Source organism: Megascapheus bottae, chromosome 21 (assembly GCF_031878675.1).
Source record: "Megascapheus bottae isolate mThoBot1 chromosome 21, mThoBot2.hap1, whole genome shotgun sequence".
NCBI lineage: Eukaryota > Metazoa > Chordata > Mammalia > Rodentia > Geomyidae > Megascapheus > Megascapheus bottae.
The window spans coordinates 16289789-16353333 of record NC_143529.1 but is presented as its reverse complement, the minus strand read 5'-3'; the positions used below and the strand labels follow the sequence as shown (position 1 = coordinate 16353333).

Sequence of the window (63545 nt, the reverse complement as noted above, 5' to 3'; positions counted from 1 at the left end):
CTAGGTAAAGGTTGCAAGGAGAGGCAGAGATGGTCTGCTGTAGGAGCCCTGCAGGGGGTAGGACAGGAAGTAGTTGGCATATTGAACTCAATTTCTTTTTTTTTTTTGCCAGTCCTGGGCCTTGAACTCAGGGCCTGAGCACTGTCCTTGGGCTTCCTCAAGGTTAGTGCTCTACCACTTGAGCCACAGCACCACTTCGGGCTTTTTCTATGTATGTAGTACTGAGGAATCGAACCCAGGGCTTCCTGCATGCTAGGCAAGCACTCTACCACTAGGTCAAACTCCCAGCCCCTGATGGGACTTTTTTAAGTAGACTTCAAGGTTGCCTTTTTAGTAGTTCTGATTTTGAACTCAGGCCTCACACCTGCTAGACACTACTTCAACTACTTGAACAGCTGTTTTTTGTGGTGTTCAAGATAGTCTTCCTTTATGCCTGGGCATAAAAATTACCCCTTACAAGAGTTGTAAGGTTAGGCAATGTGAATTTATAAAACTCATCTACTCTGTTCATGAGTTAACTTTTTTTTTTTGGATTTAGGGTTTTAGTGTCTATACAGTATCACTTATCTGGTTGTTCTTTCTCTACCCCAGAGATTCTAAATCACATGATGGAATTCCTAACATAAATATGTCAAATCCATTTAAAGTAGCTCAGTGCCTTAGAAACTGCCTTAGAAAGTAAACACATTGCTCCTTTGTACTGGGGGAACAGGTCTTGTTGAAGGGCTTCTAGATCTTTTCTGTTTGCTGGAACCATGTCAAGTCATCCAGCTTGGAAAGATGCTAGCAGTTAAACTTCAAATAACCTTATGCTCGACGATGGATGCTAGGTGCAACCAAGATTCTTCATAGAAATAAGCACTTAGCTGGAACTACATCTCTGCCAGCTGTCAGGTGTTTTTCCAAGTAGTACTAAAAAAAAAAAAAATGCAGCTTCTGGATGGGGGCACCATTAGACTAGTCAGTCATTTTTAGACATTAAGAGGAGTTGGGTGCTAGTCTGAATGCTGTACCTGATTTCTAAAATCACTCCCTCCCATGAATACAGAATGAAGACTCTTGTCTAGGTGACGTTGGTTCTGACTTGAAACAAGAAATACTGTACTTAAGAGCAGCAGGAAACTAGAGCAAGTTGATCTGTTGAACTGCTGCAAAACCAGGAGGCAGTTAAGATTTCAATATGGACATATGCAGCTTTAGACGAGCCAGGATGGAATCTAATAGTGGGGGAAAAATGTCTCCTCAACCATAAACATTCAGCCTCAAGTTTTTGTGTCAGGATAAATAACATGAAATTACTGACAACTACTTTTTGATCTGCAAATGTAGTTTCAGTGGCTTTCAACATTTCAGATTGCCCTCTTTTTCCTTGTAATGAAAACAATGTTCAATTCACAATATGCCAGCTGAATTTTGAGCAATTTAATAAGTAAAATTCAGCCAACATAAATCCCTCCAAAACCCAAAACTTAAAATTAGTGTGTCAGGTAAATATTCCACTTTAAATCTATTTTTCCCCCAGTACAGACCCTGGGAAAAGGCCAGGTTACCATCTACTGGCAACTTGGGTTTCTATGCCCTCAAGAACATTTGTCAGAGAACTTACCCACTTGTAGGGCATTTCTATTCTCACCATGGTGACCCAGGTGGCCAGTTAGTAAGGTAATTGTATTGCCTCCAGAGTTAAGGCCAAGAGAACAATTCTTGGTGCTAATTCTGCCAACTTGTTCTTGGTCACAGATTTCTGTCCAGTGCCCCTTTCCCATGTTTTATTTTCTAAACCTTTGGCTATTCAGAGTCACAGGGAAACAGATCATGTTACAAATTTTAGGTTCACTTTCAAGAACAGAAGAGTTGATCATTGGAAAAATCTGACGTTTAGGTATTAAAAAAGTTCAAACACATGAATGCATTTAATAAGAGCAGCTACAGCTGAGTGACTTAGCCCTTTGTAAAGAAAACTTATAGCAGGGGATGGTGGCTCACACCTGTAATCCTAGCTACTCAGGAGGCTGAGATCTGAGGATCACAGTTCAAAGCCAGCCTGGGCACTAAAGTCAGTAAGACTCTTATCTCCAATTAACCACCAGAAAACTGAAGTGGTGCTGTGGCTCAAGGGGCAGTAGCCTTAGTAGCCTTGAGCTGAAAAGCTTAAGTTCTACGATCAACAAAACAAAACTTACACATAAATGTAAGTCAAATCTTGTAGCTTGTGATCCCAATTTCCCTGCTTTTTTCCAATTTAATAGAAAATGCCACGCCTCAGGTTCTAAATATATACTGTTTCTGTTATTCTTTTCTTTTGGTATATCTTAGCTAATTTTATCTTCTATTACACTTTTCCTCCTCTTGGGAATAATGAACGTGATATGCACTGTTGCCAGACAGTGATTTTTAGTGTAATAATTATCTTTGGAAGAAAAAGCTAAAGCAAAAGAAATCAATTATTACACCTTAAAAAGAGGCATGATCAAAGTTGCTTTCACAGTCAGTTTGAAGATATTTAAAACCTATCAGGGCATTTAAGTTTTGGAGAAGTGGTATGTGAACAATGTTAAAAACACTAGTCATATTTTAATTAAAATATAGTTTATTAGCTTCTTTTAATATAAACGAGAAAGAAAAACCACATTAAGTTGTAGCATTCTTTTCAAAATAAAACTGCAATCAATACTTGAATCTCCAAGCTCTGAACTCCATAAACAATGTGTTTTTTTTTTTGAGGTGGTAGATTGTAATATTTCACACATCATTCGTGATCATTTGTGTCTCTTGTCAGAGGCTGTGGCACTCAATGCCTTGTCAAGCACTGCTGTATTCTTGGCTAGAAAGGCAAGATTCCTAAGAATATATTTGAGAAGATAGAGTTCACATAGTTGAGAAAATTGTTTTGCTTCCCACATAGTTGAGAAAACTGTTTTGCTTCCCTGTTTTAAATTCAAGCGGCACTGTTGTCAATCCAAAATTATTTATTCCTTGCTCTTTAAAGGGTGCCTAAGGTACCTTTAAGTTCCCTCTTAAAAAAGAACTTCAATGGGACGTTATAGTCGGGTTAAAACACTTCCATTTACTTGCCGCTTTTGGGGTCCAACGCCTTTTCATTTATTACATGTGAATTAACACCTTTACCAAATTTAGAGGAAAGAAGTTTAGGTGACCAAAACAGATGGAGTCCAGTCCTGTAAAGAACTATTTTTAAAAAATAGGAGGGTACTTCTACAGAGATACAAGGTAGCCCAAGAACCTGAATGGAATTTTGAGTTCTGATAGCTGTTAAAACATCATTTAGAAGTTAAATCACATGTCTTTCAATTTTGCATATTTGGAATATTAGGCTTTAATTTTATTTCAGATAAATGTTTGCCATCTTCAAGTAGGACTAGAGCAAAGTATTAAAATTAAAAGCTCAATATTCCAAATTTGCAAAATTGAAACTTTGCAATGATGTTTTTTTCAGGTTGTAGCCTTTATCCTGCTGCTGTGCCTTCAGAACCCACATAGGGTGACAAAGCTTCAAATTGCACTACAGGTGTCAGCACAACTAACCACTATGTTGGCTGGCATTATGAAAATATCTTTTAATACATTTAACAAAGAGGAAAATTATCAGAAAATAAGAAGCACCATTAATAATTCACAAGAAATGCAGTGTAGACCCAAAAGAAGTATTCAATAACTGATATTTTTATGACCCCAATCATGCCAAAATGGTAGTAATGCTCGCAAAGAATATGAATGGCAAGTGTTATCCAGCAGCTTTTTTGGTTTAAATTGATTGCCAATAATGACTAGCAGCTTCAATGGTACAGTAGGAAGAATCTTCAATACCAAACAATGCTACAATCTTCTCCTAAGTGTTTCATGAGTATTAAGTGTCCTATGTTTTGGGCTGGGGCCAGCTCAGGGGTTGAGAATTTGTGTAGTATGTGCTATTACCCATCTATGATTCCCCAGCCTAAATGGATACTGGCAGGTATGTATGTGTCTCCTATGTTGAAATGGTAATACTGCATCAAATCTGAAGGCATCTGCAGCAATATGGGGGAAGGGAGCAGAAACAATTTAAAAAATGAACATTATGTGGTTAGTGTTTTTAGAGTCTAAAAATTTAAACTAATTAAGAAAAAAAAAAACCTCACAAACTCACAGCTATTGGCCTACACAGTAAGCAAGTAACTGTGTGTGGGTTCAGAGCTTTTGCTTTGGAGTGGTTTCTGTAACTCTGTTTACATTAAAGAGGACAATAAGTGTGTTGTTCCTTTGACAAGGTCCCATTCTTCCCTAGCAAGTGCAAGTGTATTGTCCATGTCTTGAATTCCAGGTCTCTCCGTCAGGGAGAACACTAACTTTGCTGGTTTCGAGCAGGAGAGGTGACATTTCTCCAGTCTTTCAAGGTGAGGAGTTCATGATGTTACCACTCGTCATTCTCCATCTTAAGAGAGTATGGCATTAGAGCGCTGAATACCAATGAAATTGTCAGCGCTCAAAGACCTCCTCATAGCAGCTTTACATAAGTCTTTGTATTTGTCTTCACATAATCTTGAAATGGCCTAGAAAGAACAACACAGGTAGAATTTTTTTTAATTCCAATGTTCAAAACAAAAGAGCAGCACTGATCTTAGCTTGTAACTTTGACTTAGCCCTACGTGTTAGGTTCTGGGTTGTTGTTTCTTGCCAATTCACTAATGTAACATCATTTAAGGGTTATGATTATTGGGAAATAAAAGTTCTATGAAGTTACTTAGAAATTAACTTCCTAAAGATGCCAAAGGTAACAAGCTCCTAACAGCGTTATCATGTTGCCTGGGTGACAGTTCCTTTAACAACGCACATACACCTGTGCATATGATAATATCAATGCTTATTAATCTACTCAAATTCTATACACTCTTCATTCGATATTGTAAACTGTAAACGAATTTGGTGAGTTAGGCACATGCTGTGGTGGGGAAGATGGGGACTGATGACTAAGCACCCTAAGGTGCTACTTCACATAATTACAGTAGAAAACATTCTAAACGTACCACCAGGGTGTCACAGAAAGGACCTTTTAAAGTATGTCAGAAGCCCTAACTATTACTTTGCTCCATGTAACTTATCACTTTCATTAAAAACCTATGTTTTTTCTACATTCAGTATTTGAAACATTAACACACATTATATAAGTCTTCCCCCCCCCCCCCCCAGTTCTGGGGCTTAAACTCAGGGCCTGAGTACTGTCCTTGGGCTTTCTCGAGGCTAGAGCTCTATAACACTTGAGCCACAGCACCACTTCTGGCATTTTTTTTTTTTTAATGTATGTGGACTGAGGAATCAAACCTGGATTTCATGCATGCTAGGCAAGTACTCTACCACGAGGCCAAACTCCCAGCCCATATAAAACTTAAAAAACTTAAAAGTTGAACTGTGATCTCTACACACTGACATAAATTTACCAACTGAGAATAGTGAAATATGCAAATATAACTCAAGAAATTATTCATGTATGATTATGCGGAAAGGTACATATTCAAAAGGAAAACCATGAAGAACAGATTAAATATGATTACAGGAAATAATGTCCATCTATAATTTTTAAAAATGTGGATTCCTATATAAATCATAAAAGACTAAAAAAATATGCCAAAGGGTCAATACGCTCTTTGTGTGTTAACTGTAAAGCTTTCCATTTTCCTAATCACTACTCAATAAGATTTGGGCATAAATGATGGCTTTGGTGGCTCACAGAAAACCCACTTAATGAATGAATAGCTTTACCTCTAAGTTCTGTGCTCTTTCTTTGCTGAGAGGAGAGAAGAGAAAGTTCAGATTGTTGTCATCGGCTAAGGAGCGAAGGTCAAAGTAGTATTTGGCATAAACACTGGCAGGAACATTAATATTGAACTGGAGTAGCTCCAAGAAATGTCTTTCCATCTCATTCCTAGGGGAGGAGGAACACAACAAAACCAATATAGGACAATTTTAGTCAACTAGGCTATCTTCAAAAATATCCTTCTAAATTGCTAGGATCCTTCTAAATTTTGTTTTGAAACAAATAAAGCCTACCCAGCTGGATTAATACACTAATGTTCAAACAAGGTACAGCTATTTGTGGTTCTCTCTGCATCCCAGCACTGTGAGTTGGGCTGAGGGGAAAAGGTGACGGCCCTCTCATGCACTCATGCTGCTGACTCGGGGCTCATTCTTCAGAGTTCCATTAGTGCAGCTGTACGATTCATACTCCACGCTCACTCACAAGGCCCCACTATAGTGAGCAGATGAAAGGAATGATGTATGCTGTTTATTAGCTCTGAAGAACTTGCAGACATTTTCACCGGGCTGATAACAGGAAGGGGCTTATTGAAGTAGAGACACGCCAACAAAAGGAGTGGGCACATCACCACGGCAACAAATGGATCCACTGAGAGCCACGCTATTATCTCTGAGGGGGGAAACTCTTGAGGCAACAAGGATTCATCTCAAACAAATAAATAAATAAATAAGCTACACTGGATGGGAAAGGAAATCCCTTCCCCCGTCCCAGCTCGTGAGGGTATGTCAAAGGGCATATTGTAAGTTTCTGTTCACCTTAATATTACTAAGGTGAGAAATTGCCACTCTGACAGGCAAGATACTCATTTTAAATCTGTGGAAGGCAGAAAGATCAAAGACAGATGTCTTCGCTACAAGAAACCCACTTTAGGATATGACCTCCAGTAGAGCACTGGACTTACAAACTGCTTCTGTACTAGGAAGGAAACACGGAAATGCCATCCCTGGCCAGAAGAGAATGTGCACACGCGCAGGGCCAAGTGGAACTCAGTGGGAAAGGGAAAGCCCTGGGCAGTCTGCTGCCACACGACTACACAAACAATGAGGTGTAAGCCAAGAAAGAGAAAGCCAGTATAAATCTGACCACTGTCACAGTCATCTCTGCAGAAACTGTATGAAATGATAAATACTTGAAACACAAGTAAGAGGCCAATTTTACAATTTTTAATATTTTCTTCACTGATTACATCAAACAATGCTCGATGTTCTGTGTGGAGAGTGGGTAGAATGGGAGCAGAGCTGTGGTTTTTTCATTTGCTGAAATTAAAACCAAACTGCCTACTTCCAAAATTAATTTCCTGTTCATATGGCAGTACATCTATAGAAATGTAAATCAGATAATGTTTTGATAATCAGCTAATCAGGACTTAATTTACTACAGGAATAAATGCACTTCACTATCCCTTTTGTATTTTCTCCCTTAATACATTTTAACTATATAGACCACAGTACTTCATGGGATTAACATGTCTATTGATAGAGGTTTAATCACTGAAGCATTATGCCTTTAGAATATGCATCCTTTAAGGTTTGTTGTTGTTGTTGTTGTTTTAATAGTTGAATAGCTTACCATTTACAGAGCAAATTTCCTGAAGAGCAGCTGCTCAATTTACCTATTCCTTTGAAGGGAAATATATTCTAGCAAGACTTGGATTCTAGCAAGTTTGGGGAAATATCTGCCTCAAAATGAGACCATTACAAATAAGTAACAGCAGGGGGACAAGACAATGTATATTAAACACTTTGTTGTAATGCTTTCCAATTTCCAAAAATCATAAACAAAAGCTTCCTGTTAGGAACATGGCTTGTGGTGCCTCTCTGTTCATCTACAAACAGCATGGTAAGAAATGGTGTCATAGCTGGCCCCTGCCACCACTGCCTCATAGAGCTCACGTATGTGGAAAATGACACATTTCCCTGTATCTTCTCTGATCTTACAACTACAACTAGCACCCCCAGTGGCTTAGTTGCATGTTTTCAGAGAATTTCAGCTAATATCCTGGCAGAGCTAGCGTTTTGCTTTTCTTCAGGGACCACTCTGTAGCCTGATGACAACAGCGACTGAGTCACTTTAGCTCCAGCAGCTTCCAAAAGTACTTCCATTTGTTTCAGATTCCACTGTCACTTCCTTTGTTAAAATGGCTGGTGGCAATATCACTGCAACCACTTGGTTTACACTATTACCAAATTTAAGCAATTATTTTCACCAAAAACTACTTCAGCTGCTACCAACAATGGCCATGTCCTGACTTCAGAGTAAATACAGTTGATAATTCTAAGTGATTATCTTTTTTTTTTGGTCAGTTGTGGTGCTTGAACTCAGGGACTAGGTGCTGTCCCTGAACTTTTTCGCTCAAGGTTAGTGCTCCATTACTTTGAGCAACAACACCACTTCTGGTTTTCTGCTAGTTAATAGAGATTAGAGCCTCATACACTTTCCTGCCCAGGCTGGCTTCAAACCATAACCTTCACATCTCAGCCTCCTGAGAACCTAGCATTACAGGAGTAAGCCATCAGGGTAAGTGGTCATCTTATCTAGAGCAATAAAGTAGAGGAGATCTTCCTATGACACTCCCTATCAGTATCACCAGCAAAGACATTTTCACAGTCAAGCACACACTGGGAATCCTTCCAACTCCAGGACCCTGTAGTCAGGGTGGGCACTGTGAAGCCCTGTAACTTGGTGAGCATTTGTGAAGAGTCACATGGCTCAGCAAGGCTCCCATTTTCTTGTGGTTACCCCAGGACACAAATAGTGATGGTGTGGCCAGCTGAGGGATGAATGTGATGAGTTCCAGGTGAAGCCCCAGCGATGCTTCTCAAGACTGCCTGAGGAGAATCCTGGAGCGCCCCTCTCTCTCTACACATACAACACTCTACACCTTGAATGGGGAGGAGGCAGAACACACATCTCAAACTTTCATTTTTCTATCTCAATTTCTATAATGTATGTTCAGGAATGAAAGGGAAACAGACCAGAAAACAAATACAAAATGCATGGACTTAGGGTGAAGCTATAACCTTTCAAAAGTCCGCGCTCAGGCCTTCTGGCCAGTGGCCAGATAGTTGTTTCAAAAGCCAGACATGTGCCCCTTAGGAGATGGGAAGAAACAGCTTTGAAAAAGCCATAAAAATAGGTGCTATTCTTTTTTCTAGTTAATAGGCTCGCCCCCAAACCACTGAAAAAGTATTGCCAATTTATCCAACAGATTATAGAAGTAAAACAATTAATGACAAAAATATGAATTGTTTCATGGCTGAGCAGAAAGGATGTAAGTTTTATGGCTCTTCCCATTATCTGTGTGGTGTGCCCTCTAGAAATACTTCTTAAAGTGTAAACTCTATGGGAGCAAATGAAGTACTAGGAAAATGGTAAGAAAGTTCACCAAAACCTTCCAGACTCACATGTCCTCAACTGTAATGTCCTTGAGGATCTGGCAGTAGTCCACATTCCATACAGCCTGATCGTCCCAAACCTTGGAGGCAAGAAGAATGGCTCCCAAAACAATTCTTTTCCAGTTAGTGGGACAAATGTCGATCTCAGCATAAGTTAAAAGCCTTTCTAAGTAAACCTGCAAAAGTAGAGCACTGGTCTTTGATTTTAGTTCACTTCAACTGCTATGTTAAGAACTGTTATGAATGATAATTTCTTCTGTGTGCCTTTTACTTTAGTTTTAGTTCTACAGGGACTTGGCAAAGGCCATAGCACAGTTGCAAGTCAGACACCTGTGTTGTCCACTCCACCCATGTTAATTTCCAGCCCAATTCTGGTCATTGGGATGACTGGGCATACTGAAGAGCAGCACTGTTAGCACCTTTTCACACTCATCAAATAAACCCTGAAATTCCTCCCACGTGTAACCTTCCATTTTCCTTGCTGGCAGTTTTACTTCGCCTTTGCTTGAATCCTATGTAAAGCCCAATGTAAAGCCCAGTCACAGTGAATCCATGTGGATCTTTTCCTTTTTACAATGCCTAACTCTTGTGTGGCACTATTTCCCATGACATGTTGGACAACAGAGCCTCCCAGTGGCTGCTGAGCAGAACAGCAGGACATGGGTACAAAGGGACAGTGTTTTCAGCTCTTGTGGAATGTTAGTTAATTCTGCTGGCTTTGAGGTGCTAGCAGAGTGGCCAGTATCTGCGACTCAAAAATGAGCCAAGTAGTTTGTGAGTCTCGTAATTTCTTGTCTGTCTGTCTGTCTTTCTATCTATCATTTCTCTTAAAAAGAACTGGCGGGGCCGGGAGTTTGGCCTAGTGGTTAAAGTGCTGCCTAGCATGCATGAAGACCCGGGTTCGATTCCTTGGTACCACATACATACAAAAAGCCGGAACTGGTGCTGAGGCTCAAGTGGTAGGGCTCTAGCCTTGAGAAAGTCCAAGGACAGTGCTCAGGCCCTGAGCTCAAGCCCAGGACTGGCCAAAAAAAAAAAAGAACTGGCTAAAGTTTAACAGATGACAGTGATTATGGAAGAAGCAGTGATTTGTTGCTACTTCCAAGTGTGCTCTGCAGAAAAGCATATAGCCATCCCTCAGTATCCATGGGAAACTGGTTCTAAGATCAAATCGGATTCGATAGTAAAACTTGCAGATGTTCATATTCCTTATATAAAATGACACAATATTTGCATATAATCTATATTTACCATCCTGACTATTTTAAATAATCTCCAAGTACAATACCAAATATAATGTAAGCTCTATGCAAACAGCCTGTTTAGAGAATGACAAGGAAGACAATCCCCTATCTGCAGAGTTTCAAACCATAGTTGGTAGAACTCACAGCTGTAGACCTCAGAGTTAAGAGACAAAGCCATGTGTGTCACTTCAACTCTTTGTATGGAAGGAAAAAGGCAAAAGAACCACTCTTTAAAGTATCTTTTGTCTGTAGGTTATCAGACCAACAGCTTATTTTTGTCAATGTTTTGCCTACAAATGTTTTCAAAAATAAATTCATACATTTTTTAATGGGATTCACTCCCCAATTTACTTTCAAGATTCTGAAGAATGAGCCTTTCCTACCAGGTACAACTCTCTTCTTTATAGAAAGAGAGCAAGGAAGATCATTAGCAGCCTCATTTCTTTACTGGTCAGCTTGTTAAGTGTGGACCAGATCCATTACCAGGCACTGTCCTGTGTCAGTGGAGGAGGACATTAGCTCCCTCTGCACTCATCTCTTCTCCTTGTGCAGGGAGCCCCATCCCCCTAATGCTCAACAGTGATGACCTCCTTTTGAAGGCTCTCTCCTCCTCTGCCACAGCTCTTCCCATGTGCTTGTTCATACTGTTCTTACCCCATTCCCCACACCTCCCACAATGCTTCCTCCTGGCTCACTGTACACTGCCAGCTCCCCATCTTCTATTCTCTCCTTCACCCACTTTTCCACTGCCTCTTCTGTGGCTCCACTTTACTGAAGCTACTCAGCCAAGCTCACTGATGATGCTTCTCTTATAAACCAGAGCTCATCATTCCAATTCTCCACTCCTCAAAGGTTCCTAGTATTGTAAACTTGCTCAATTGTTGGGGCCAACCTGTTAGCAACACCTGACATCACTACCTTCACTGGTAATCTGACAGCTTTCTATTCTTGAACTTACTGCTTGTCTGTATCACTGTGTGTTTCCTAACCCTCCCCCTTCTCTGCCCTTCCTCTCACCCTCAATTATAGATGACTCTCCCCCTAAAGCAGTTACAGTTACCATTGTAACTTCATCTCTCATGGTCATACATTCATCCCTTAGCCTGAGAAACACATCCTTGCATTTCTGTCTTACTGTTCCTAATATCTGGTTTCTTGGCTTCCTCACTTCAATCAGATGACTCTTCAACTGTCATCAAAAAAGCATCTTACAGATCATTCCGTCCAAAACAGAAAGCTCTGGAGTCAACTTCAGCCTCTTTACCTGATTCTATCTTCTCAGCATTTGTTACTACCTGAACTATGCAAATACTAAAGAAATACTGTCTTCCTCACTAGAACTCAGGCTAATAAAGGGCAAGAACTCTGTTTAACCTGTTCTCATCTGCCTCAATGCTGTAACAGGAGCACAGAGGGCTAACAGAGAATTCGCGTGTCGCCTCTGGGCAGCACACAGCATGAAACCACACCCCTCTCATCTTGTTTTCTCTTTTTTACTCTCCCTTAAGTTTTCTTCCTTCTGGTTCTCCTCATGCTCTAGCTGCTTCTTTGGAGACTTGTCCCTTAAAGACTGATGGGTGATCTAGGAAGACTTTGTCTACTTTCTTTGTGTAGAGTGTCTTAAAAATCCCTTCTCTCTGACTTACATTTACGTTTCATATATCCAAATGATCCGACATCACCACCTTGGTCTCTCACAGGAACACCAGCTTACTTTGTCTACATGAACTTCTTGTCTTCCAGTCCAGCTCTCCTTCCTGCATTATCAACCCCTACACATGGAAGTATCCATTGATGGTGTCCCATTCAAGGACACAAGCACAAATGCTAGAGGGGCAGGCACTGATATAAAAAATGTCCTTTCTCTCAAGGCCATGCCATTTACTTTCTACTACATGCTACAGGGAAATCCCAATCACACTAGGAACACAGCTATAGCTTAACAGGTTAACAAAACCTTTAAAAGAACTTCTGGTATAATTATCTTAAGTAAGTTTAGGAGCAGACACAAGAGGACATCAAAGAATGGAGGGCGATAATTCTCTATCATAACACACATTAGAATTGCCTGGGGAAGACATTCTAGAATCTGGCTTACACCAGATAATACCCAATAATACCCAATATGTCTCTGTACATCACACAGTTTTGTTATTTGCTCCTAACCCACTCTCATCAGCATGCCCTGTGTCTGTGTATGTTATTCATATACATGTGTATACATGCAGATGGAGTAGAAATCTCTCTTACCGCCTTTAATAGCAACTGGTTTTTGATGAAAAAGCAATGTATTAAAGATATATGTATTCTCCTTTGAAAGGATGATGATAATTTCAGGAAACTACTTTTCTCACAACTTCGGGAACCTGTTGTACATACCTGTGTGTGTACCCTGTGTACAAGACCAATCTCTAAAGACAATAAGAAATATCTTACCAAAGTTACTATTGCACATTCAGCTGTTAGCTGTGCAGCACTAAAGAGAGTACGAACAAATCTGTAAATAAATTTGTGTTCAGGGTCATGTTTAAAGTATTCCTCTGGAACCTTCTCTCGCTGAAAGAAAACAAAATTCAATATATTAAAGTAAATCCATTGAAAATTTAAGTATCTTTAAGATAGCAGTTTTCACTTTGTGCCCATTTGCTCCTTAAGGAACAACTTTTGTCTTTTAAATACAAAGAGTGGATCTTCTGATCATATCATGCATAAGAACCTGACATTTTAGTCAGTAATGGACCACATCCATAACAGTATAGTATCTGATGACATTACAGTCATCTTAGTTTGTGTACTCTAACATGTCATGCAGGATGAAAAACATTTAAGGTACAGAAGACACCTCTCAGAATGCACTTTCTATTGTTAAACAATATATGTCTATATCACAATTATTCAATAGGGAGCATCTTTTAAAAAAATGCAAATATGTCAGGCATTGAGTGGTAATTCACACATCTAATTCTAAGTACTCAAGGGCAAGATTTTGTGTGTGTGTGTGTGTGTGTGTGTGTGTGTGTGTGTGTGTATGTACACGTGCATGAGCTTACCAGTTTGGGGGCTTGAACTCAGGGCCTGGGCACTGTCTCTAAGCTTCTTTTGCTCAAACTTGAACTACAGTGCCACTTCTGGCCTTTTCTGAGTAGTTAATTGAAGGTAAGAGTCTCATCACCTTTCCTGCCTGAGCTGGTTTGAAACATGATCCTCAGATCTTAAATTTCTGAGTAGCAAAGATTATCAATGTAAGGTCCTATCCTCTCCATAGAATCCTACCCAATTCCAGATACTTCATTGCAATAAATGTTGAAAAACGTTTTGCCAATTGCGGGGCTGCCTGAGCACTGTCCTTGGGCTTTTTCTCAAGGGTAGCACTCTACCTACCATTTAAGCCACAGCACCATTTCTGGCTTTTTCTATGTGAGTGGTACCAAGGAACTGAACTCAGGTCTTCATGCATGCTAGGCAAGCACTCTACCACAAGGCTGAAAAACATTTTTAGTTTCTGGTATCAGCAAGTCCTAGGGATATACAGTACAATTCAGTAGTCATCAGCTACATGTGGCCGCTGAGCATTTCAAAGTGGCTAGGATGTGCCTGAAAAAATTACTATATTTACTTACTGATGTCTTGGTTTGGGCCATCCTTTTGACTTGGCCTAAGTACTGGGATTACTACGTAGTACAACTGTTGGAGTAACAAGTATTTATTGTTTGGTGCTTTAAAATTATATTTTGCAAAGCTATTTTCTGTTACTTGGATAGTTTATTTAACTCACTTTTGTTCACTAAAGAGTTACAAGTCACTTCATAAGTCTAAGTTCACTCCTGATACACCATAGTCCTAGTCCTGATACATCCCCTCTCTCCTAAGATGACCAGATATAAATTGAAAAGGAAACATAATTCTGATATCAAGCTCGAGCGATTTTTCTTCTAATAATTAATCTAGGTACAAACCAACATGAAATAAACACAATCTGATAAGAGAAAAATACCACTTCAAACAACTTGCTACTTACTGTGAGGGGGTGTGATCTCTCGTCAAAAATATCCAGGGATCTATTTGCATCTCTGTAAAATACAAATGTACATTTAAAAAGTAACACAGGGATGTGAATTAATGCACCTTCTACCTGGCAAATATCATGTAACCCTTTTATTAATTACAATAAAAAATTTAAAAAAAATCATTAAAAAAAAAAAATGTAACACAGGGGGCCGGGAGTTTGGCCTAGTGGTAGAGTGCTTGCCTAGCATGCACAAAGACCCAAGTTCGATTCCTTGGTACCACATACATAGAAAAAAAGCCGGAAGTGGTACTGAGGCTCAAGTGGTAGAGCTCTAGCCTTGAGAAAACCCAAGGACAGTGCTCAGGCCCTGAGCTCAAGCCCAGGACTGGCAAAAAAAAAAAAAAAAAAAAAAAAAAAAAAAGAAAAAGTAACACAGGAAGTGTTAATATTTTCATAAAAATACCTGCTAGGATAGAAAGAGGGTTGAAAAAAATTTAATTTTTTTTGTGTCTTTTTCTATGATGACTAGCTAGAGTTACCAATAAAGAGCAACTCTCCAAAAAAGACAGTGCTAGTATAGTATGCCACACACATTTTTGCCTCTAGTGTAAAATGATAGCAAGTAATTAAAAATTTAGACCTGTAATGAATGACAATCACAGTTTCCCAGTTTCTTCCCTCAGTTCTATTATATCTGTATCATGTATTTTTTGTTTCTTCTAGTTTGAGTTAAAAAGTTACTTGCATTTTTATGTCAAAAGAAATTAGTCTTAGCTGGGAGCCAGTGGCTCATGTTTATAATAAATACAAGCTTCTCTGGAAGCTGAGATCTGAGATTGTGGCTCAAAGCCAGACAGCGAGAAAGTCTGTGAGACTCCAATAAAGTACTCAGAAAAAGCCAGAAGTGGTTCTGTGACCAAGTGGCAGAGCAAAAAGAGGCTCAGGAAAGCAACCCGACCCTGAATTCAAGCCCCAGGACGGGCCAAAAACAACAACAAAAACTACTATTAAACCCAACCTTTTTCCCCCTATAATAGTAAGAAAACTCGGCAGAGCTTTAAGTCAACAGACAAAAAGAAGACAATCAGAAGGGCAGGGGCACACTATGAGTGCTCTCACAGGGAGATAAAGAAATCCAACCTTCCTTTTTTAAATTTTTTTTTTTTTGCCAGTCCTGGGGCTTGAACTCAAGATCTGAGCACTGTCCTTGGGCATTTTCAAGGCTAGAGCCATAGCATCACTTCCGGTTTGTTTTCTTTCTTAACGTATATGGTACTGAGGAATCAAACCTGGGTCTTCGTGCATGTTAGGCAAGCACTCTACCACTAGGCCAAACTCCCGGCTCAAGAAATCCAACCTTTCTTAACATTACAAATGAGGAAGGGGAAAGTTCACACATAGCACTGTGTATCCTGAAGTATAACTGTGTTAAGGAAAAGCATTTGTGATTTAGTTCTGAGCTAAACAAGCTGCTTATCACAGAATATCATTTTTATTTGAAAGTACAAATATTCTGACAGATGAATAAAATGGGGCACTTTGAGAAAGGTCACAATACAGTTCAAGCTATCAGACTTTTTAAAGTCCAAGATTCTGGAAAACCTGAATCTTGTGCTATACATTTGACAGCTTCTCAATACTTACAGACCTTTTGGTAAATTGATGATATAAAGACATGTAAGTCAATACTTTCCAAATGTTTATTCATTATGCAAGATAGATCAATGAATATTAATATAAACAAGGACACAGACAGGGAAATTCCACTGAAATCCTTAAAGTGTTTTAGTGGAGTATTAAACAATATTCACAATTATCTGAAAGTGATATTGTTAAACATCCAACAAGCACAAGTAGCCTCACAAGAAGAATTAGGTCAAAGAATCAATGGTAACAAGGCTGTGAAACCCTATAATATACTACTTATTATAATTTTTCTTTTATCAGTCCCAGGACTTGAACTCAGGGCCTAGGCACCATCCTTGGCTTTCTTAACACTAGTGCTCTACCACTTGAGCCACAGCCCCACTTCTGGCTTTTTCTATGTATGTGGTGCCAAGGAATGGAACCCGGATCTTCATGCATACTAGGTAAGCACTCTTACCACTAGTTTTATAGTTTTTATATAGTTTATTATAGTTTTTTTATTCTGTTTTATTTTCTGAATTATAATTAGCAATATAATCTACAGAAATGTTCTTTATGATCTTCAATAATTTAAAAGTTCTTCAAAAAGTCCAAAATGACTTACTTCAATACTGCAATTAAAGCACTTTACAGCTTCCAATGTCTACAGTTATAGTCTAATATTGTACTTAGAATTATGCAAAGCAATTAGCTGGAATAATACAAGTTTTTATGCTCACCTGTTCTTTATGTGGTAATATATTGCTAAGGTCACACTGTGGAAGGAAAAAAAACGGTTGTAAACTTTATCATGCTTTAGGCCTGAAGACATTGGGGGTAGGGGGATTGGGAGGGAAAGTAAGGACTTCCCCAGTAGCTCTGAAATCCTCAGTTCACAACAGTACCACAACAGGCATTTTCCCCTTGTTTAGTACTTTGGCACAATCCGAATATTAGGCAAAGTGCTATCAGAACATACTGATTATGATGTCTTACATTACATTACTACATATTTCATCTGTCCCTTCTACTCACAGAACCTTTCATCCAGTTACAGTTATTTGCACACATATTTAAGCCACACTGCAGATTTTGTTTGTAAGTTGTTGTTAGGTCCTGCATTTCAGTTGATTCAATTCACTATCCATCTACCTATCGTTTTCCATTATTTCCCTAAAAGTAAATAATGAGAGCACCAAATACCAAATAATGGCATTTAAAATTACTTTTGCATGGTTATTAGCAGAAAACTTATTAGTAAGTACAGGTGCCCACAAAGGTGACAGTATGTCTAGGTACCCTAAAATAAACAGTGCTAGCCATGAAGCACAATATTATATAGGATATTAATGGTGGTTATTTCTAACTTAGCATAAATGAAATATTAATGCACACAACCCAAAATGTTACATTACTGTACTAAGTTACCACATACAGTTGTATCTCAGGGGTTATAGGAGTTATTTCCCTTTGCCCTCACAGTCTAAAATGAAGCACAAAATAACTGAGGGAAGGCAAATCTGAATTTGGAAAGCAGGCATATACAGCATTTAAAAATCTAATGTCTATAGCATTATTGGCATCAAAGATGGATACTTCTATAGTGCTTGTTTTATATCCAAATATGCCGACAGGGACCACACCAAGCCATATGCGACAGTTTACCCTACCAACATAAGGGAACACTTAACACTGATTTGTTCAAAGTCCCATCAAATGGAAGCAGATCCTCTACACTCTTATTAAGCAGTGGCTTCTAAACAGCTGCACACTGCAATCACCTGAAGAGCTTTAACTGTGCCTAGCTTCAATATGGACTGAGACATTTGGAGTCATTGATATTGGGCATGACTGGGTGTCTGCATTGCTTTTAAAGTTTCCACGTGATTTCAAGGTGCAGCAAAGTTTAGGACTGACTGATGGGTAAGTCAGAATCATTTGTTGTGAAATAACATGCTTTTTGTAAGTGCCTATAAATGGAGGGGTAGAGGTGGGAAAATGAATGTTTGCAGATATACATTTTGAAACAAGGAATTCTGTTATGATGCGATTAATCCATCCTATTGAAAGAAATGTACTACTACTTTGCAATAAACATTTAAAAAAACTTTTCATAAAGGCCAATTCACCCTATTGCTTTTCTTTTTTTCTCTTTTCTTTTCTGGGTCATGGGGCTTGAACTTGGCTTGGGCTCTTCAGTTTAAGTTTACCACCCTACCCTTGAGCCAAGCCCCAATTCCTGTTTTCTAGAGGTTAATTGGAGATAAGAGTCTCAGCTCCTTTTGTGCCTGGGCTGGCTTTGAACCTTGATCCTCAGATCTCAGCCTCCTGAGTAGTTAGGGTTACAGGCATGAGCCACCACGCCCAGACCCTATTGCTTTTCTTAGTAAGCCTTTATTTCACCCATAAAGAGTGTGTTGATTTTTAAAACAATAAACACAAACAAAATTCTATTTTTCAAGAATAACTCTGAAAATCAGATTAAGTTGGGGACACTAAATAACTAAGTAGACGTGTTTGAACAACGTTACCCTACTTGGGGAGCAGTACTGGGAGTGCCTCAACACTTGCCAAGCAGGTGCTCTTCCAACAACTCATACCCATTGCCCTTTTATTTTTGAGAGGCCAGCCTGGACCTGATCCTGTTTACGCTTACTATGCAGCTGAGATGACAGGCATATGGCTCTATGCCCAACTTTCTTTTGTTCTTTTTTTCTTTTTGGTCAGTTGTGGGTCTTGATGTCTGGGTCTGGACACTGTCCAGCACCTCTTCCAATTTTCTGGTGGTTAATTGGAGATAAGCATCTCACAGACTTTAGTGCCCAAGCTGGCTTTGAACCATGATCCTCAGATCTTAGCTTCCTGAGTAGAATTACAGGCATAAGCCACTGCGTCTGCCTCTATGCCCAACTTTTTTGTCTGGTCTGGCTTCATATCTCTCAATCTGGCCTCTTAAGTAGCTAAGATTACAGATGTGAGCCAACTAAGGTTACTCTTTAAAACTGGGCACTGGATTACATACTGAAACAAAGCATTTTTTACATTTGAAATAAACTTAAGGACTTTAGTCAAAGTACAGTGATTTTTCACTCATGAATCTATGACTTGGCTGTATGTACATGTTCAGTGATCATTCACTAATGTCCAATCTTAGTCCTTTTGACAGTGCTAGAACTCAGGGCATTTTTTGTTGTATTTTTTTTCTGCCAGACTGGGGGCTTGAGCTCAAGGCCTGGGCACTCTGTCGTTGAAACTTCTTGCTCAAAGGCTAGTGCTCTGCCACTTGAGCCACATTACCACTTCCAGCTTTTTATGTGTATGTGGTTCTGGGGAATCAAACCCAGGGCTTAGTGTATGCTAGGTGAGCACTCCACCACTAGGCTAAGCTCCCAAAACTCAGTTTTTGTTGAAACACCATTTGTTCTCAATACTGATATAAGAAAGTTACATTGAGTACAAAACTTGCAGTTTTGAATTAAAACTGTTTCTGATAATTTAACTAAAAGAGTTAAAAAGCCGATGTATTAGAACTAAAATTCATAAGCTGATTACATTTTTAGAGTGAAGAGTGAAATTACAGATTTCACTGTGTTAACATTAATGAAGCACCGAGCCTTGAGAACCATCTTGTAAGTGGAAGAGACATTAATAATGTTCCCTATGCTGATGAAAGGCTATGTATCCTTGTTTGTTGTTGCTTGGCTTGGTCTTTAGTAAGTTGCAAGGCTCATGTTAGAAGATAGTGAAGGACATCTCTATCTGTGGCCTGTGAGGTTGCTAAGGCACCAGGGGTAGATTCTAGGTGAGTGTACTATGAGGCCAGTAGAGGATAAACTGTGCCTTTTCCTCACAGTAGGTTTGGTTCCAAAGCAGTAAGCCTGCTAATTTATCTACAAATATCCAACAAAAAATACCTCTTGTCCTGTCATTATGCTCAAGAGTGTCTAAACAACATAAACTAGTATACTTTTTCTTGGGACTCCTTTACTAACTGGTTTTTCTTTTGCCCATAAGTCTGAGATTAAAATAGAAATTGAGAATTCATATTTAGATCTTTAAAAATCAATATGTAATTGACCCCAATTTCTTAATTGAATACTGAGGATAACCAAATGGCTGAAAGTATCAATAATGGTTGGGATACGTTTAGGAGAAGGGGGTCTGTCACTCAGCCCTCAGCAACCTAGTTGTACTCACCATTTTATTGTGGTTCTAAGATTAGGCTGGCTGACTGTGCTGTCATCTAGAAATATTGTTGAGCATGAGCTATACTTTTTAGTGAGCTGCCCTGGAGATACCTGAAGGGGAAGGGAAATAGAAGAAAATGTCACAGTAAGTTAAACCTATAAAATGTGTTATTTTTCCTTGGATAAAATGTCAAATGACAAAGCATCAACATATTTCTTATTCTCCACAAACTACTTGAGTGTGATTTCATGTGTAGTTCTACAGCAAACCTGCTGGAGGCACTTAGCTTCCATAGATGATGTTTGAGAAATGGGTTATAAAATGTTGCTCTGGTGTACCTAGAACCAAATTGACGAGCATCTACTATAAATTTCCTTTATAACTATTACAAAAAGTTTAAAAATAAGATTTCAGTGTTTTTCTCATAAGCAATAAAAAAAAGCTGTGATTTTTCTATGTCTTCTATTTAGTAACTATAATAAAATGTAATACCTGAAATAATATTGGCAAACAAGCATGTTCTTGGAGTAAATAAAAGCCTAATAATACACCTACTAATGTCTTAGCAAATATTCTAGAGTTAGAGGCTATATGTGCCAATGCTGCTAAGTCACTAACAAGCCACAGGGCTCTAAGTCTTTCTAGGCCTGTTCCCTAATGTAACTTTCATTTCATGAACTGCCATTTCAACACTAAAATCCTCAGCCAAACATTTCAAGCTTTGCTCATTTTATTCTCCAAGCTGGCATACTTCTTGGTACTTCTTCACTCATGCTGCTCTCTTCTAGAATGCCCTTTTCTTCTTCCTTGTCTAAAAATTTCGATGCCTTCTACCTCCTGGCATACCTTTGCTAGCAGTCACATAAGAAAACACTTCACCTCTTGTGTCAACCTTTTACTGCTTATTGGTGAGGGGAAGACCTCTGTGCTGAGCACAGAGTTTGAGACAATAAGGAGTTCAGTAAGTGTTTGGCAAATGAATCAATGAGGCTAGGGCTATAGCTCAGTGGTGGAGCATTTGCTCAACATGCACAAGCCTTGGGGAGGAGGTGAGGGGGTGGGATGTAAATCAACTAATTTAGATCATAAATCTCTCTACAGACACACATTTATGAAAAATTATCTGCATTACTTACTGGGGAGATGAACAGTGAGCTTTTCCAAAGCTCTGAAGAATAAACTACCTTTAAAACACTTTAGAAGTATCCATTTATTTGCAAAGAGTGCAAGAATATAGCAGTATCAAATGCTGAGACTGCCTAGAATGTTAAAAATTCTTTTCCTTACAGATCATGCCAATAATCAATCTCATCACTGAATGGTTAACAACTGACAACTTCCCTTAAACCACAGAATATCAACAATTTTAATGTTCTTTAAAAATAAACAAATTCAGATGAGCCTTCCTTCCTCCTATAATATAAAGATTTTGTCATAAAGTCATTCTGGCCCATTAGGTAACTTCCACAAACAGATGAAAGACAGTGCAGGCAGAAGACCTAGCTAAAAATGTAGAGCATTTAAAGACTCTTCCCCTAGTCAGAATTAGTCATTTAGCATATAAAACAGTGTTTTGCTCACTTAAGATGTTTTTACTGCAAAGCTACTTATTCCTTCAAAGTTCCAGATGTACTAATTTTGAAAAGGGTAATTATTCGGAAGAATACATTCTCTTTCAAGCTAGAAATGTTTTAACTGTATTTTTGACATTTCTTAAGCTATTTCTTATTAAGTATACTCTTGGCATCAGAGATGTTAATGTGTGTGCCTTTAGAAATAAAAAATGCAACATGGAAAATGAAAACTGAAAACTGATTCATTCAAATACTTCTAAATAAAAAATCTTTTGAGGTCACTATTATTGGGTGACTACTTCAAATACAAATTGATTAGGAATATAACTTTTGTTTTGTGGAATGATCTGGAAGATCTGCATATATATAATATATCCCATCTTGGGGATGGCACCCAAGTCTGAACAAGTACATTTCTGCTTCATATTTGCCTTACACACATGTAGTCTGAAGGTATTTTTTTTTAATTGGCCATTCCTGGGGCTTGAATTCAAGGCCTGAACACTGTCCTTGGACTTTTTTAAGGCTAAGGGCTCTACCACCTGAGCAACACATAGACCACTTCCAGCTTTTTTCTATATATGCGTTACCGAGGAATCAAACATGGGTCTTCATGCATGCTAGGCAAGCACTCCTCTACTAGGCCAAGCTCCGAGCATGTGTGAAGGTAATTTTACACAGTACTTTTAGTTTACTTACATCTTTACTATAACCTCTCATATAAACTCAGGTAAGGAATTTTTCCATTTATGGCATTATGTTAGCATTCAAAAAATTCTCAAATTTCGAAGCATTTTAGATTTCTACACTAGGAACGTTGAACCTATATTATGGGGTAATAATGCAGCATATACCACACCAGAACAAAAATCAATTCTGCCAAGAAAAAAAAAAAAGTCAACATTTTAGATGACATTTTCTCCTATTTTCCTTTATCATTTTTTTTGCTATCATGAATATATACTTATCTGAAAACATTATTGCTAAAATACAGCATTTTAGTGAGATATGGTTTGTATAGCCCTACATCTCATTCGGCAAACCAGTAACTTATTGGCTAGATGTAGCCTTCAGAAACACTTCTCTATTAGTTCAGCTTCCTCAAGAAAGAGGAATTACTCATCCCAAAGAATAGACATCTGTGCAACTCATTGCTCCTCATCTCCCTTAGGTGACTTGAAAAAAAAACATTTTTTTTTTTTTTTTTTTTTTTTTTTGTGGGTCATGGAGCTTGGACTCAGCCTGGGCACTGTCCCTGAGCTCTTCAGCTCAAGGCGATTGCCCTACCCCTGGGCCTGGGCACTGTCCCTGAGTTCTTAAGTTCAAGGCTACTACCCTACTACTTGAGCCACAGCACTACTTCCGATTTCTAGTGATTAATTGGAGATAAGAGTCTCAGGTCCTTTTCTGCTCGGACTGGCTTTGAACCTTGATTCTCAGATCTCAGCCTCCTGAGTAGCTAGGATTACAGGCGTGAGCCACCATACCCAGCTGTGACTTCCAAATTTTAAATCACCAGAAAAGCTGATACAAAAAGTTTCTTTCTATGGCAGAAACACAGTACTTTTCAAGCTTGTGTCTAGAGGGTGGCAGAATGTTTCTAAGCAAAATCTACAATTTAGTGGCCAACTTTCCCCTTGTCCTGCTTGAAATCTTAGCTCACTTCGTGTGATTAAAGCCTTATCATTGCTGGCTTCTATACTTGATATATACTGAAATGCAAATACTAAAAAGAAAAATCAAACAGCAAAATACTACTGACAAGTAGATACTAAAATAGAAACAAAGAATAACATTTATCTTCATTGAGTCAGCACAAATAACAGAGTACAGAATTTTTTACAGGAAAGGAAAGGGGTACTTAGTAGACTTGAAGTCATATGGTAAAAACTAAAAATAATAGTCATAGCCCAAACTTTCTTCGAGTCAAGTACCTGTTGAAATTCCATCCACACTACTAATCTTTCTCCTTATGCCGTTCACTTTAACTCATTAAAAACATAAACTGAACAAATGTATTAACTGAAATATTGTAGATTTAAGACAGAACTCCAATAGTGTAATTCCTTAGAAAATCAAAGTCAAGGCCCCCAAATATACGTACCAGGAAAAAAGGTACTTGCAAGGGGTGAGGTGAGGTCAAGGGGAGAGGGATAGATAAGAATAGGGGGGAATGCAGTCAGGAACTCAATGTATATCCTACAAAATTAACAAGAGGAAAGGGGAGGGCTGGATAAGATTGATTAAGTGCACTGTATATTTATAAATGGCATTGTTAAATGGCAATTCCTTTGTACAAGTACTTAAAACAACTGAAGTGCCTTTTATTTTGTTGGTACTGAGTTTGAACTCAGAGTCCTTATATTTAGTAGGCAGGCAATCTACAACTAGATCCTTTTTTGTTTGGGTTGTTTTTTGCACAGATTTCTTGTATTTTGTTGTGAACAAATATTTCTATTTATGCTATCACATAGCTGGAATTACATATATTTATCACATAGCTGGCTTATTTGTTGAAACGGGGGTCTTGCTAAATTTCTCCTGGGCTGCCTCAAATTGCAACTGGTCTTGATCTCTGAGTAACAGAGTTACAGATGTGAATCACTGTGACCTGGCCCTGAAGTCCTCTTTTCTTTCTTGTTTTCTATACGTTTTGAAAGTGTGTGTGCATGTACATATATGTGTATGTATGTATGTATACATATAGTACGCACACATATGTATGCAGAATGTCTTTGCAAACAGCTGATACCTATGGAAAGTGACTGGGCCAGGAATAAGCCAGATTAGAAAGCAGAGAGTATCTCAAGAGCAGGAAGAAATGTAGAACAAAAGCTAAAGTCAGTTGGGTATTTGCAGCAGAGCCTCAAAGTCCACCTATTCTTCATCCTAAAAGAAGTCTACCTGGATGCTGGTAGCTCACAACTGTAATCCTAGCTACTCGGGAGGCTGAGAAACTGAGCCTCATGGTTTGAAGCCAGCTCAGGTCCATGAAACTATTATATACAATAAATTACTCAGAAGAAGCCACAAGTGGCACATTGGCTCAAGTGGTAGAGCTACTAGCTTTGAGCACAAACAGGTGCACCCAGGCCTTGAGTTCAAGACTGGGGGGGGGGGGAAAGTCTAGGTATTTCTTCCCTAGAGATATTAATCCTGACAATTTCTGGGCTTAGAGATATACCAGGCTTGGACACAGGGCTAAAACCTGGAAAATATGAAAAGAAACTATAAGTGAATGGTAGAACCCTGCTTCTCTTTTCCAACTTCTGAAAAGTAAGCTTCTATAAACATGCTTGTACTCCCCAGGCAGAAAAAGAAGCTGACTTTACTCGGGCGTAGTAGCTCACTCCTGTAATTTTAGCTACTCGGGAAGCTGAGATCTGAGGATTGCAGTTCAAAGCCAGCTCAGGCACTAAAGTCCATGAGACTCTTATCTCCAATTAACCACCAGAAAAATGGAAGTTGCGCCATGGCTCAAGGGGTAGGGTAGTAGCCTTGAGCTGAAGAGCCTAGGGCCAACTCCTAGGCCCAGAGTTTAAGTCCCACAACCGACAAAAAAAAAAAAAAAAAGTTGGCTTGGCCGCCAAATCCTTCCAGTGAGACCTGCACTTTAACAAGCTTTGCTAACACAGAGAAAGCCAAAGACCACCATTCATTTGAGAGAAGCCTCCAAGGATAGGTCTAAACACTGGGAAAGGGAATTCATAGCATGCAAAAACTCCAGAAGCAAAGGAAAGCTTAAAAAAAAAAATTCCAATAGATGAGTTAGAGAATATAAAGTTGGAGGCCTCTCTGTTTAAGAATTAAGAAAAAACTAGAAAACAGGAGTGAAATGGGTATCACGTGTTTAAACACACCAGTCTAAGAGACTTGACATCTGAACAATATAAAAGAAATTATCAAAGAAAAAAAATTCTTTAGAAGAGATAGTTTTATAGATTCCACAGCCCTAAATAAAGATCTACAACAAACCATCCATACATTGAAATCCTGCAATCCCAGGATAGAAGATACTAAAAGCTTCTAGAGGGGGAAGTGGCAAAATAAGTAAAAGTTTGCCTATGTATCATATAATAGCAACAAATGGAAGAGCAGCACTAAGTGAAGATGGAAAACATCGGAGAAACTCTTTAGCAATAGGTAGGGCTTTGCAACAAGCTAGATCTTATTTTAATTATTTTCTTTCTTTTCTTTTGGTCTAAGAACAGAACTTAAAGTTGGTACCTGATGCTTTTGCTCAGTTTAATAAACATTCTACCAACTGGGCCATACCTCCAACCCTGTAGATTTCTAAAAACATCCATGTGTCCTTTCCAAGAAAAGGTAGGTCCTCCAGCAAAACAATGGAGAAGTCCAAGGGAATCTAGAATACGGGGAATCCATGTGAGTTATGTGAGAGCCCAGACAATTTTGCGATATTCCAGAAAAAACAGGCAGAGAAGAGGCCTAAGGAAAAACCCATCTGTACTGAATAGGATGGCAAAAGGCTGAGGAGGGCTGCCTCCAGAAAGAAAAAAAGGAACAGATGTGTTTCAGTAGAGAGAAAATATTTTTGATAGGCGTGTGACAAATGTTACAACATTTTGGTTAAAAATGTAAAAAATGGCTGTTAGAAAATAAGCAAGTAAAAATAGAAAACTAATTCCACAAAAACCTCAGAAAAGAACATGAAAGCAAGGAGACAGACCAACCAGGGACTACTACTTACTGCATTTGGCTGTTTGAGCTAACATTGGTTGGGAAACAGACTTTATCTGGGGTAGATGAAGTGCTCAGATTTCAGAAACATTGAAGAAAAAGAATTAAGGGACTACCAGGTGGCACAGTCAGGACTATGATTCAGCAGGTCACATCACTGGTATCATCATAATGTAAAGACACATTAGTGACGTAACACAAATCATGATCATGAGGGAGTCGAGGAGAAAAAACACCACAGTGGATGGAGGAAGCTAACTTTTTGCCCCCTATGACAAGGAAATCAACAGTCTCCTAATCAATAATAGTTAATTTAACAGGTTAAAAATTAAGGCAAAAATCTTCAGGAAGATTTTTTTTTTTTTTTTGGCCAATCCTGGGGCATGAACTCTGGGCTTGAGCACTATCCTTAGGCTTTTCTCAAGGCTAGAGCTCCACCACTTGAGCCACAGCACCACTTCTGACTTTTTCTATTTATGTAGTACCAAGGAATCGAACCCGGGTCTTCATGTGTGCTAGGCAAGCACTCTACCACTAGGTCAAACTCACGGCCCCAGGAAGATCTTTACACTACAACTATGTTACTAAAATTTAACAAAATACTTAAAATGTTTTTAAAATGGATAGTACTAATTCAAGGGATTTCCTAAGTAAATTTAATGCTTGAGAAAATAAAAGTGATTTAGAAAATTCACAAAAAGACATTCAATTTAACAATACTGGGCTCTTATCCTATTCTGTAGAAATCATGAGAGTCATGATCTTTAATGCCCAGGCTGGATTTGAACTGTGATCCTTTAAATCTCAACCTGAATAGCTAGGATTACAGGCGTGAGCAACCGTGCCCGGCGGTAGTCATACTTTTAATTCAAACGATTAATTTCTTAACTTTTCAACTATTTACTTACATGGTTTAAATGGTTGCTCTTCCTCTTTTCACGCACTACGAATAAAAAAAAATTAACTGATTGGTACAAATGCCACAAAAAATTCAAGTAGCCACTTATTATCTAAGGAATTATCAACATACAAAATGAGGTAAAATTAAATTCTATTTTTCAAAAAGAAATCCCAGCATAATTAATAAAAGATGAGCTCCACAAGGTAAAATCTAATAGCTTAGTGTTACCCTTTTAATGTAACAAATAATCTATTAGGTACAAATGAGACATTCCATACACAAAAAAGGGCAAACTAGGGATAGGTGAGAAATTTGACTAATGATAGTTTGCTTATTACATATTAATTTTCTACCACTTACTATAATCAGCAGGGCCTGACTGTTGACAGCTCTAAGTCTAAGAAAACCTGACACTACTATTCTGCTAAACGTTGGTTACTAAATTTAACTTTTTAAATGAGTGTGCTAAACTGTCTGAACTTAGTATCTTCAGGGACACAAATTCATTTTGCTGTGACAAATGCCAGAAGAATAAGCACTGAGAAGAGGTACTGTCACTGTTTCCCAACCATCTCTTCCATTACCTCTAGACTGCTCTGCAGGCCCACATCCTTCCTACAAAGAAAGGAGGGCATTAGATAGCATTTCTTTTATGGCTTCCTCAAATTTTACACGTGAGAAGCCACAACTCATGAAAATAGAAATCGAGCAATGATAATTAAAAATGACTGTTCAAAACAGATAAAATACAAAATAAGTAAAAGCAAGCTACTGAATCTTTGATATTTTTGCTGTTGTGTGAAATATTATTATAAATTTAGCTATTCAGGAAGAGATTTTACCCAGGAGGGAGAAAAAAAAGGTTTGTAGAAAAACCCTACAATTCTGATTCTTACCCTCTAACCAGGATGACACAGGCAAAGTATACTAGTTTCGACATACTAGTTAACATTCTAGGGAAAACCACAGGAGTTGTATTACATTTTGATGAAAACATTTTGAATAGCACTGGCAACTCATGTCCTATCTCCTCAGGAGGCTGAGATCCAGAGGATTAGAGTTGGAAGCGAGACCAGGCAGAAAAGTCTTCAAGAATCCATCTCCAAAATAATCAGCAAGAAGCAGGGCTGGAGGCATGGCTCAAGTGGTAAGGCACTAGCCAAGAAAGCCAAGCAAATACAAGGCCCAGAGTTCAAAATCTTGGTATCAGAGAAAAAAAAAAGCTCTGAGTAGCACAAATTTGGTTGTGATACAGGCTTATTTGGTTCAAGCACTTAAGGATAAACTGATTTAAATTTGTATGCATAGAAACCTGCAACCTAAATGTTTTCATCTGTAAAACATGCTCTGTGGAAAAAGGAAAAGGAACAAAATAGGACAGAATGCAGTAGAAATAAATCTATGACCATGTATAAACCATGTGGTCTTCTGCATTAATAGAAGATGTAGAAAAACCCTCATGTTCTCACTAAAAGAATGGTGGAGGAAAGCTAGGCACGGTGTTTCACCCCTGTATTCCTAGCAACTCAGGAGGCTGAGATCTGAGGATCAAGGTTCAAAGCCAGCCTGGGCACAAAAGAACCTGAGACTTTTATCTCCAATTAACCTCTAGAAAATGGGAAGTGGGGCTTGGCTTGAGGGTAAGGAGGTAGCCTTGAGCTGAAGAGCTCAGGGACAGCGCCCAGGCCAAGTTCAAGTCCCATGACACACACACACCCCCACTCCCCCCCACACACCAAGAATGCTGGAAGAAATGTACCATCATCATATCAAAAGTTATGTGAACATAATAAATGGAAAATTCTAAACCAACGAACAATGAAAAATTTAAGCTAATAAATACTCTCTGTATTAGATCACTTAAACAGAAACCATTTTCAGTTCTTTTCTTCATGAGGAGAAAGATAATGTCTTACCATCTGTTTGAGATTTGCTGAGGAAAATTGTGCTTGCCCTTGGGTGGTCAGAAGGGTTTGATTCCAAAGCTAAGTCTATAGGTGAAGAGAAAAAGATGTAATCATTAATTAGTTAAGTAGAAAAGCACATAGTTTACAAAATGACTACACATTAAGGTTTTAAAGTGTGTGTGTGTGCATGTGCACTGTCCCTTCACTTTTTTGTTCAAGACTAGCATATTACCACTTTAGCCACAACTCTTTCTGGGCTTTTTGATGGTTAACTGGTGATAAGAATCTTATGGACTGGGCAGGGAGTTTGGCCTAGTAGTAGAGTGCTTACCTAGCATGCACGAAGACCACATACATTGAAAAAAACAGAAGTGGTGGGCCGGGAGTTTGGCCTAGTGGTAGAGTGCTTGCCTAGCATGCATGAAGACCCGGGTTCGATTCCTCGCTACCACACACATAGAAAAAAAGACGGAAATGGTGCTGAGGCTCAAGTGGTAGAAGAGCTCTAGCCTTGAGAAAGTCCAAGGACAGTGCTCAGGCCCTGAGCTCAAGCCCAGGACTGGGAAATAAATAAATAAATAAAAGAAAAAAACCAGAAATGGTGCTATGGCTCAAGTGGTAGAGCTCTAGACTTGAGAAAGTCCAAGGACAGTGCTCAGGCCCTGAGCGCAAGCCCAGGACTAGGGGCAAAAAAACCAAAATCTTATGGACTTTCCTGTCTGTGATGGCTTTGGAAGTTGAGTAGCTAGGTTTATAAATGTGGCTATTAAGGAAACAATAAAAATTCTACCAAGGAAATATAGAATCCCATAATCTCTCTAAATCAATCAGGCTATATCTTAGACTTTTTTTTTTTTTTGCCAGTCCTAGACTTATTGCTACTAGATTATTTCAGGAATAGTTCTTGGCCTATTACTGTCAGATAGATACCAGCTCTATATATCAAGTACACGAAAACTGGTTTTGGCAATTATTCCTCAGACACCACCACACAATTAATTCTGATTTAACAAGTAAACTTAGCTGCGGATTTATTTAGGATCTATTTGTCATGGTAGATTTGGCAGGATATTCAATGCCCAAATATACATAACTCCATGGTAGAAACTTCTGGCTTCAATTTCCATTTCTCCCCCAATCTTTCTATACTTACTTCACCCTTCTATGGTGTCTACCATGGAAACAAGGTAGAATAATCTTTTTTTCTTTTTTTTTTTTTGCCAATCCTGGGGCTTGAACTCAGGGCCTGGGCACTGCCTTTGGACACTTTTTCGCTCAAGGCTAGTGCTCTGCCACCTTAGCCATAGTGCCACTTCCAGCTTTTTCTGTGTATGTGGTACCAAGGAATAGAACCCAGGGCTTCATGCATGCTAGTAGAGGACTATCACTAAGCTATGCTCCCAGCCCGACATTTTTTTTTTTTTACAAAACATTCTTAAACTTCCATAATCCTTACTTTGCTATAGTGTGGGATATGAGAAGTTGTCATGAGAGGCAAGGAAAAGTGCCCTTCTCACAACATTGCTTAGCAATATTCATCTCAAGCCCCTAGGTAGCTGGTCTGGGGCTACAAGGAGCTAGCATGCAGAAGACCCTAGAGTTGATCCCTAGCACACCGAAAAATGTAGAACACAATGAAGCAAAATACTTTTGATCAGTATACTGTTTATGTTCTATTTTGTATAGAAAAGGCCCTCTCTAATCCATTATAGCCTATTTACTGTTTAACAAATACATAATGGTATAGCAAGGTTTATTCTAATCCTTAGTTAATCCTCTAGTTGCTAAGGATTTAGACACTTACAAAATGTGTTCTTATGAAGAAAATGAAAAAAAATAATGGGCCTTGAACTCAGGGCCTGGGCACTGTCCTTGGCTTTGTCAAGGCTAGAGCTCTAACACTTGAGCAACAGCACCATTTCTGGCTTTTTTCTATATATGTGGTACCGAGGAATTGAACCCGGGTCTTCGTGCATGCTAGGCAGGCACTCTACCACTAGGCTAAACTCCTGGCCCAAGAATATTTTTAAATAGTCCTCTTTATATCCCCTTAGAAAAGATGAGTAGATATGGGATAAACAGACCAAAAAACTAGATCATGCTCCTGATTCAATGTATAGTGCTACTATACTTTTATTCCTCTATATGTCTTAGTTTCTTAGACTTTTTTTTTTTTTGCCAGTCCTGGGCTTGAACTCAGGGCCTGAGCACTGTCCCTGGGTTTTCTCAAGGATAGAGCTCTACCACTTGAGCCACAGCACCACTAATGGCTTTTTTTTCTATGTATGTGGTACTGAGGAATCGAACCCAGGTCTTTGTGCATGTTAGGCAAGCACTCTACCACTAGGCCAAACTCCTGGCCCAGTTTCTTAGACTTTTAAGAACTTTCTAGGTTCCAAGTTTACTGCGTCCATTTTACTGCACATTAGCCAGTATTACTGTTTTATCCTTAAAACTTAATGACTTTACACCAATGTCTAGCTGGGTACCCAATTATAACAGGAAACATTAGAATATCCTCCCAGAGAAGGGGGCCACAATGTGAACGATTTGCCATGAGAGGCTGGGGAGAGGGAAGAGCAGAGTGCTTGGCATAAGAAATGTAAAACTTGGATGAGACTAAACAAAATGACTCCAGGATATGGAAACAAAAAGGTTTATCTTGTCATTCTTAATGTACTATGTTATTTCTTTTTTCTTTTTTTCCCCTTCTGGTTAATCTTATGTGGTTACTGCATCTGACTTTGTTTCCTGGTATATTGTATATACGTTTATTTATTTGAAATAGGGAAGGGAAGGGGATAAAACAAGATGATTGGGAGGGGGTAGGGGAAGGAAAATGGTGACAAAAACATGAGAAGGGGTATCAATGTGCAAGAAGTAATGTACCCACAACCTGATAAATGTAACTGTAACCCCTCTATACATTACCCCAACAATAACATAAAATTAAAAAAAACAATGACTTTAATATGCTGAAAAAATAGAAAATAGCACCATATAAGCCAATGAGTCATAGTTTATACACTCTACTTCTATAGAATGAGGAATATACATTCCAAATCATTATTTTTCAAAATCTTGGAAAATTAAATTTATACTTCACTGATAGAGGACACCATCTTATATGCAAAACAAACTTAAGTCCTATAAACACTAGGAGAATCAAATGAAAGATTAATCTATATGGTATGCAATATATCATAAATGACAGAATTTTTACAAACTCAAAAGCAAGAGAGAGAACACTCTACATTTCACTGGAAAACACATACAAAAACAGTATTAGGCAAATACATGCTTTGGTTATTCACTTAACAATAAAGCACATACATACACAATTATACAATATTAACAAGAATTACTCCAGTGATCTTATCCACACATATACAGGGGTAGTGGTGAGAGAAGATGTGAACAAACATATTTCCCTTATGTTCTTTCACATACATTAATTCTCCCCCTTGCTTATATTTATATAACAGCACAAGACTCCATAGCAGGAAAAATCTTTTCACATTTTTTTTTTACAGTTCCACTGACACACACACACACAATCCATGTAGATAAACCAGCTTATTTTGCTTGCCCTTTATTAGACATCTGAGTTAACGTGTTTATTGAAAATAACTGAACAAAAATATTGTACATGTTTCATATTGGTCAAGGTTTAGAATACCTTTAATTAGTATTTCTGGACTAAATGTATTTACCATGTAATAAGACTGCAAAATTCCTCCATGGGGTCTAATCATTTTGTAGCCTACCAGCAATACATCAATATAAACTCCCATATTACCCCACCAAAGTATACAGGTTTTGGATTTCCTCCCAATAAAAAAGAAATTGCAGCTGGGCACCAATGCTTCATGATTATAATCCCAAGCAGAAACAGTCTAGGCAGAAAAGTCTATGAGACTCTCATCTCCAATTAACTAGCAAAAAGCCAGAAGTAAAGCTGTAGCTCAATAATGGAGTGCCACCTGTGAGTGGAAAGAACTACAGGACAGCACTCAGGACAAGAGTTAAGCACGGGTATTGGCACGTGCGTGGGTTTGTGTGTGTAGCCACACAAAATTGAAGTTTTCATTTGGCTTTTTTTTTTAATGTGTGAAGGTGTTTAGGGATCATCTATGTTCTTTTTATTGTGGCATGCTTATTCATGTCATTGTTACCAAGCTTTTGAGTTACTTAATGTCTTTAAAACAGGCTATTATTTTAAGTACTTCACTACTTTTTTCATTGCTCATATACACCTAATACCTTCTGGAGTATGAAGACCAAGATTAGGACAGGAACTGACTTGTTCCCATCTGGAATTGCCTGACAACTCATAAGTGCTCAAGAAACACATTTCACTGTACTCAAAAGTAGTTACGTTTCTCACAGTTTTCTTTTATCTTCTAAGACTTCTAATGCTATTTCTTGATCTGTCAGATAACAAGACCATTACCTGCAGATCTCAGAATGGTAGCTATTCAGAACTAAAGATGATTTCTAATTACCATGAAAAATCAATGTTACCTGCAATTTAGCTAAAAACATTTAATACTAAAATACCTCAATTAGGGCTGGGAAAATGGCTTACTGGCACAGTGCTTGCCTAGCATCTGAGGCTGTGGATTCCTCAGTACCATATAAACAGAAAAAGCCAGGAGTAGCACTGTGGTTCAAGTGGTAGAGTGCTAGTCTTGAGCAAAAGCAGCTAAAGTTCAAGTCCCAGGACTGGCAAATAAATAAACAAACCTCAATTACACAATGACTCACTTTTGTCATAAAACAATATACCATGTGAATTCATAGTAGGCACAATGTATTAATAATCCAAGTGTTTTTTATATAGATCCCCTAAATCACACATTTCATAGAATTATGATTTTACTGAAAAAGATGTGGTTAAAAAAAGCACAGATAAAAATAATACTCAAGGGGCTGGGAGTTTGGCCTAATGGTAGAGTGCTTGCCTTGCATGCGCCAAGACCCGGGTCAATTCCTCAGTACCACATACATAGAAAAAAAGCTGGAAGTGGTGCTGAAGCTCAAGTGGTAGAGCTCTAGCCTTGAGAAAGTCCAAGGATAGTGCTCAGGCCCTGAGCTCAAGCCCAGGACTGGCAAAAAATAAATAAATAAATAAAATTAAAAAAATAATACTCAAGCTATCAAAAGACATGAGGTAGTGCTTCGTGCACTGACTAAGGAAACTCCTGGACTGTTCTCTAGGTACTACTACTATAAAGGAATTTATTTCACTGTGTTACGTTACAGGACAGCATATACGGAATAGTCTCTTTATAAAAATAAGCAATATGGTATACCTACATGCATATAAAAGGTTCAGAAAAATCAACATCAGTTGATGGGTATTTTGACTTCGGTTTTCTGAATGTTTAGTAAAGTATACTGAGGGGCCAGGAGTTTGGCCTAGTGGTAGACTGCTTGCCTAGTATGCATGATGACCCAGGTTCGATTCCTCGGTACCACATACATAGAAAAAAGCCGGAAATGGTGCTAAGGCTCAAGCGGTAGAGCTCTAGCCTTAAAAAAGTCCAAGGACAGTGCTCACACCCTGAGCTCAAGCCCAGGACTGGCCAAAAAAAAAAAAAAGTATATTGACAGTCATACACAGATACAGTTATTTTATTTATTTATGGAGGTGTTTAAAGTAGCCACTGGAGCCAGGCACTGATATCTCACTCCTGTAAATACTTGCTAATAAGAAGGCTGAGCAAAAAGGTCTGTAGTTTGAAGCCAGTCTAGGTAGGAAAATCTATAAGACTCAACTACAAACCACCAAACAACAAGAAATAGAGCTACGACTCAAGTGGTAGAGTACTAGCCTTGAACAAAAAGCTCAGGGTCAACACAAACCACCCCCCGCCCTGTCCTGGGTGCAGGAGTTTTTATCTAAGTTTTTATCTTATTGCTGTTTCCTTCCCTTAATATCTTGTATTATCTTGTATTATTAGCACGTATGTCAGAATGTACTGTCAAATAAAGGCAAACAGTACATACTTTTGAGTGTATCTGAATTCTAGTAGGTTCCTTAGGCATGTCTCTGAAATGACTTGGAAATGTTCTAAATGTTTCAGAAGAAAACAAAACACATTTATGTATGATTTTTGTCTAAGAAAGTAAAATAATTGGGCTGGGAGTGTGGCCTAGTGGTAGAGTGCTTGCCTAGCATGATCAAACCCCTGGGTTTGATTCCTTGGTACCACACAGAAAAAGCTGAAAATGGTTCTATGGCTCAAGTGGTAGAGTGCTAGGCTTAAGAAAGCCCAAGGGCAGTGCGCCCAGGCCCAGAGTTCAAGCCCCAGGACTTGCAAAATAATAATAGTAGTTATTATTGTTTACTCAGGAGGCTAAGATCTGAGGGTTGCGGTTCAAAGCCAGCCCAGGCACTAAAGTCTGAGAGATTCTTATCTCCAATTTACCTCCAGAAAACGGGAAGTGGCGTTACAGCTCAAGGAGTAGGGTAGTAGCCTTGAGATGAAGAGCACAGGGACTCAAAACCAACCCCCCCCCCCCAAAAAAAAATTCAGTTATTCAATGGATATCTAAATAAGAGCTGACATAATAGTCAACACTGAAACTGAGAATTCTACTATCATTTGAATACAGAAAATTTGCCTAAAACACTTTTGGTGGCAATGGAAAACCTAACACTTCATACTTGAGTATCTCACCTCCTAAAAATTTAATGTTAAAAGAAAAATCAAACTGAATATTACTTAGCATGTTAAAAGTGATCAATTCTATGATATCAATGTTCAGTGCTTCTTTGTCTCAACTTCAATTCATGGTTACCAAAACAAATCCATTTACTTGATCAGTAAGCTCAAGTCATACTTATTCTTTTCCATCTACATGCACGTTCAGTCATAAGATAGAGAGGTAAATGTTGTACAATTTGGGAAAATATAAAAAGCATTCTAGAAAGTTTTAAGATCCTCAGAATGTGGCATATCAACCATCTCCATGTTAGAGCTTTATTCTTCCATTCAGAAGCTGTTCTACAGTTTTTTTTGTTTTTTTGTTTTTTGATAGGTTGTGGGGCTTGAATTCTGGGCCTGGGCACTGTCCCCGAGTTCTTCAGCTCAAAGCTAGTACTCTACCACTTGGGACACAGTGCCACTCCCTGATTTCTGGTGAAGTTGAGTATGATCAACTGGTGCTGGTTTAGAATCGAGATCCTCAGATATCAGCCTCCTGAGTAGCTAGGATTACAGGAGTGAACCATCAGCACCTGGCTTCATATCTAGTCTTTCGTCTTCATCAGTAGAGATGACAGGGAGAACAGACCTAGTCTTCCTTTGTATTCAGGCCAAATGTGATGCATATGAATATATGCTGTGATCCTAAAAAATTACATTAAGGTCCTACTGGGACTCTCATCCATCATTATGTACTAACTAAAATCAGAGGCTGCACCATAAAAGGGATGTTTTCACAAATATATGTGCATATGTGTGTACACACACATAAATATACACAAATTGCACCTATGTTTTGTATTTGAAAGTACATGTAATTTATATTCATTCATTCCATTTTTTTGACCTGTTAAAATGTATGAAGGCAAATCCGTAACAAAGTTTAATTTTTCCAACAGAAACACTAAAAAGCCCTAGTAAAGTTTAAATGTAAGAGCTCTCAGACCTTTCCTGAACAGTACTGTCTAAGCTAAGAGGGTTTTACATTGTTAGTGTTTCATATTTCAAAGAACTTCCTTCAAAAGCCACGTTGCTAACCAGTATTGTTTTCTTTTTATTATGAAACACTTTGGGATTCCAAAATTCAAAACATAAACTTTTGTTGCTCGACTCCCTCTTACCTCACCCACCAGCGGTTTAGAGTGAAGAACTTTCTTTTACCTCAACATGCTTAGCGCAAAACCGAGCTCTACTGGCAGAAAGGGCAGGGAAGAGGAGGGGAACTATGGAAGGAAATTAGCCAAGCTCTGGCAGGGGACGGAACTCTTAACTCCCAAACCCTTAAGTTAGTAATTAAAGCCTAAGGTCACGTTTTGATCTCCATTGAAACATCTGGCCAATATCTCACCCTCTCTGTTAGAAGTGACCCGAAGTAATGCTAGAGATGTTATTGTCTAAGTGGGAAAGAAAAAAAAAAAAACTCCGTGGGTAAACGTCTTTGGTTTAAACACAAAACAACTTTCTCTGCAGCTATGCCACTGACATTCGCCACTTTCCGCGGTTATTTTTAAAGCTTCTCCCCCTTCCCACTCCCAATTTTCTTTTCCTTCGGTGTTCGTGTTACAGTTGGAATAAAGCAGCGTCAATGCAGGCGACTTAAAAGAAGCCTACTTAAAAGAATATCACATGAATTCCTATGGCAACCTCTATTTGAATTTAGCTAAGTCTCAAACGTTTGGGTCGGAATTGCGGGAAGATCCGCCAGCTTGAGGAAGAGAACGATCAGGCTCTGCCTTACCTGGTTCCTTCACTTGGGTACCATGTGGACAGGTCAAGGTAAAGGCAGGGGAATGGGATGGGCAGTCCGAGCATGGGGTATTTGAATTTTCGTGGGGGAGGGGAAGGATCAGGGGTGGGGGGTAAGAGGACGGATATACCAAAAGAAAAGTCTAGATCAAGTCCCACGAGATGATGCAAAGCGCTCGGAACAGGAAGGGGCGCGGACTGGAGGGTCTCAGGCGGGGCTGGGGGAATGAGACGAGGGCGCCAGTCTCGAGAAGGCGAGAAACTGGGCTCGACGTGGCCGGGGGAGGAGGGTGCGGAGGGGGGGGGCGGAGAAGAAGGGGTGCGGACCTGAGCCAGCTAGCCTTCACCCCCGGTGCCCAGCCCCGGGGAAGCCGACGCCGGGCTGGACGGAGCCCCGGACGAGGGCCGCCTCGGGGTGGCCGGACCTCCGGGGCAGCGCAGGCCGGCGGGCGCCTCCTCACCTTCCGGCATCTCCCGGTCGCTGATGTGCTGCAGGTGGTGGCCCTCGCCGGCTCCAAAATCCAAGTCGGCGGGCTCCGCGGCCGCGGGCGCCGGGGCTACCGCCACCGCGTCCCCCGCCGCCGCCTCGCAGAGCTCAGACTCGTAGTCCGCGTCCGCCGGCCCCGCGCGCCGGCCCAGCTTGGGGCTGGCATTGGGGGACACGCAACAGGTCAGCGTGTTCCCCATGGGGCGCCCCCGCTCCTCCCGCCGCCACCGGCGGCGCCTTCGCCCGCCCCCGGCTCCGCCGCGCTCCGCCGCCGCCCCCTCCCCCAACAATGGCGCGGCCGACGCGGGCAGCCCCGGGGCTGTGCCGGGGCAGCGCGGCGCCCGCAGCCGCGGCCTCGCCCGCCGCTCGCCCGCCCGCCCCGCCGCCCGGCCCGGGGCAGGGCTCCGGCCTCGGCCGCACCCCCGCCGACACGCCGCAGCCGCCTCCCCCGAGCCGACTAGTCTGCGAGGGCGGCGACCAGCCCGGCTTATTTAAAAGGGGTGGGGACCCGAGCAACGCTAAGAGCCGCAGCCACTGCCGGCCGAGAGCGCGGCTGGAGCTCCTCCTCCTTCCGCCGCCGCCTCCGGACTGAGAGCCGCTAACCGGAACGCGTCCTGCGGTCACCTGGGTTTCCGCGAACCAATCACAGTCGGAGTTCTTTCCGCGCGCCCGCCCATCGCCTTGGCACGTGACGCACAATGCCCCGCCCCGCCCCGCCCTCTGGCCCGAGTGTCCTGGACTCGAGTTTCCATTCACCGTCGGCTGAGCCGAGTCTTCCCTGGCCCGCGGCCGACGCCGAGGCGCGTGCGGCCGTCCCGGGCTGCCCGAGCGCTCGGGCTCCGAGGGACGCTCCGGCGGGAGAGGAGCTGCTGAGGTCAGCGACGTGGATTCTCCAGGTCGGACCGCTTTGATTTCCGCACTGAACTTTGTTGCATCCCGTACTGGGACCGGCGTTGTGGTGGTTGTTTGTTCGTTTGTTTTTAACTAAACAACCGAACACGCCAGTCTGGCGAGGGTTAAGTTTGTGCCGGGAATCTGACCGTACAGTCCGCGGGCTCTGGTGGCGCTCTGAGTGCAGAGCTGCGGACACGTCACCTCTCTGCTTCCTCGTCCCTGAAGGTAGAGATCCACCTGGTCCACCCGAGTCTTCAAATCCCCTCTCTCCCTTCTGTTTCTTCTTTCTGTAGCAAAGGTTTCCGGATTTCTCTTTTTAAACACACGCATAAACACAGTAAGTTGTGCACAGGGCGTTCAATTTTCCTTGAGTCCGGCGATGAGTAAGTACACTGCGTTTGATGTCACCCTTTCCCCATCTTTCCCTGCCCTCAAGTTTCACAGTTCAGTTTTTACATAATGTACATTGACTGTAATGATGGCAGATGTCCTCCCCCCCCCCTTTTTTTTTTTGCGGGGCTTGGGCTTGGGCTCAGGGCCTGAGCCCTGTCCTTGGACTTTCTCAAGGCTAGAGCTCTACCACTTGAGCCTCAGCACCACTTCCAGCTTTTTTTTATGTATGTGGTGCCGGGGAACCCAACCCGGGTATTCGTGCATGCTAGGCAAGCACTCTACCACTAGGCCAAACTCCCGGCCCCCAGATGTCCCTTTTTAACTGGACACAGTCTTCTCCCGTGAAACTTGGGGGGGAAGAAGAAAAGAATAGACAATGTAAGGGTCCTCAGTTGATGAAGATAGTTAACACTCAGCAAGCATTACACGCCAGATACCTTTCTAACAAAGGTAGTTATTTAACTCTCAAAACAATCCCAGCCAAACATTTATGGCTCACGCCTGTAAATCCTAAATACTCAGGAGACTGAGATCTGAAGGTTATGGTTCAAAGTCACCCTGAAAAGAATAGTCCATGAGACCCTTCAATTAACCACCAAAAGAAACCTCAAATGATGCTGTGACTCATAGTGGTAGAAACTTTGAGTACAAAAGCTCATGTGCATTCCCCAGGTCTTGAGTTCAAACCCAAACGCTCATGTGCACAGGCACACACACACACATGGCAATCCCATCTGACATCTGATTTTGCAGAGGGAAAAACTTGAAATGCAGAAGTTAGGTAACTATTCCAGTGTTACATTGGAGGGCAGTGGAGTCAGTCTAGCCTAAATCTGTGTTTCCCCCAAAGCACTTTATCCTTAATATCTGAAAGCAAAGTGACAGAGAATGTTAGTGGATTTTGCTTGTTTGCTTTTGTTTTGATAGGAAGAACAATCTTTTTTGTGTAGACTTTAAAATGCAATCTCTTCAGTCAACCTTCACTTAATCTAAGCACTATATTTGTGAAACAGTCTCAACTAGCCCTCTGCGAGTTCTGGCATATGAGAAAACAAAAAAAATTAGAATGTCCAATTTTCTGAGGGCACACTGCTGGACCATGCTTGATGCTAGAATGTAAGTTAAACACTATCTGACTCCAAAGAAGATGCTGAAATTGAAACAGCCATTGGGAGTTGAGAAGTAACTGTGACAGAACACTGAACAATGAGGAGGGATGAAAGGATGGAAGAAGACCAATTAAGAGGAAAAGAAAAGAGGGTTCAGACTAAGGGCAGCAATAGTGACTGCTAAGGTTCTGATGTGAGGAACTAGGTAAGAACTGTGCTTTCTTCTCACAGGAGGAGGAGGAATAGGTATGGAGGCGAAGTTAGTTTTTAAACTATATTATAAATAGAGCTTTCAGAGTTAGATATAAGCCTCTGTTACCCAAGTCTGTTTTATGCTTTCAAAAAGAACATGAAAGAACACCATACTAAAATGATGGGTGATTGGGAAAATTAGTATTCACATGCTAAGAATATTTCATTTGTGTTGGTGATTACTGTCATGGAACAACTTGGACTCTATGGCATTTTCCAAAACAGGTATCTTGTGTAAAATAAAATTGTGAAATGAAGACAGTAGTTAAAATTGTAAATAGAAAGCAATTGTATTTGTGGGCATAGAGACCAGAAAGACTTAAGTGGCATTAAGTGAATGCTACAGTGAGTAGTGGAATTAAAGGGACGAGTATTAGGCAGAAATAGCTGATCAGGTGAGTCCCTAGACAGCAAAGCTGATGTCTACCTCTCATTTCTCTGTACCTAACACGGAGCTTGACAATTAGGTGCTCAGTGCACATGGTTGCAGGGATCAGAGTCCACTGCCACCAGCAGAGCCAGGAAACTGCATATGCCATTGGCTCTGGCAATTTGGTGTTTGGGAAGGTTGGTGGCAGGAGATAAAGTAATGAATTGGAGATGAGAAACTGAAACAGGAATTGAGGGCTTTTCAATTCTATCATTTGACAGGAAAGAGAGGAATGTGGCATATAAAGGAAGATATGGTGAATACTTATTAGACCCCAGCTCTCAGGTGACTGGGGTAGGTGGATCACAAGTTGGTGTCTAACCTGAGCTATATAGAAAGGGCCTGCTTCAAAAATGAAAGGGGGGGAGAGGAATGCAGTTATAATTTTTCTCTTTTTAATATAAAAGACAGCTGAACATATGTTGTTATTCAAAAGTCAGAGTCCATGAAGACAACAAATTTTTGAACTTGGAAAAAAGGGTACAGTGAATGGAATGAACTCCCCCAGCAAAGCGAAAGCAGGTGCAATCAAGAGCAGGGATAGAGTAGCTTTAGGGTGCAAAGGGAAGGAGGAAGAAAAGAGTCATGTGACCCCTGAGATATTTCTGGAAGAGGGGAGGTTTTGGAAGAGCTCACTTGATAATCTCTGTTTTTTTTTTTCTTCTTGTTCTTCTTGTTCTTCAACAGACTTCTGTTTGGAAAATCATTAGGGGAAAGATAGGAAAATCTATACTTGAAAATAAATCTCATTATACTTAATGAAAAGCAAACATAGCTATCTTTCTGTCCATAGGAGGTTGAGGAGATTTTAGGACTCTCTGTGGATACAACCAGTGGATGATACTCAAACCCTTCTATAAATGGCATATTTGCATAACACCTACATGCATTCTCTATATTTTAGTTGATATATATAATATAGACATCATCAGTCATGGGGCTTGAACTCAGGGCTTGGGAGCTGTCCCTGAGTTGTTTTTGCCCAAGGCTAGCACTCTACCACTTTGAGCTATAGTTCCACTTCCACATGGTTAATCAGAAATGAGTCTCAAGGACTTTCCTGCTTGGGCTAGCTTCAAACCATGATCCTCAGATCTCATCAGTGTCCTGAGTAACTATGATTACAGTTGTGAGCCACCAGCTCCCGGATTCAATCATTTTTTAATACCTAATCTAAATAGATGCAACACTGCATTTTTTAAATATAGACAAGAAGATACTATGTTCAATACAGATGCAGTTTCATGTATACTGAATTCACAGCTACAGAGATTCGCTGTTCTATCATTTCTCAGATGTGAATGAATTAAAGATAAATTTGAGGAAAGCCCAAAGAACTCGTATACAAACAAATTTATTACAAAAGTGGAAGATTAAAAAAAAGAAAAAAGAAAAGTGGAAGATTGAACTTAATGTTTTCTCCAGAATAGTTTGAAGACATAGCAAGGACTTTAAATACATTGTTTTGCCAGTCCTGGGGCTTGAACCCTTGGCCTGAGAACTGTCCTTGGGCTTTCTCAAGGCTAGAGCTCTACCACTTGAGCCATGGCACCACCAAGGAATTGAACCCAGGTCTTCATGAATGCTAGACAAGCACTCTATCACTGCGCCAAACTCCTGGCCCAAGAGATAGCAAGGACTTTTAAAGAAGAGTTAAAAGAAATAAAAGGAAAATGATATGTGAAACACTTGTATGAATGTCTGCAGACCCGTTAGCCACCTAAGAGACCACAAAAAGGGCAAGAGGGAACTCTCTTTTTGATAGGCAGGAAAGGATACTTCAAAAGCAAGGAAGCAGAAATGATTAAGTTTTTTAAATTATTTATTTATTTATTGCCAGTCCTGGGCTTGAGCTCAGGGCCTGAGCACTATTCTTGGACTTTCTCAAGGCTAGAGCTCTACCACTTGAGCTTCAGCACCACTTCCAGCTTTTTTCTATGTATGTGGTATCGAGGAATTGAACCTGGGCCCTCGTGCATGCTAGGCAAGCACTCTACCACTAGGCCAAACTCCCGGCCCCAGAAATGATTAATTTTTAATTTAAGTCTGTTTAAAAGGCTTAAGTAAGGCTTGGGGACAAAAAAATAGATAATATATTAAAACATGGGAAACCACAGTGGAATAGAATATTCTGTAGCATTCAGTGTTAATAACCAACACCTAGTTAAATCCTCAGAACTTAGTGATTGCATCTCACAATCATATTGTCTGAAACCCTGAGGACATCAGGCACTATTTTAGATGGTTCCTGTAGACTTGAGGTAATAATCTAAGATCAAGTTACATAGTAGTATCTGCAATAAACAATAGACATACAAACAAATATAGGTATATGTATTTGAAAGGAACATCAGAAAGCCTTAAAAAAAATCCCATAATATGGCAATGAAAAACTAAGAAAGAGGAAAACAAGTAGGGAATGCATGGTTTGAATTAAGCAAGAGCTTGACTTGGTGAAAGAAGCTAAGGCTTTGTTTTTATAGACATATCATTCATCCAGTCACTATTCATTCATGTTGTGGCTATGTGTTGGAGATACCTCCCCTCCCTTTTTCCTCCTTCCCCTCCCCTCCCCATTTTTACTTTTCTTTTCTCCTCTTCCCTCTCCTCAGGGCTCTGTTTGCCATCACTGTCCCCCTTATGGCCCAAGATTGCTTCTGAACTCCCATAAAGCAGGGAGAAGATTTCATTTTAAAACAGTCATAGAATGCAGTACACAAAGATATTACTAAGCTTAGCTTAAAGCTTAGTGAAATGGCCATAACGAAGCTCTGAAGGAGGCTGGACACATAGATGACAAATACTAAAGGAACAACTGGATATGACATTCTACGTCATAATCTCTAAGATTAGGAAGGTTTCATCTTAAAGTAATAGTGATTGTAATAAAATTGCATAGCCCTTTGCAAGCATATGCTAAAACCTACACAAGAAGTTTTGTAGTGATCTCATAAGAAGAAAGAAAAAAATGCACAGAGGCTTAAACTATAGAATAAAACTGGGTTAGATACAAGAATTTGGGGGCATAGCTGGGTGCCAGTGGCTCACTCCTGCAATTCTAGCTACTGAGGAGGCTAAGATCTATGAATTGTGGTTCAAAGCCAGCCCAGGCACTAAAGAAATGAGATTTACCTCCAATTAACCACCAGGAAACTGGAAGTGGTGCTGTGGCTCAAGTAGTAGAGTCCTAGCCTTGAGCTGAAAAGCTCAGGGACAGCACCCAGGCCCAGAGTTCAAGCCCCACAACCAAAAAACAACAAAAACAACCCCCCCCAAAAAAACTTAGGACAGTCATCTGATTGGGATTGAGATCATATACTATGTGCATGTATATCAGTCAAGATGAGAATACAAATTTATTTAAAATGATGCCTTAGCAGAAAAAAAGCGTAAAGAATACTAGTTTTGCCATGCAATCATGGAAGATAACACCTACTGTTTTGGCTTCAAATTTCCTTAACATCAGGGTATTTTATGGGATAAGCTCTAGTAAGAGCAGCAGTTTTAAGAGAAATTTGGAGCTTTCTGGGTCCTTTGCTTTTCTCCATCTTATAAGGTTTATTTGCCCCTGGTCTCATAGAAAAAAAAATATTAAATCTTTCTTGCCTACTGTAAATACTGCCTCAGCTCATCTCCAAGTGGGGATTGAAAGGTGGTGCTTTGGTCAGGCATTGGGATCTCATGTCTATAATCATAGCTGCTCAAGAGGCTGAGATCTGAGGATCATGATTTGAAACCAGCCTGAGGGGGGAAAACATCTGTGAGATGCTTATCTCCAATTAACCAGCAAAAAGCCAGAAGTAGAGGGGTGGCTCAAGTGGTAGAACAATAGAAAAAGCTAAAGAAGAGCAGCCTCTCCCTAAGTTGAGCTCTAGTATTGGCACCATTAAAAAAAAATGGTCTTCAGGCTCCTGCTTTACTAAAGACAGCTCTAGGGGCTAGGAGTTTGGCCTAGTGGTAGAGTGCTTGCCTAGCATGCACGAAGACCCAGGTTCAATTCCTCAGTACCACATACATAGAAAAAAGCCAGAAGTAGTGCTGAGGCTCAAGTGGTAGAGCTCTAGCCTTGAGAAAGTCCAGGGACAGTGCTCAGGCCCTGTGCTCAAGCCCAGGACTGGCAAAAAAAAAAAGAGAGAGAGAGAGAGAGCTCTACTCCCAGCCCCAAGATTCAGGTGCATGCAGTATGTATGCACCATTTACACTACAATCCCACCACACACACACACAGGAAATAAATTCACTGTGAAATCCACCTAGGAACCAAGCAAAATATAAATTGTCAGTTATCCCGCTTGTTATCCCTTCTTTCTCCTCCCCTCATCATTGCATGCTTCACTGTTTCTGTTTGAGTTGTATGGTACTTCTAAAATGCATTAACCGTGGTATGTGTGCTCGAATGGAGCTTGAACTCAGGACCTGGGTGCTGTCTATGTGGCTTTTTGTTTAAGACTAGAGCTCAAGCACTTGAGCCAAACCTCTACTTCCAGCTTTTTGGTGATTAATTGGAGATGATCTCAAGGAGTTTCCTTTTTGAGTTGGCTTTGAATCACAATCTTCAGATCTCAGTCTCCTGAATAGCTAGGATTACAGGCATGAGCCACCAGTGCCCAGATTAACTTCTCTTTTAAAAGGGAGTTCTTGTCCAAGTTGTTGCCTTACTTAGCCAGGGTTTCTTACAATAGCATCTTTTTTTTTTTTTTTCTGGTAATGACTTAATATGTTCCCTCAGGTTTCTTCCAGCAGCCTTTTTGACAGCAGCCTCCTCAAATCAAGCTGACAACAGAAAAGACAATGCTGGAGGAGGATGAGGAGGAGTTTCATTAAACTTGACAGCAGAGAAGAGTTTGAAGAAATCTTTTTAACCAGGTTTTTAGGCTAGGTGCAAAGCTCATGGATTTGAAGGTGCGACTCTTTCCTCATAATACTTTTATCCCCATAGCATTGAGTACCTTTAGGGGTTTTCTTTTAGAATTTAGGACCAGAATCTGGATGAAGGTAGTAGCCAAGAAATTTATCTTAACAGACACATTGGTATAACAGTCATTTATTTTATTTACTTTTATTTTTGCAGTACTGGGGTTTGACTTTAAGGCCTCACACTAGTTAGGCTAAAATACTACCACTTGAGCCATGCCTCCAGCCCCTTTTTTTGTTGTTGTTGTTGGTTGTGGAGCTTGAACTCTGGGCCTGCCTATTGTCCCTGAGCTCTTCAGCTCAAGGCTACTGCTCTACCATAAGCCATAGTGCCACTTCCAGTTTTCTGGTGGTTCACTGGAGATAAGAGTCTCATAGACTTTTTAGTTCCTGGGCTGGTTTTGAACTGTGATCCTCAGATCTCAGCCTCCTGAGTAGCTAGGCTTATAGGAGTAAGTCACTGGCACCTGGCCTTTTTTTTTTCCTTTTTCTTTTTTCAACTAGTAGTTTTAGGATAGATTCCTCCTTCCTGATAATTGTGTGCACCTAAGCCTTCCATCTCTCTGCTTTAAGATTTGTGTTGTTGCTGGGATTGCAGGAGCATGTTAACACATCTTTTCTGCTCAGGGAACTGAGGTCCTCCAACCTCAGCCTCCTCCATAGCTTGGAATAACCAAGTGTACCACTTTATTTAACTACTTGGTAAGAAGGGGGTCTCAAGAGCTTTTCGGCTCTAATTGGCCTCAACTGCAGTCCCCTTGCTCTCAGCTTCCCAAGTAACTAGAATGATTACAGGTGTGAATCATCAGCATCTAGCTTATTTGTAATTTTTGGCAGTTCTGAGGTTTGAACTCAGAGCCTCAAGTTTGTTAGGCAGGTACTCTACCTCTTAGCCATGTCCTCAGTTCTTTTTGTTTTAGCTTATTTTAGATTCCATCTCTTGTCAGCCTTGGACAGCAATATTCCAACCTCTGCTTCCTGGAAAACAGCTATTACATGCCTATACCACCATGACTATCCCCAAAAGCACACTGAAAAACAAAACAAAACAAAAATCACAAAACTCATGAACTTGGGTTGTATTTTCCCCAGTAAAGGACCTACACTCCTGAATTCTTTAGAGTGCTCAGGGTGAGAGGCCGCACTTTCTACTGAACTATTGCTTCTCGTGTTTTTTACATAGAGAAATAGAGAAAACCCATAAAAAAATTCTGATTATGCAATCAAGGCTTTGCCTAGAAATGGCAGAGAAAAGCATAGGTGTGTAGGACGAATCAATGCCTGAGCGTCCAAACCAGTTCAGCCTCGTTCATAGGAGTCATAATGCTAGCCTCAAAATTCAGAATGGGGACTCCAACAGCTCCTCTAGCTTAATCATCTGGTCAACCTATAGCAGGTTTGTTCAGAGCAGAGCTTCTTGTGAAAGGTTTATCTGATATTTACAAGATTGAGATTCTATCTTTGGCATGCTGTCAGTTTCTTCAAAATCTTTTAATTGTAAAGCAACATATCATTTTAATTTTTTAACTGTTACCTCTGTAGAACCTGAAACATTCCTTGAGGACAGAACTCAACCAATCATTTTTGTGTGTCCTCAACATTAAGTGTACTATCTGGTCTGTAATGGTCTCAATACAATTTTTTTTTTTTTTTTGCCAGTCCTGGGCTTGAGCTCAGGGCCTGAGCACTGTCCTTGGGTTTTCTCAAGGCTAGAGCTCTACCACTAGAGCCTCAGCACCACTTCCAGTTTTTTTCTATGTATGTGGTACCGAGGAATCGAACCCGGGTCTTCATGCATGCTAGGCAAGCACTTTAACCACTAGGCCAAACTCTGGGCCCCTCAATACATTTTTTAAATGACTGCTACATGAAAAAGTTGAATAAGTACCAACAATTGAGAACTGTTTACGATTCCTTATTTCTTTAACATCCTGTCTTTGCTGCCTTCACTTCTAGTTTCTGTTTCCCTGTAGCATTTTTTAACAACCATAAATTTTATAACATAACTTGGGGCAAGGAAATGAGTCAAGGGATAGTGAGAACTGTTCATCACTGCTCCAGGATGACTGAAGCCAGAATGAATCATTCTGGCAACTGGATGTGGCCAAAATGGCTTAGCTGGTACCATTTGTCTGGAGGTCAGGTCTAGCTGTAACTAGGTTCCTTGACTCATGTCCCATCTCTGAAGATGGAATGGTCATCACAGCTTCTTCTGATGGTTTATCTTTTGATTTTTGTTGTCGCGAGGCTTACCTCAGTCTATGTTGCAATCTTCCTGGCTTAACTTCTTAAATATCTGGGATTATAAGCATGTGCCATTATGCCATGATGACTTTTTTACTTATAAATCAGGCACCTGGTTTTGTAAAATCTGAAACATCTGGGATTTGCTGGATATTGCTCACAGCATAATGGTGTCAGAATAGTCAGACTCCCTAGAGAACACAGCTATGTGTGTTACATAATCCTAGTGGGCCTCAGTTTTCTAATAAACAGGTCAGTCTAAAACCATGGGAGAGAAAGAGGAGATATAATCAACTACTTCCTTTTTTAAAAAAATGCGAAATTTGTGAACTTCAAAAGATTGTACAAGGAGGTTGTAATATAACATGTCAATTTAAATGTCCAGTGCTTCTTTTTTTTTTTTTTTTTTTTTTTTTTTTTGCCAGTCCTGGGCTTGAGCTCAGGGCCTGAGCACTGTCCTTGGACTTTCTCAACGTTAGAGCTCTACCACTTGAGCCTCAACACCACTTCCGGCTTTTTTCTATGTATGTGGTACTGAGGAATCGAACCCGGGTCTTCATGCATGCTAGGCAAGCACTTTAACCACTAGGCCAAACTCCCGGCCCCTCCAGTGCTTCTTGATCTGAATCATCCCTTCCATCATTGTCATATCTATCCCTCTCCATCTATCCATTTCCTCAGATGATTTCAAATTTCTCACTTCCTTCTTCACAGGAGTACATTGAATATTCTATCTGTATTTGTCCCCTATTCCCTTTTCATTTATCTACCTCCCTTTCTACTAGTTCTCAACCCATTCAATCTCATCCCGACTTCCTGATACTCTTTTGTTAACTCTCTGCTCAGTTTTTTCTCACTGAAAAAAGAAAACAAACCAAAGCCAATTTCTTCTTTGATAAATTCATCTAGGTCAAGATACACTAAAATTATTGTAACTAAACCTTAATCTTATTATTTATGGTTTGGTATTCAAATAAACTTTTTTCTCTCCTGTTGACCTTTGTCTTTTTTTAGTAGCTAGAAATAACATGGACTTTTTGCAGGTGGTTTTAGAAATATTTTGCACATAATGTCATACATTAAATTAAAAAGAGAAGAGTAAGATTTCCTAAAATTTACATATTAAGGACAGAACTTATTTTCTAGTTATTATGTCAACAGAGTGACTTAGAATCTATAGTCTCAGCATATATAAGGAGTCACATGTGAAAGGAAACCATTGCATAAAATGCAATTTGAAATGTGATCAGCATTGTTACGTTCAAGTAGTTGCTATGTGGGTATATACAATGAAATGCTTTATACAGAACTAGACAAATATCTTCAAACATTCCAGGATATGGTAAAATGAAAAACAGTCAGGGAAACCTGAGCGGAGACATGCTTAACTCTGTTGCACAAAGTTTTCTCTTGGAAAGTTAGTGGGAAGAATGCACTATTTGCTATTACCTGATTTCCCAGCAAGATCTGCCCTGGTCTGTGTGCCCTTCCCCAGAACTATCACGGGAGGAGCCTGCAACTCTCCTTACTGCTCATTTGTGTAGAGGTCATGTTTTGCTGGGATGTTATGTTGCTATAAAAAAAATGGGAAGAAATCTCTCCATCTCCCACCCCCAGCCCCAGTGGCTTCAATGATATAAGAAAGCCGTGCTTGGCTATCATTAGTGATAGATATCTTCCATAGCAAAAAGAAACAAAGAAAAGCATATCTGGTGTCCTAAGAGGGACTTGCATCTTCTGAGGCTCAGGATTATTTAGGTCATTTATTGTAATTAAAAAGTAATTCATGGTTTGGGCAATTAATGATCCCTTACCTTCAGGCTATGGGCTGGAAGCAATGCTTTTTAGAGCTTGGAAGTAAAGCAAAAAGCAATTATACTGGTCTTTATTAAACTTATTGGTATCCTATTCATTATAGGCTTTATATAATTCTTACTTTTTAAAATGTTGCATTAAATTCTTATTTGTCTTTATTGCTGAGTTATCAAGGAATCCCTAAAATTTGATGAGTCTTAAATGCCTAGCCCAGGCCTTTACCTAGAAAGCAATGTGAGTAGGGTCTAGATGCTGTTTTACCTGCTCTTAGGCAAGAGAAAAGAGATCACCAAACCAAACATTTAAGATTCTTGGTGTCCCGACATTCCAAATCATTGCTATCTAAACAACCAACCTTTAACTGGGCCAGAGACTAAGGTATCCTATGTCCTAAGGGTACCATTAGTACCCTATTTTACTAAAGAAAAATAAGAAATTAGGATAAGGGGTAGATTCATCTGACACTAGAAATCTAGAATCCAATAGGATTGGTATATTTATACTGAGGATATACCCCCTTCCCCCACAAAGTCTGGAGAAAGAGGCTTGAATGAAGTGAGAGGATGCAGGCCCTGTGGGTACTTGGAGAACAGACAGAAAAAGCAGAGCTTGATAGCTTGCTTTAGAAGAAAGCCAGGGAATCAGGTGACTGCAGTGGTAATGGAGGAGGTAGGCTCAAAGGAGAGAACAGGTCATGCTAGGTCCTCAGGCCCATGGGCCTTGAGAAATCTTTATAGTTATGTTCTGGGAGGAGGGGAAAGTTGCTGGAGGGAGAATCCTTGCTCCTGGAATATTTTACAGAGGTCCTATGGAGCTGAAGAGTAGATATATCAGTCTCTAACTCTGCATCTCAAAGGTTTGGAGTAATAGGACATTGGCCCCTAGTTCTATATATTCACATTGTCCCACTTGACCCACTGGAGTCCTGTCTAATAAAGTAGACAAGCCATAATTTCAAAAGATTCAAACTTTTTATGAATACTTCTCCATAGGGTCATTCCATGGGGCCTCTCTTCCTTCGTTTTATGGCCAATTGAGCCCTCCCTTCCATCTATCCCTCCCATCTCCCTGGATCGTGCATCCAGTCTCCCAATCCTTTGGTCTCTGCTTCACCAACTGCTACCTGTAAGATTCCAGTGCTCGCTGGCTCTCCTCTGCTCTCTCCTTTGGCTCTCTTTTTCCACCCTTTCCTTACCATGGCTTACCTTAGGAGATTGACAAATGGAAGTCTCCACTGAGATTTGCAAACCAGATTCCTGGAAAGTTGATCATGTCCATCAATCTGGTTAGGAACAAAATCCAAAGTATACCATCTGGCTTGACCACTAATGTCATGTTAGAGGTGAAGGCAACCTGGGAAACAACTCAGTCCAGGTGGGACCCAACTTTGACCAGTATGCTTCTCTCAGGAGCCTTGGATAGTCTCCACACTCCTATATTACTAAGGGGTCATCCTCTCTTTGGAAGAAAAGCCCACACCAGTGACTGCGTTTCTCAAGGCTAGCACTCCAACACTTGAGCCACAGCACCACTTCTGGCTTTTTCTGTGTATGTGGTACCTAGGAATCGAACCCAGGACTTTGTGTATGCTAGGTAAGCACTCTCACTAAGCCACCTTCCTGGCCCTGTTGTTTTTTTTTAATGGGTTTTAAGTGCTTAGCCCAGGCCTGTGCCCAGAAAGCCCATATCCTCTTCTCCCAGGCCTGTGGACAGCATATCTTTGTCTTTCTGTTTCAGACTCTTTTTGACTTTATGCATTGAAAATAAGGAGCAGGCTCAGTCATAAGAAGTTTAGGAAATAATGGCCACTGTTGGTGAATATGTTAGGCCCTTGGCCATAGAAGGAAATTGACACTAAAAAGACAACCAGTGTTTCTCTATACAAACATCTCTATAGGATATGAAGAGCACCTCAGGAGCACCGACCTGGGGCCTCCCTGTCACAAAGGCTCTCAAGGAACCCTAAATCATCCCTGTGGTTCAGAGAAATCCTGGCAGGTTTAAAGAAAGAAGACAGCAGCAGACAACTTGAACCTTCTGTTTCTTTACTAAGCCTCATCTGTAGTGAACTCTGAGCCAATATTTTTAATAGCTTTTCTACGAACTCTCTTAATCATCTCAGGAATGGTATAATTATACTGACATGAATGTGTGTTACAATTGTTTTCTTGTTCCATATTGGCATTTAAAATAGACCACAGATTTTGTAACTCTAGTTTGGCATGCCTTTCTCTTCTTTTAGGTTTTTGTTTAATATGGAAGTGAACACTGTCTCTCTTGACCTCTAACAGGTCCTATTAAAACATGAAACCCAAACAAGGTGGCCAAGCCTGGCAGTTCAGCACTGAAGGCCGCCTCATGTTACTTCTTAGAAGGAAATCTTGCAGAAGACCCAGAACCGTAAATGTCCTTCCCAGACCAGTTGATTTCTGAATTCTTAAATTTATTTTGTTGTTACTACTGTCTAGTGTCTAGGGAATTTTCTAGACTAGCAATATCTGGGCAAAACCCAAACAAAAAATTAGTGTAAATCTGTATCTTCCATGTTGGGTATTAAAAAAAGCAGATATGCCTCTGAGACAAAGTGAGTGGAAAAGCAGGTTTTTCTTTGTGTGTGTGTGTCTGTTTTTTCTCAGAGTCATCTTGGAATCAGATCAAAGTTGAGTGAAAATTTACACATCTCACTGAATATCTTTCTAGAAAATTAAGTTTATTTTCTCAGGCAATCTCAGTGAAGCTTATCAAGAGTGTTTGCAGAATTACACAGTTTAATCTTTGTAACTACCAGTGCAAGCTAGATGTTAACCTGCCTTCAGGTATAGCAGATGACAGGCACAGAGCATTTTAGCAACATGTCTCTGTAGTAATATGGTCATTTGGAGGTTGAGGAACCCTGACACCATCTGTATGTAGTTTTAAATTCCTCAGTGATGCCAAGTATATTCATGTACACAGATACTGTTCCAAAATACTGGCATTCAATTTAGCTAAATGCCAGGAGACTGACTCAAAGTGCTCTGAAGGAAATAAATATACCTCATATGACAAAACAGAGAGCTCAGAAAATCTGAACTGCAGGTTAGGAATGTAGTAAAGGAAGGTATTTCCAAAAAGGCTAATACAAACTATTAATAATTATGAGAGTGTAAACTTTTTTAATTTGCATTTTATATCAGCCACAAATAAAAGGGCTTTTTTGTATTGCCAACTTAATACAGCAAATAATTACCAATACTAAATCATTGCAAGAAATGTAGAAATATATAACTACAGAATTATTCAGCATAATTTCATTTTTTAAAATAGTGCTAGACATTAAATTCTGGGCCTTGTGCATACAATAGATACTCTGCCTCTGAACTACATCAGTGGTACCTAATTAGCATAGTGGAATACTAATATTAGAATATTAGGATTAGTAAGAATGAAGTAAAATCTAAAATTCCTAGTAATTCACTGAAGATCTAACTTGTGGAACTTGATAGATGTTAAAAACTTTTCTGGTAAGTTAGGTGCTGATAGCTCCTGCCTGTAATCCAAGCTACTCAGGAGACTGAGATATGATTAATGATCAAAGTTGGAAGCCCATCTAGATCTCCATGAGACTCTTCTCTCCAATTAGCCACCAAGCCAAAAGTATATCTGTGGATCAGGTGCTAGAGTGCCAGCCTTGAGTAGGAAAAGCTAATGGACAGCACCTAGGCACTTGGGTCCAAGCTCCAGTACCAGTGTACAACGAATAGACAAAGAAAAATACTTTGCTAAGTACTTTTTATGATTGTCCTGAATAATTTGCTAATTCAGGCCCTCATGATCCTAAGGCAAGGAATGTATTGAGAAGTCACTGTGTACCAGGTTCTTCATGCTATATGCATATCGATTTGTTTATTTCCCACAATTTCCCACAGGTCAGTGCTCTCATTAATCTCATTTCAGGGCTAGGGAAGTAGAGGCAAAGTTGAAGTGGTCACATTGACTGAAAGTAATAGAGCCAATACACTCAAATTTGGGCAATGGAGCTCCCAGCTCAGTCTTTTCCTTGCTAAATAATTGTACAACACTAGCTACTTTCTCTTTGAGGCTTTTGTGCTCTAGGCACTACCAAACAATCTTCATGCTGCCTTTAATTACTTTTCCATCAGGGGTTCTGATTTAGTAAAGACATCTAACATAAAAAAAATGAAATCAATACTATTACCTTTGCATCTAACTAGTAAACTTGCTCTGCAATTTTTTTTTAAAGTGGCACTTGCTTAAAGTTTAGGATTAGGATTAAACCTGACCTTGATGGATTGCAAGTTCATAGTCTTTCTACTTTACTGCCCAGAAAAGGCTGATATGGCTTCTAACCAGGCAGACTCTAAGGGAAAGAAGATGGAAAGACAAAATCCAATTCATCAGGCAATGAAATAGAATGATTCCCACACATGGTGCCACACACTACATCATGGACTAGACATACTCTATGTATCTTCCGTCACTTTCAGGGTGCTGGCTTCAGAAAGGAGGTGAGAAAGCAACCATTCTTAGGAAACTAGGCACACATCGTTTCAGTTACAGCAAATCTGATTCTTCATGGGCCTGCCTAGACTGGAGGAATCTTGGGCAGAATCTATCATCTTCTTTGTTGTTGTTTTGTTTGTTTTGTTGTTGTTTTGTTTTAGTACTTTGCTTAGACTAATACTTTGAAAAGCCTCAAGTGACAGGTGAACAGTCCAAGCTTAAGAAAAACTGTTGTGCAAAGTAAAAACCAGCTTGAGGGTTTTCCTGTTATTCATTTCAAGTTTCCTCTTCCTCACCACTGAACATTGTTAAAGGATTGTTTAAGGGATTACTTAGGTTTTAAGTTGCAGTTTTGTTTTCCTTAAGTTTCTTTCAACCTATGATCAGAACTTCAGTTTTTGATGATAAATTTTTCAAAAATTTGATGCTAGCCTAGCTTGGTACACTGTGCAAATATGTTTCCTTGCAAAATGGTGCTTCATTTGCCTGAACTACACGATTACTGCTCTTTCTTTCTTCATAAAGGGTCTCTTCATACAGTAAACAAGAAATCAATGTTGGCCTTATGATATAGTCAACTTATTTTATTTTTAAAAATCTGAGTCTTCAGGGAGATTTTTTTTCTGTGATATGTTTGGCTTAGTTGATGACAGGGTTGGTATTATTCTCAATAGAAAAATGGAATGAAGAGCTAAAATTTGTATAGATGCTGGGTTAGGTATATGTTTTATTTATATTAGACAGTTTGATAAACCAATAATAGTTTTTAAATATAGCTATCAAAGTTACCATTAAATCCAAATTGATCATAAAAAGCAATCCTGGGAAGGCCATTTGGTTCCTCTTACTGGTTTATTGCAGACTTAGTCTGTAGATAAAATGAAATAAACCAGCTCTCTAATTCCCTTGAACCTACCCAATATATTTATTTTGTGAAGTTTTTAAACGCTCTCAGAAGTTCTTCAATTGGACTAAACATAAATGGTAGCTAAATTTTCTAAAGCTTGCTCTCCTATGTCACACACACACACTGTCAATACCAAATTTTCTCTCATTACATGTGAAGACTTAGGTAATAAGAGAAAAAGAAAACCTCACCCCATGTATAGGAAAAAGTTGCCTCATATGTAGTGGATACTAAGTAAATTTAGCTGAATTGCAATGAAATTACAATTTTTTTTGCACTCTGATAAGCAATTTATTTATAATTTACAACATCAGCATAATTTCATGCTTTTGTTTCTGATTTTCTATTCTGAAATGATATTTTCTACTCACAAAATAAACAACAAATAACAATGAAGATAAGGCCAACATTTTAGGTTACCAAATATAATCCACTGAATTAATATTCCATTTCTGGATGATTTGAACAGTCTGTTTCAATAATTTGTACTGTTAAAAATATAAAAAAGTTATTAAAAGTCATAAGGCATAAAGTGTTGTCTGTGATTACTTTCTAAAGATGTAATTCTTTTAAATTACATTTAATCATAATATTAATAACAATAATAGTAAACTAACTACCTTTTTATAACATGCATTTGTTTATTAAAAACTCCAGTGGAGTACATCCAGAAAGCTGTCTCTGTCACTGGTTCTGTCTGAAGGATAGATTGGTTAATCCCTACTTTTATTTTTTTAATTAATTAATTATAAAATTACAATTTGTATACCTGGATTATAAAGATTGAAAATTATCCTTGATTTTAAGAAATTGTAAGTATAGCCTAAAGACATAATCCAGCTCACAGAATCACACACAAGTACTTATTGCAGAGTTACCACAATAATGAAATGGAAATAATGAGAGATATGAAATAAGTGAAATATTTCTAGGAGGAAATATCATGCCACCATTTAAACTATTTGCATGGTAAGTTTTATGGTAAAGTATATCTATGGTAAGTCTTAAGGCCCTAGAAAATGTTTATGATATAAAGCTACATTTATAAAATAAAAGGTTTACTAAATTATGCTTCAGGCTAACGTCAGCTCTATAAAGAAACATTGCACAGGAAAAATGGAACTGTAATGAAATAACCCCTGATGGATTTAGCTTAGATAATAAATACATAAACTTTTCATTAATTTTGAGATATTTGATTTTTTCCACAGCTTTTAGCTTTTAGTTTTTAGCTTTTGTCTAACTTTGAAAATATTATGTATAATTTGATGTAAATTCCAAAATTTGAAAATGAAGGAATAAAAAAAATCAATAGTCTCTCTGTACCTAGAAATGCTATTAAACTGCTAAGAGGGTAAGTTAAGTATGCATTGTTTTTTAACCACAACTAAAAATGAAAATAAGGAATGGTGATATCTGCCTATAGTTCTAGATACTCAACTGGAGGATTGCTTGAGTGCAGGAGTTCCAGTCAGCCTGGACTGCAAAATCAGGTCTCACAAAGAAAGAAGCAATACATGTTTCCTTGAGGTTTCCACGTGGTTTGTTCTTCTAGGCATTTCCTCAAGCTGAATGTCTTCTAATGTTATTGTACTTTTTACTGAAATGATATTGTTTGCTGTGGGAAAAGTCCTATAGAACTCTTGAGCTTTGGAGTGTGAAATGTTTCATTGGCTGCCTTTCAGATCCTCAAGAAGCTTTCTAGGTGAGAGCTTCTCAGATTTGGGAGGCACAGCTGGTGTTTGCTGATCATTCCAGGCACACCCAAAGAGACCAGTTATTAACAACAGAGTGTCCATGTTTCCCAGTTGTTCAGCTTTTTTTTTTTTTTTTTTTTTTTGTCGGTTATGGCGATTGAACTTTGGGTCTGGACTCTGCCCTGAGCTCTTGAGCTCAAAGCTAGTGCTGTACCACTTGAGCCACAGTACCACTTCCAGGGTTCTGGTGGTTAATTAGAGATAAGAGTCTCATGGACTTTAGTGCCTGAGTTAGCTTTGAACCGTAATCTTCAGAGCTCAGCCTCCTGAGTAGCTAGGATTACACATTTGAGCCACCGGCACCTGGTTGATTGTTCAGTTTTAAAATAAATTCAAAGGCACTCCTGCAGACACTGTGATCATGCCTTATCTCAGAATGTCTTCTTTCCCTTGTGTTGAGGTAGGCAAAAAGTCTAAGAAATTACCCTGGACTGTGCTTAAGAACTCAGATGTTAAACTGGGGATCTATTCATTATTTTCTTAACTGCCATTTAAATAAGGGGCAGGGAATATGGCCTAGTGGTAGAGGCCTCGGCTAGTAAGCACAAAGCCCTGGGTTCGATTCTTTGGTACCATATACATATACAAGCCAGAAGTGGTGCTGTGGCTCAAATGGTAGAGCAATAGCCTTGACAAAGCTCAAGAACAGTGCCCAGGCCCTGAGTTCAAGTCCCAGGACTGGCAAAAAAAAACCCCACAGTCAACTTCAACTCACTGGTTCATGTGTTCTGCAAACACTCTGCTTCCTAATGACCAGTTGAAAGCTAATTCTTTCTACATCATTCCGAACCTTCTCCTCAGGGTTAATCCCCAAGTGCTCTCCACATGAATAAAGAATTCATAATTAGTGAAGAATGTGCTGTAGTTTCCAGGTTACAAAAATAGGAGACAGATCAGGCTTCTTTGCTCTTCACAGGTCCAGACCTTAGCCTGTGGGATAGCTCAATAAGACAGAGGTAAAATCTGTTTCCTGGGGCATCCTTCATCTTGTGCCTTTTCTTCATGCTGTGGTTATTCTTGCTCACGAGCACTCAGTGATTTGCATCCACTTTCTCCCTACTGGAAGTAAAATTTTTAAGAGGGAGAGGGGCTACTGATGGAACAATCCGGGGGCTGTTGGTAAGTTCTGATTTTTAATCTAAATCACCTAAAATTTTTCACCCATTATGTGATACCTAGAAGAGATTAATGTCTTTAAAAAGTGTTGTTGTTGATATTATTATTATTGTTATTTTTGTTAAAAACAGGTTTTCACTAATAAAACCCCAGGTTAGTGATCCTTCTGCCTCTGCCTCTGCCTCTCCCTCTCAAAAGCTAGGAGTACAGGCCTATACTATCACAGCTGGTTTCAATTATTTTCTTTTTAAAAATAGACACTTTGTTTTTTTTTTTCTTTCTCTGCAGAATACTGCAAAGAAGTTTGTAAGCTCTTGTCACTGACTTTAAAAGAGTTTTCTAAAGAAAGGAGAACCAGTTATTTTGTGTTACTCTATTCCTGTCAGTGCAGACAGAAGCTGCCCAGTGGCTGAAGCCAAGGCTGGCTGCACTAGTATGCCATAGAAACCAAGCCTTGTCTATTGAGTGAACATGGGCCAGCTCAGTTAGCACTGATCTGCAGCCTTTCTAGATCTGGGTTTCCCTTCTGCAGCCACGATTTTTGATTTAGCAGCTATGTCTTAGCTCAGCAGAGTCTAACCCTCCTATTCCAATTCTTCATGTCTCAGCTCCACCACGATGACAGTTCTCACACATGCCATTGTCTGACCACCATAAATCTCCCCTCTATTCCTGAAATGAAGCTACATAGGTTTTCTCATGAGCCGGCTGCACATTTATCATTTTGGCTTGTGCTGACCATTGGCTGTAATCTTCTAAACTGTAACAGGCAAACCACAATGATTCATGCAGGAATGGCAGGAATTGACTGTGACAAATCTTTGGAAAGACAAACATTACTTTGTACCTTGCTTCTGATGGGAAAATGGTCAATCATGCAAAAGGCATCTGTATGTGTCAGGTTGATGTAGCAATAATGCAAGCACTAATATGTGAGGTTTTTTTCTCACACTCTGATAACAGCTTTATTGCATATTAGCCTTTGTCATTTATTGCTTCACAGAACCATAAAAATTGCAAAGGGCATATTATTCCTTGACTGGCTGACTTGACTTTGTGATTTATTTGACCAGAAATGTGCCCTCTAACCATGGCACTTCAGTTTATGGTCATAATTGTTTAGACAGTAAATTAAAATACATAATTAGACAGTACTCAGGAAATTGGGCAATTTCCCTAAATTAGAGTTTCTCATTTGGTTATTTATTATAGCCCTAAACTCTGTTTGGATTTTTGCTTTTATTCTGTAACTCTATGAAAGTCATTCAGATTAAATGAAAAGGGCAAACTAGATGATTCTAAGGCCATGGTTTCTTCACGTCACTCCAACCCTGACAGGCCGGCTCTGTCTAGGATTACACATGGAGTGTGAGAACTAGGAAGTAGCAGATGAGAAACAAGGAGCCATGAGCATCAAGTCTGGGCATAATGATGGAAATAACTGTGTTGGCAACAGAAGATGGACAGACAGGATAGAGATCTGGCCCTCAGCAATCTCTGTCCTCTGCCCAGAAAATGTGGCAGAGCATCGTCCCAGAGAGAACATTTTGGAAGTGGCTCTCGATGCATTAGTAAGGACAATCTGGGACAGACTTAAAGAAGAAAGAAGTGGAGCCTGGTAGGAAAAGAAAAGGAACTTTAAGTTGAGTTTGTTATACTTAGCAAATATGTTGACCTTCATGTAAAATGTTTTCCTTCAACTTTGAAAAAAGGTGGGAAATTTGATTCTCTTCCTCTCTCTCCCCCCCTTTCTTTGCCAGTCCTGGCTTGAACTCACGGCCTGAGAAATGACCTTGGATTTTCTCAAGGCTAGAGCTCTACACTTGAGCCTTAGCACCACTTCCGGATTTTTCTATGTATCTGGTACCGAGGAATCAAATCCTGGTCTTTATGCATGCTAGGCAAGCACTCTACCACTAGGCCCAACTCCCAGCCATGGAACTTACTGATTCTTATTCTAGAGACTAATTTTAAAACCTTGAATAAGTACAATGTGTATGTGTGTTAACAAAGCTGAAGCTGAAAAAATGATTGAGAAGATAGAACACTGGATGTACCTCAAATGGTATTTCACTTAACATTAGAAACTTTCTAATCTTACTATTCCAGGGGAAACCTCAAGCAATGTATTTTCCATTTAATGACTGACCAATTTCAATAGGGGTTATTTTTTCACATCTTGTAGGGAGAATATAAAAACCAACTTAAAGGTTTGAGGCATGGCTCAGCTGGTAAAGTGCGAGCCAATAAGAAAAAGTATCAGGTACTGAGTTCAAGTCTTGGACCTAAAAATAATCAATTTAAGATCTATAATTTTCCTCTCCTCTACTTGGCGTTCTTTCTTTCTCCTCTCTTCCTGAACAAGTTAAGCATGAAGCTATTTGTAGGGCCAAGTGAGACATTGACTCCCTTTGATGGGATGGGTAAAGTGTCTGGAACGAGGCAGGCCTAGCATGGGATATGGGAATCTGAGCAGAGCAGGGAGGGGACCCTCAAAGCAGCAGCATAGCTTGAGTGTCAAGACCCAAATATAGGGAAGAGGTCATTTTCATGGCAAGGTAGAGGTAGAGGTTTCGACCTAAGTAGAGTGAGGAGAGAGAAAGTTGCTATGACTTGATGGTGTCCCCAAGTTCTGTGTTGGGACAGTTAATCCCCAACTTTGTATGTCGATAGCATTTGAAGATAGAACTTTGGGAAGTATTTAGGGTTAGAGGTGGTTGTGGGGCTGGGGCCCTATGCTGAGATTGTTGGCTTTATAAGAAGAAAAAAATGGGAATATCACATGCTTGCCATATGTTGCATTTGGTCACATTTTAACACAGGAAGAAGGCCCTAAACAGACATTCACATTTTAACATTGGACTTCATAGCCTCCATAACTCTGAAAAATTATTTTTTGTATGGGTCCCAGAACTTGAATTCTCAGGGTCCAGATACTGTCCCTTTGCTCAAGGCTAGCACACTAACACTTGGGCCACAGCTCCACTTCCAGATTTATTTTTGATGGTTTAGTCTTCCTGCCCAGGCTGGCTTTGATTCATGATCATCAGATATCTACCTCCTGAATAGCTAGGATTAAAGATGTGTGCCACCATTGCCTGGCTTATCACTCTCTTTTGCTTATATACTCAGTTTGAGGATTTCTGTCATCGTGGCAGACAACTAACTAAGATGCCTGATTAGGGGGAAAATGTCAACAAAATATATCACTCATTTAAATTTGAATTTTAGATAAACAATGAATAATTTTTAGTATAAATAGGTCCCAAACCTTACATATCATACTTGAGGTATATCTGAGATGCAAGTCTTACTTGGCATCCTGTATTTGGCCTGACTACTGTATGTGCAGAGGGGATCCATACAGATGGCAGCGTGTGAATGGAGCTCAGACTGTGCTGAGCTCAGGCCATCCCTGAACCAGAGGCAGAGAAGAAACAGAGAAGGAAAGTCCACACACAAATAGAACACAGCGGCATAAGATTCTCAGGGCTGCTGTAAGAAACTTCTACAAACTTGGCATAAAAGAAGAGAAATTTATCTCAGAGCTCTGGAAAGCAGAGTTCTGAAATCAAAATGCCTTCAGACTGCATTTTTATTTCTCTCAGCTTCTGATGACCCCAAGTATTCTTGGTTTATGGCTGCAGAGCCCCAATCTCTGCCTCTGTCTTTATAGATGTTCTCCTTTCATCTATATGCATCATTTATGAGGATACTGGTTGTTAGATTTAGGGCCTTTTCAGATAATAGATATGGCCCTCTCTATTCTGTGATCCTTAATTGAATCAAATCTATAAAGTCTCTTTGCCATGCAGAGCAGTATGTTTATATGTCTGGGAAAAAAAACATTAGTAACTGGCTGGGACTAGCAGTTTGGCCTAATGGTAGAGTGCTTGCCAAGCATGCACAATGACCTGGGTTTGATTCCTCGGTACCACATATACATAGAAAAAGCCAGAAATGGTGCTGTGGCTCAAGTGGTAGAGCTCTAGCCTTGAGAAAGCCCAAGGACAGTGCTCAGACCCTGAGCTCAAGCCCAAGACTGGCAAAAAAAAAAGCAGTTTATGAATAGTATGTATCTTAATCAATTTCACCCCATTCATCTTTCTCACCCATCTCCCAACCCATCCCTTTCCTACTTAATCTTCTAGGATATACATTGGATTTTTGACTGCATTTCCCCCCTTTCTTCTCTTCCTTTGTCTACCCCTCTCCCCTTGACCCCACCCCTTTCAAGTACCCATTTCCTCATATGTATTTTGTTGGACTCTGATTTCGTCTTTCTAAGTGATTACTGTTTGTGTTCTTGTCTGAATCTACCTTATTTCAGAGGAATTTCTCCTGAGCTTTTTAACCTCCCAGTTGTCCCCCAGTCTGCCTGGAGCCTTCCTTTCCAACATTAATTATATTGGGTCCCTCATTCACAGCTCTGTGCTTCCAGTAACACCTCCCCCTCTAGTCTAAATTTTGCATGGTTTACCAGTCCCATGTCCTTGGTAAAGTCTTGCAGGCTATATAGCACAGAGATAGCCTTCTAGATTCCATTGAAACAATAAGCATAGGATTCATTTGTGAGTACTCTGCCTTATGCTCCTATGCATCGTAGGTACTGAATAGAGGTTGAATGAATGCATTATCAGATCATAAGCAAATTAAAAGCCATGACATATAAAATTTGTGTGTGTGTGTGTGTGTGTGTGTGTGTGTGTGTGTGTGTGTGTGTGTGTTTGGTGTTTGAACTCAATGTCTCATGCTTGATAAGCAGCCACAGTACTGCTTGAGCAACTTCACCAGTCTTTCTTTGAATTGTTTCTTTTCAAGACAAGGCCTCACTTTTCCCCAGACCAGCATGGACTTTGTTCCTCTTATTTGTACTTCCCTTTGCTACTGGTATAGCAGGTGCATGCC

General features: G+C 39.7%; 1 protein-coding gene across 3 annotated transcripts; it reads right to left on the bottom strand.

Annotated features, from left to right (window-relative positions):
* Positions 1 to 3663: 3663 nt before the first annotated feature.
* Positions 3664 to 38552, bottom strand: Ccnyl1 (cyclin Y like 1). 3 transcript variants are annotated; one of them, XM_090354696.1, is made up of 10 exons: positions 38278 to 38550; positions 29367 to 29441; positions 27458 to 27492; positions 20284 to 20384; positions 16827 to 16862; positions 14470 to 14521; positions 12888 to 13007; positions 9217 to 9287; positions 5758 to 5920; positions 3664 to 4550 (listed from the first exon to the last, which is right to left on the bottom strand). In XM_090354696.1, exons 1-10 carry the CDS (start codon positions 38501 to 38503, stop codon positions 4434 to 4436), a joined length of 996 nt encoding a protein of 331 aa, XP_090210822.1. In that variant the 5' UTR covers positions 38504 to 38550; the 3' UTR covers positions 3664 to 4433. The 3 variants fall into 3 exon arrangements, with proteins under 3 accessions (XP_090210822.1, XP_090210821.1, XP_090210823.1); XM_090354695.1 differs by having other exon boundaries at positions 9217 to 9383; positions 38278 to 38544; XM_090354697.1 differs by lacking the exons at positions 14470 to 14521; positions 20284 to 20384 and having other exon boundaries at positions 9217 to 9383; positions 38278 to 38552.
* Positions 38553 to 63545: the final 24993 nt, after the last annotated feature.

What these genes read in the sequence shown, in the direction of transcription:
- Ccnyl1 (XM_090354695.1), bottom strand. Translation starts at nt 38,503, where the DNA reads ATGGGGAACACGCTGACCTGTTGCGTGTCCCCCAATGCCAGCCCCAAG. An exon ending in AGAGCAACCATTTAAACCAT is followed by an intron (nt 20,385 to 27,457) that starts GTAAGTAAATAG and finishes CTTCCCCTTCAG; the next exon opens with GTATCTCCAGGGCAGCTCAC. An exon ending in GACATTACAGTTGAGGACAT is followed by an intron (nt 5,921 to 9,216) that starts GTGAGTCTGGAA and finishes CTCCTCCCCTAG; the next exon opens with GAATGAGATGGAAAGACATT.